The sequence below is a fragment of the Lepeophtheirus salmonis genome, chromosome 14, assembly GCF_016086655.4.
Source record: "Lepeophtheirus salmonis chromosome 14, UVic_Lsal_1.4, whole genome shotgun sequence".
In the NCBI taxonomy this organism is placed as follows: domain Eukaryota; kingdom Metazoa; phylum Arthropoda; class Copepoda; order Siphonostomatoida; family Caligidae; genus Lepeophtheirus; species Lepeophtheirus salmonis.
This window is the reverse complement of record NC_052144.2, coordinates 12,124,509-12,196,597: the sequence shown is the minus strand read 5'-3', so window position 1 is coordinate 12,196,597 and position 72,089 is coordinate 12,124,509. Positions and strand designations below refer to the sequence as shown.

General features: G+C 30.0%; 1 protein-coding gene across 1 annotated transcript; it reads right to left on the bottom strand.

Annotated features, from left to right (window-relative positions):
- Nucleotides 1-21,075: 21,075 nt before the first annotated feature.
- LOC121129349 (limbic system-associated membrane protein) lies at nucleotides 21,076-70,903 on the bottom strand. Its single transcript, XM_040725063.2, has 11 exons — nucleotides 70,770-70,903; nucleotides 70,222-70,456; nucleotides 44,881-45,033; nucleotides 31,816-32,019; nucleotides 30,169-30,290; nucleotides 27,728-27,878; nucleotides 26,599-26,696; nucleotides 24,864-25,038; nucleotides 23,628-23,755; nucleotides 23,307-23,565; nucleotides 21,076-21,664 (listed from the first exon to the last, which is right to left on the bottom strand). Exons 2-11 carry the CDS (start codon nucleotides 70,286-70,288, stop codon nucleotides 21,537-21,539), a joined length of 1,485 nt encoding a protein of 494 aa, XP_040580997.1. The 5' UTR covers nucleotides 70,289-70,456; nucleotides 70,770-70,903; the 3' UTR covers nucleotides 21,076-21,536.
- Between the last annotated feature and the right edge of the window lie 1,186 nt (nucleotides 70,904-72,089).

Genomic DNA, 72,089 nt, shown 5'->3' with positions numbered 1-72,089 from the left:
TTAGCGATGCTACTCTTTATATACAAGAACGGAAAGAAAAGGTGAATGAAAGGACTAAGACAAATAGGAACACTCATGCTATATGGGTAAATGATTTAAATAGTTCAACTGTGGAGGAAGTTTATAGCTCATTCAAAAATATAAAAAAATTCAGACCTGATGTCCTACCCCTATTATTTATAAAAATTAATCAGATAAATACTTTAGCAAGATGGCTTTTATATTTAAGTTATCACTTAAATTTCCTGTTTTCCTAAGATATGGAGCGAAGCTAGAGTCATTTTCTTACCAAAACCCAGTAAAGATGATTATACAAATTCAAAAGCATACATACCAATTACCCTAGCGAACACAATAGTTAAAGGAATAGAAGGAGTGTTGCTTGGCATATCGAATTCTCGAAGCTAAAAGTACAATTAACTAATCAGTTTGGTTTCCAAAAGGGAAAGTCTACAGATTTGGCAATTGGTTAAATCATTGATAATGTAGAAATCGCCGTTTTAATAAAAATAAGTCATAATTGTTTTCTTGGGCATAAAGGGAGCATTCGACAACCTTCCTTACGGTGATATGGAAAAATCTTTAGAAAATAATGATATTGACCCAAGCACAATTGAATGGTACAAAATTGCTTGCTAAACATAGAAATCACCTGTTTTCAACAGGAAGTAAATTTCTTCTTCAATCCAACAAAAGGAACTCGGATCATAGAAAAACACGGAAACATCAACAAGTTTTGAAGGGTCAATAGAATAGCTTGTTTCGTGATGTGTACAGCGATGCAATTAATACCAACAAAAGCAATGAAGATTATTTTTAATATTGAACCTTTACACCGTAGCATTAAAAGACATGCATTGACAACTAGATTGAGAATCATGGATGATGTTCCAATCACATGGATTGCACAGTAAAGGAAAAAATGTAAAATAAACCCTTTTCCAACAAAATTTAGTTAAAAGACTCCACAAATTTGATGCACCCTTAGAAGAAATAGTTCGTAAACCTTATAACTGTCCTTCTATTGGGACTATGAAGGCAAAGACAACTGCAAATCATCGATGTGTAAATGTGTTCACTGACGGATCCAAAAATAAAAATAAGGTTGGGTATGGCTGGTGTACTTCGGGTGGGGACGAATCTATTCTTGACGGCTATGGAAATTTTAACTGGCATAACAAAGTGTTTCAGGCGGAGTTGGAAATAATTTTTTAAGCATTGCCAGCTCTTTTTGTGATGGAAAATAAATCATGTTGGCGGGTGGTTTTTCATACTGATAGTATGACTGTCATAGGAAAAAAAGAGGAACCTTTACTAGACAGCAAGAAAGGATATTGGCTGAGATTGGCAGATTAAAAGGTCCTGTAAACATGTCATTGGTACAGGCCCATAACAATAATACGGGCAATTAATATGTGGATGCATTAGCTAAAAGCTGAACTTGATCAAGATTCTCAAAAAGTACATGTAGTCAGACAATCAGATATTATATCAACAATTAAATCTCAAAATGGCAATCCCTGCCCTCCACTATGGCCTCGATCATAGCCCTGAAGGCCTAGCAAGTTTTATCTACGTATTTCTCCTACACGTCAGCCCGCTCCTTCTCCACAGCAGCATTGAAGGCATCCATATTCACATAAGATGTGGCACAAGCCTTCATCTCAATGGAGCCTCAGATCCTGTATTAAAGAGTTTTGCAGTTTGGCAAGGACTGAGGCCACATCAAGGGCGTCTGTAGAATTTTATAGATATATTTATATGTTTTTTGTGGGAGAGCTTGAAATTTAAATTTTTTTTGGAAATTTAATTTCATATATTTTTCAAAATTTACAGCCATTCACAAAACTAAAAATTTTGAAAATTTAAGACAAAATATTTTTCAAAATTCACAGTACTAAAAATTTTGAAAATTTACTAAAAAATATTTTTCAAAACTTCACAGCCATTGACAAAAATTTTTGAAAATTTAATGCCAATTATTTTTCAAAAATTCACAGCTATTCACAAAATATTCAATTTTTTGAAAAAAAAAAAAAAAAATTTGTAAAAACTTTTCAAAAATCTACAGATACTCATCATAAAATTAAATTTTTTTTGTCAAGAATTATATTTCAAATCTGATTTTTTTTAAAGGCTCTTGTTGTCATCCTTCGGCTGATTAATAATATATTTCCCTTGGAGCAGGAGACGATGCGTTATAACTCGGCATAACTCATTTTTGCATCAAAAAGTGCTCTCACATAATTATTTTTGACCTCCATCTCAGTTGTCCATGGTCTTAGCATAAAATTTGTTTTGCAAAAATTGTTTGTTTTTGTTACTTTACCCATTGATATTTCGAAAAAATCGCTAAATTTATAAGACAATGAAGTTTTATTCACAATTCACTGGTATATTTTGATCTATTCCTTTTTAAAAATGTATAAGTTTAAAAATGTAAATCAAAATTGTTTTGCACAAAATAATGAATAAACAAGTGGACAAAAATTTTTAGCTGCAAATTTTCGAATTTTTTTTGAATAAATTTAATATTTGAATGTAAAAAGTTTTTTTTTGGTGAATAGCTATAGATTTTTGAAAGTTTTTAAAAATAAATCTAATTTTTTGTAAATAGCTATGGATTTTTCAATTTTTTTGTGAATAGCTATGGATTTTTCAATTTTTTGTGAATAGCTATGGAGTTTTTTTTGTAAAAAAAATTAACTCCCCTCCCCCCATGCGAACGGATACCCCGAAAAATATGCGTAAAACATAAATCACATCATAAAAATATGAAAAAGTTTATTTACTACCCAAAATAGTATGAAATATATTAAATATTATTACTCAAAATCTAGTTTAGAAATTGTAATTGAATATAAATTAAAAGATAGCTAGAGATGCATTAGGTGCAACTAAGTGGTAAAATGAAAAATAGGCATTTATAGGCCAAGGGTCAATTTTTACTCTTATTTTAACACCCGTTTTACCTAATATCATGTGGTACTTTTTCTTTTTAAAGCCTCTGCAAGAGAGAAATAAAAGTAGCATTATTTAATTTTGCATATATGTAGATGGTGGCAAAAAAAATATAAAATACTAAATTTTGTGACATATTTGTTTATTTCTTCCTATATAACTATTGACTACATACGAAAAAATCTGTATTAAATGAGTCAGGCAAGGAAAAATGAAAAAGTGACCGTCTAGAGCTGATGACCTCTTCAACCAGTTTGATATTTTGTAACAATTCTAAATTTGAAAAACAGATATGACCGCTGTTTGTGGTGACTCACTTTCAACAGATGGCTGTTAGGCCAGGTTTGACTGTCTATCCAAAAATTGAAATAAAAAAATCAAGAAAGTCTAAGTTAATACGATTAACCATGTGATGTTCTGTACATGGACTATAAGATAATGTACAATCAATTAATTAAAAAAACACATACTTAAAAATTAGTCCAGAGAGATAGACAAACTTTATTTATGAATATTGATAAATAATGCTTGCCTTTGTTTCAAATTGAAGTTAAAATCTAATGATGACATCGTAAAATAGTAAAATTTCGTAGTGGTTATTTTATTAAAACAACATTTCTCCACTCAGCATATTCGAAATTCGAAAAAAAGTTGAAAAACGAACCGCCCTAATATATAGGTACAAACTTACAATTATAGATATTTATGAATGTACCTGCATGAAACCCATACATTGTAAATATCCCAGCAATTTCATTTCTACTCTTGATATAACAATAAAATATACTTTAATTTCTTTTATGATGATCAATTTCGATATTTCATAATATGTTGGTTATGGTTATAGCCAGTTACATAGAGCCATAACATGGAGAGACGTAATTGTTTTTTCTATTTCATCTTTTTTCAACTAGGTATCTCATTAAGGTAAAGATAGTAAAAATGGTAAAAGAAGGGAATGGTTTATTGAATGTTTAATTTTTATAGTTTTAATATATACACTACTAAACTGTCCCTTTTTTGGGTTATTATATTTTCGCTATGCACAAAGGCATTTTCTACTAGAGATAATTATCAAAATGAGTTTGACAAAGTTATAGGCCTCCCATGCCATGTTTTGAGTGGTTCAAATTGGGTATTTTTATGCATTTTGTAACTTCTGAAATATGATGCTAAGAGTCAAAAAATGGACTTTTTAAATTTTTAGTATCCGGCTTATCAGTTAAAAATATGATGTCTCAGATGTATTAAATAATTTGCATGTTCCCTCTCTTATAAAACATAATACAAAATAATGCTCATAGGCTGTAAATCCCGAGCAATTATAACTTGCAGTAATTGTTGTTGATAACTTGTTCATTGTATTTTTACTTTCCAAAGCTGTTATCATTACCCTTTTATTTTTGATGAGAGAACATGTAAGTATAAAGTAATCACTAGTGTGTGAAAGAAAAAAGTATGACTCTAAGGATTTGTTGCAGAGTTGTGTATAAATATAAATCCATGTTGGTCTCAGAGTAAAATAGGGGTTGACATCGTTGATATTCCTGTCTATATAATATCTAGATACAATGGGGGTTTGTGTTTGTTTCCTTCATCTCATAGCTCCCAAATTGTCAGGGTTACCAGTGCAATTGTCCCTTTTTTAACACACCCAAAATACTTACGATTTACATGCCTAGTGTTCGTCCACTTTGCTCAACAACTATTACACTCTTCAACTAGGGTTAAATTTTGATATGTTATATTTAATAAATCAGGGCAACTGTAAGTAATTGAGCACATCTTAGGCCCCTTAAATGATTAAAAAAATAGGAATAAAAGGTATTTTTTTAATAATACAGATACTAGAAAACATATAGAATATGAAAATTTGGTATGAGGGAAAGGGGAAGTCGGTAGGGAGACATATGGTACCACTGAATACATACAGTAATACAGTATACAGTAATATGATTTAGGAGACTAAATAAATTACTGAATAAAGAGGAGAATATTTTACGTTTAAAATTTCATTAGTGCAGGGAAAATATTGTTATTATACATCAATTCCTAAATATATTTTATTGGGTATTTTAAAAACAATTTACATCAAAGAAAGGTGAGAATGGTTACTTCAAATAGAGAAGGTAACACTACGACGATCTATTAAGTAATTAACCAAAAAGAAGAAAGAGCATACGCAACAATAATTTTACCTTTTTAAATCACTAAACTTAGTTTTTTCTTTGTACAGATCCCTTCTTCAATCATTGAAGAAAAATAAAATATTTTTAACTGATAAACCGAGTACTAAGATGGTCTGTGTGCCCTGTAACTCTGCCAAAGTCAGTTTTTGGATTGTCCTCAGCAGAAAAGTTCTTTGTATAAAGGGTAAAAAAATTAACCCGAATACGGAACAGTCTAATCCACACACTACGCACATATAACAACTAAAGAACACCATAGAGAAGATGAAGCTACATTACACAGCCTCATCATAATATTTAATATTAGCACATTTGCAACCTTTAATGGGAGTGTATGTTTGTTTAATTCGTATTCTAAATAGTACATCACATACATATATACGAGTATTCATATCTACAATGTGCCTAACCCACAAATGAACAATCCCTCAAAGGTTTCAAATGGAGAGTAAGGAGTAGAGTTACAAGTTTGAAATTTTACCGAGGTTTTATGATTTTTATGAAGAAAATTCGGAAGTAACTTTACAAATGTTTTGTTTTGTTTTAAATCATCCGCCAGAGAATAAAGCCAGAAACATTACCAAACCGTTGGAGTGCTCTCACGACACGGTGTATGCAGTTAGGGACTGATTTGAGACAACTTGAAGCCTTAAAGTTCAAAGTTTGTTTGAGTCCAAATTACGTAATTTTTAGCCTCCATCATCACCAGATCTGAAACCATTAAATTACAGCATATATAAAAAACGCCGAGGAGATACAAGCCTGTCAAACCTTCTACAGGAATATGGATGACCTGAAGGCTCCCATCATTGCATGGATGAGACCTACATCAGGTAAATTTGCTTTCTATTTAAGACTCGGTTGAAGAATATAGTAGCAGCTAATGTAAATCATATTGAAGAAATTATAACTTAATTAGATGATGATTTATTAAATCAAATTTCAAGTTTCTATCTCTTATTGTTCTTGAAATGTACGATCAACTATTGTTATACTAACATTTGTTCAGATTTCGGTTACGCACACTGTACTACTATAAAACGTCATTACTTTACTGTCTCTCACAAATTTTCCTCAAAATAAAATAAAATTAGCATTCTAAATAGTCCATCTCCCATCTTCAATTAGGAAAGTTTGTTTGTTTGATTGATTGTCTGAAAATGACTGATTTTTAACAACTAGATTGTGTAGCTCTGACTCATCAGGACATATCATAAAGAAAAGGGAATTTCATATACAAAATAAAAGACAATGAAAGTGATTAGGCATGTGCAACGAGCGTCTGTAGCTAAAGCTCAACCAGGGAGTGCTCTAGAGACTAAAGTACTTCCTGGCTCAGGACGTCATATCGAAAAAGAAAAGAAAGGAGGAATATTTAGCGTTGTAAATGATGAGTATTTTTTTTCAACACGAGTTGTACATACATCTAAGTTTCTTTGTTTTTAGTTTAAACTCTACGTAACGTTTTAACTTACGTAACGTAAATACATACATAATACAAATACCACACAATGAGTGGAATTTTTTATTTTCTGTTATTTTCTCTGTGATATATTTTCCCCCTAGATACCATTGTGCATTAAGACTGGTACGGTACAGGGTTGTACCACGGTTCCGTTCGGTACGTATACCATATATATAATCACATATAATAACCTCTGATATTTCAAAATTTTGGTTATTTTTATTTGGTTTATATATCATACATATATAAACAAACCGAAGCAATTACGTTACTTGTTATTTTTTACAAAATCGATGGCGATTTTGTGACTGCTTATAATTTTTGTATATTAACCAGAAAATGTAGACAAGCTCATCTTCTTGCAAAACAATTTATAAATTCATGAATATTAGTAAAATATATATCCCGTGTTTATTTATACCAACCCTTATGATATCGAAAAACTACATTAATTCTATTTTTTACTAGTATACCGTACCAAACCGCGTATCGTGAAGGTTACAGCTCGATTCGTACCGAACTGTGGGCTTAGCGTACCATTCTATTTGTAGTGTGTATCATATTTTTGCTACACCTTCTATTTAAATTTAACATACATATATGTACTTTTTACAACCAATTTTTTTGAAAGAATATTATCAAATTGTATGAATGAATTCTAGAGGTTTCAAAGAATCTTTTTAAGTGTTCTTATTACTACTATTTAGGAGTAATAAAGTTTTATATTACTAAAATATTTGTAAACACTATACACCCCATGGAAATTCTCGCGGTAGGAGTTGAAGGAATGTAGCAGAGTGTTTATGAAAAATATGATTCAATATATTATAAATAAATTTGTTTGAAATATAACCTCAACGCGCGGCATATTTTTCTCTAGTTGTAATCCGAAGTGTGTCTTTTATTTTAGGATTTGTTTAGGAGTAGTCCTTATTGAACTCGGAGTAAAATTGAGGATCGACATCGGAATCATTCCTGCCTATATGTCGTATACGGATTGGAACTTATCTTTATTTATTTAGTTCCTCTCACAGCTGCTTACAGCTGATCTAATAAAAAGTCTTACCAGCAAAAACTGTTCTCTTCATTTTCGCTTCACATTTTGCAGTTTCTACCTTAATAAATGATATATGTTCAACAACTGTGAATTATTATTTTTTATTCCTGTAGAGAGGACATATAACTATAAAGTAATCTCAAATGCATCAAAGATAAAAAGTGACACTGAGGATGATAATTTATGAAAATCCGATATTTTTTTTAGCTAAATCTTTTTTTCTGACATATCTGAAGAACGAATTTTCTATTCCTCTACTTTTGTCACTATTATTTAACACCTGTGTAATGAAATTCCTTTTCTATTAGATTCAATTCAACTCCTCCCAAACAACAATACAAATTGTAAGGATGACCATGTTAGTGTTTGGCTGCTTTTTTTACATACCAGCGTCTCATATTATTTGAATCTCTCCTAGAAATGGTATTGAACAGGGATAAAAGATTTTTTTTTATTCTTTAAAGAAAATGTCATATTATGAGACTTTGTCTCTAATTCAAATATCCCTTCTATCATTACAAGTGGACTTCCTCTTCCACTCCAATTGATAATTTGAATCTTCAAAGACCCCCCTCTGTTCCTTCCGAATTCACTATATCTAATATAATAGATACATAATAGGACATAAACTTGCTGATGTTTTCGTTTAAGTTTATTCTATGATAAATGTCATTTGACAATTTTATTTCCTACTTTTTTGAAATGTTTTCTCTAAAGTAATCCATTTCTATATATAAAGAGAGGATCCTGTTGTACCCTTGTATTTAAATTTTATTGAAAGTACAAGTACATTGTATGAATTATATAGTTTTTGTTGAACAAGGTTGAAATTTATTCTTTTTAGGAACATTTTTTTTGTTATGAAAAACTTTTTAATATTCAAGGATTTTGACCAAAAGTCCATGTCAATCATTCGTTCATTGGTACATATTATACTAATTGAAACGTACTTGAAAAGGAGTTCTTTATTTGCTCCAAATCAAGTGTATTGTCATGTACATTTACAAATCAGATTTATAATATATATAAATTAGGCTGTCCCTTTTTTTTGGAGTTAATACTTTTATTGTATCTCGCAACTTTTCCCTCAAAAAGAAAAGAAAAACACAACAACAACAAAAAGCCGCGTTTAAAAATAAACTATTAGCAACGAGCATGTTTAGCTAAAGACTAATCTCGGAGTGCTCCATAGACTTAAGTACTTCCTGGCATAGAACGTATTTTTATAAAAAAGAAGGAGGTTTCATACAAGAACGTCCGTAGGATTATATATATATATTTTTTTTTTTTTTTGGGGGGGATTCGGGTTTTGAATTCTTTGAAAAAAATCGAAAAATTAATATATTTTGAAAAAAAATTTGAAAAGGACCCTAAACTACGTCAATTTAACTTTGAAAGTTATAAAAAAAATTTGATATACGCTAAGGTTATCTGAAAATACATTCTTGAAATCTACGTGAAAAAACACAGTAAAAAACACAACCAGTTTTTAATTTTCGAAAAAATAAATTTTACAACCCCCTAGTCCCCCCCATTTACAAAAAATATTTCACCTTGGTACAAGAAAAAACTGACTTTGACAAGGGTTGAGGCCGCTGCAGTCATTCTTGGTTTAGTATTTTAGGAAAAAAACAAGGAGTTTTGGATTGTCCAAAAACTTGTCAAAAAATCTACTGTTTATATTTTTTAGTATTTTGGTTTTTTGGCACCTTCTTTTTTATAATTTAAGTGATTTAAGATATATTGAATGATTTATAGCTTCCCTATTTAATCAAACATGAAATGAAGTATATATATTAAAATTTATACTCTAGTTGAAAAAATATGGAATTTTATCTTACAATGTTGAAGTAAAAAGTTCTGAGTGTTTTTTCTCTTTATTTTGATAATTAAATAAACTTAGTTTGAATTATTCGATTTAGATTATTGCAAAGGGGTTTCTTGCTAATCTTCAGTTCTTGGGCAATGGAAGAAGTGCTCACATGTCTGTCCAACTCGACAATTTCCATTATTTTATCGACATTTTCGACGTTCATATTACCAGAACAGAATTGTTGGAAACACCGCTTTGCTGTAGCATCTATACTGTATTGGATCCATCAACAATACAATTTTTTGACCTCCCGCTCTACCTTTTCACCTTATTCATAGTAATATTGAAGAATTGAGTAAGGCTGTACCACATAACTGGCTTCAACTATTACAAGTGCACGCTTAAACTTTAAGTGTTTTTTTAATGTAAGTTATAGCTAACAAAATTTTTTAGCAAAAACCTTCAAAACTTTTTACTTAACCTAATAAATATTTGAAAATAATCTTCGATCCTCATACAGAAACTAGGACTCAACCGATATTGATTTTTTTTGGTGCCAAAAAAAAGTCGATTTTTTGGTGGAGAAACCTGATTTTTTCTTTTGAAATTATCTATGGAAGATCTAATAATAACAATAATATAACTTGACAGAGGGTTGTAAGAACAGAAAAAGCCTATAAGGTGAATATTCCTAATTTTTTAATGAAATAATTTTTCTGCTCCTCTATTTAAAAAAAGCTTCTTGGTTCAATTATTTGAATCACAATAGATTTAGAGATCTGTCAACATTTTGAGACATTTGATAGATTTTAACTTTTCCCAGGTAGTTTTGAAACGGTAATCTAGGTGTTTCACTTTCTTTATAGCTGGTATGTCAGCATTCTTATCTAAATGGTAAGTCTTCGGATATAATATAATAAATCACATGTTTTAAAATTATATAGATTATTAATGCAAATGGTACTAATTAAAGTTGAGAAAGACAAAATAACTTTTCAAAATTAGATAAATTCAGTTGATATAGTTTATAATGTTATTTTTGTTTTTTATTATAATGATTAAATCGTGCCTTTTTCGGGGAAGGTATCCATAATAATTGGCTACTTTGGCAGATTATTGTCAAACTGTCTATAATCGGTTTGTCGATATATGGTCAAATCCTTGTAGTATCCAAGGTTAATATAAATACAAGGCTATGCCATCATGTAATCGGACTTACTAGAATTTCAATTTGATGTACCTTACCGACAGATGGGTAAGACAGACATATATGATGTCATAGAGTATAACAGTGGTACTCTAACAGTAACAGTCAACAAAGGCGATATGTAGCTACTCATGGCAACGGTTATACTCTTGTACGTCAATTTAAAAAGAGTGGTCAAACATTTGTAGGAATAATACTATTTTCCACGTTGTATTTCTATTAACCTTGGTAGTAACCCCAAATTAGTTTTGTTCTATATACCAGTACTATACAAGGTTCGGAATCCTAACTGCACAATTTGATTATTTTTGAAACAACCCTTATTTTTGCGGAAAATGTGAATTATGTAACCTTTCAAAATTCTACCCCTCCTCCCCCTTAAAAAAATTGTCCTTTAGGCAAGAGTATAAACTTTCTGTATTAAAAATATTCATTAGATTTCTAATGCTAGCCCAAACCCCCCATAAAAATCCTGCAGTTTTGCCTTAATTGCATTTCAATTGCCCTTGATAACATTTTTATCTTATAGTTTTAGTCTTAAAAGTATCGAAAAGTACCAAAATACCCAGAGCATTAGTCCACTCAAGAAATCCTGAGCGCCCTCTCTCTCCTACTCAGTTGCTCATTTTGTGTGTGCACTACTGTTCATTTGTTGTAAGGGCACTCAGGTTCAATTAAGAAGGAGCGGGGCTCATTTTTTCGGTCGTATCGAAGTATTTTTAATTTGACAACTCTTTATGATTTCAATTAATTTCCTTAAATTTATATACATTAAATATTCCAAAAAAAGAAGATAAATAAGGTTCAAAAATATATAAAACTTAAAGATCTAAAATTAAATATCCAATTAGAAAAATCCATAATCGATTAATTTAATGTTTTAACTATTAAATATTTGATTCATTGACAAAAATTATTTTTTTTCAAAGTTTTCATCGTTTAAACTATGGCATCTATCCTTAAATAATTGACAACCTCTAGAAAATATTCGCTCAACAGTAGCTGAGGACAGCAATTTATAAATCTGAAGGTTACATTTGTCCTTGAAAAAAAAAAATCTTAGAATAACAAATATTAAATTGATAGAATTCATATTACCACATGCAAATAAGATAATACGAGTTGGTAATGGGTAGGGGCTCCCAAACAGTGTGCCTTGAGTCAAGTTCAAGTGTGCTGTATGATTTGTAACAACCATACATTATTTGCAACAGCTTATAATAATTTTAATAATTGGTTTAATTAAAAAAATGTTTTAAGAAATTTGTAATTGTCTTATGGTAAGCCGTTGGCACAAATTTTTTGGGAACCACTGTTTTAGAGGACATTTTATTACATATTTTCTTACACTATCATCCAGTTAAGACTGATGATTAGTTTGAGCTTGAACACATGGTTTTCAAGTTTTTTGACTAATGCTTGCGTGAGATTTTGAGATCTTAGGTCAAAATGTACTGTACAAAATATATGAAAATTGTATCTCAGTTGTGAAAATTCGTCTATAAAAAAGAACGTAATCTCCAAACATGAAGTAACTGGCGTTGTCTCTAAGGGACGTATCAGTCTTCTTAGAGTGGCCACCTACCTGAGAGGCAAACTCGTCAATTGAAAAACCATAAAAAAAAATTCCAGCTTATCTTGAGACATAGCATCATCTTCCGTTCTTTTTGTAATCTGTAAAATTATTCTTTAACTCTCAAATTTTTTTATGTTATCTCATAAGGTGCAGAAATGGAAAAATTAATACAAATCTATTTAAATGAGGAAAAATTATAGCAATTTTATCACTATTCTAGAATGGCAAGCGGGCTCCCGTTCATTATACAAAACAATGGTCGCACTATCACTTAATAATTTTGAGCGCCGCTCATTTATGCTTTGCCAATACCTATATTGGTACCAGAACTGCTACAAAAATATTGGTATCGTGTATATTTTTTTGATATACTTTCTACAAATAGAGATAATTTATCCATAAAACCTTGGTTATATTATTATATTTGGCAAAATGTAAAAAAAATTAATTTTCCAAATGTCTCAAAATAATTATTTCTATATTTAATATTTTTATATTGTTTTTATTTACATTATAATGAACGACTAATGCATAGAGTTGTATAAAATATTACTTGCCACTATGTAAAAAAAGAAAAAATCCGAAAAATGACGTAGTCAACTCTGCAATTTGAATAATATTTTGAAAGAGAGTCGCTTTGCTCTATTGGCACTTGATTCAAATAACCACGAGCAGCTGTGAGATGAATTAAATCAAGTATCAAGCAAAGACATATGAAATAATTACTCCGTTATCAATTCTACTCTTAGGCTAACAGGGACTTACACTTATAAGTTATAAATATAATATATTTGAATATATTAGTGAACAAAACCTATAACAAAAGAGTTAAATTTTAGAGCTTATCTCAGACGTTATGTCCCCAAAGGAGTTCGGGTACATCTTCAGAACCAAAAAAAATCCAACTGTAACAATGGTATTTGGCGTTTGGGCCAGCACAGGGGTGGTCAAACCTCCCATTTGTGTAGAGAGGAAGGAACAACTCAATGCAGATGTTTACATTGAACTTACTTAATCTTCTCTCTGACAATATGAAGAATGTTTCAGAGGAAAACAGCTTAGCTGTTAAAAATTTCCGTCCGTATATAGCAAGGATATTTAGGATGGAATTACTCCGATGACAATCATCTATTCCATTCTGAGTCCAACAAAGACTTACACTTATAGCTCCGAAACGAAATCCAGGGGCGTCTGCAAGGCTAAAGACCCCCCCGCCAAAAAAAAAAAAAAAAAATAACAATAATTAAGGACTTTTTGCTTTTATTAGAAAATTATACTATGTAATTTTCCAAAAAATATTAATTTCTGTGAATAGCTGTGGAGTTTTAAAATACACTTATATTTATAAAAAATTTCAAAATTAAATTTTTGGGAAAAAAATTTCAAAAATCCACAGCTGCTAAAAAAAAATAATGTGTTAGAAAAAGATTTTCAAAAGCCCATAACCATTGTCAAAAAATTAAATTTTTTGAAACGAAGATACTTTTTCAATTTACTTTTGTTAAAAGCGTGGACGCCGTTGTTTCCTTAATATTTGATGGCACAAAATTCAAAAACTGTAATAAACTTTAAATTCTAACCATCATTACCATTATACCTTCGTCAACTATTTAATAATGCATTGTTATATAAATGAATAGTCGGTAAAATAAGTAATAGAATAAAAAATTTGCACCATTAAGGGAGAACCATCATTAATCATTACAAAAAGAAGGTGAAACAAATTCATGCCATTCTATAAACCAAAAGGTGGGTGGCAATTGCAATTTTTCATTTAATTATAAATATATTTTAAATATGCTAATTCAATGAAGAAAATGATTCATTAATCATTTTCTTAATGGTAAAGTAAAAAAGTAATTAGCTTGAATTTTTCAAAGATAATAATGCCTTTTTTCATGTGACAAAATAATTTTTTCCATTTGTCATTTTGGTACTAGTTAAGCAAAAAATTAAATGTGGGCTATTTGTCATTAGAGTAATTTCAATCTTGTTATTTTCAATTAAATGAAATCAAAGACAGTAAATACACAGGGGAATCCACAGGATTAAATTTTCTTTTCCCTGGTTTTAGATTTTGTATTGAAAAAAAATCCAAATTTTTAATTTTTTAGATTTTTTATAAACAAATCCAACATTAAATTGTCTAGTTAAAGCAAAAATTCTTTTATTCCACTCAGAAGTAGAAGTGCATGTTCTTTTCTTTTCGTTAATGACTGGCATAAAATTATCAATTGTCATCAGATTTATTTGAAACGCATTGGATGGGGTTTATTTACTACTTTGTTGACTTAATTTTATTATTTGTTATAATTAGCCAATGATTACATTATTCATAATGATAACGTCAAATAAGTAGTCCAGTGTATTATAAAAACAGATCAGCTACAAAGAAAAAGTCTTCTCCTTCATAAAAATGTTTACCGTTACAAAAGACATAAATAGAAATAAATTGTGAATCAATGGCCATCAAATGTGCTAATTGGAATCCAACCAAAGATTCAAGAGCTTGTCAAGTAAAATAATCCAATATTTTTTACTAAGTGGGGGATTTAAAAATTAAATTAATGGGTTGCATTAAAAGGAAGATACTGGGTTTAACAATCAAATGCTTTAAGCTCGTATTGGTCATAATGTTTCTCTTGAAGGATGGTTAAGCTTGGTACATTATGTCTTATTATTTGAGCATTATGATATAAAAAACCAAAGTTCTCTTTTATCTTGAACTTTTTATTTAAGAATCTGTTTCATGTATTCAAACGTTAATTTGTCAAAAGGAATTAACATACTTGTCTCCTTGCTTAAGTCTTCTCATTTCTTCACAAAGAGCTACTAGACGAATTTTCAATGACTCTCATCTTCATTTAAATGTTCAATAATACAATGTTCGGGATTTGTCTCTTTTGTGACTGAGGACGAGCTCACGAAGATTATGAAGAGCTCATAAGTTTTAAGTGGGAATTTTCTAGAGAATATCAATGAATATTGTCCATTCATGAATTACTCATTAACACCTAGTAACAGACTTAAATAGAGTTATTTGTATGAAAGTAATTTAAAGGAGCTTTGAGGAAAGTGACGTATATTTCTTATCATGAAAGTGACATATATTTCTTATCATGAAAGTGAACATAATTTTTATTTAGCGATGATTACTTTATAGCTTCTAAATTAAAGTAACGACAACAGACGGGAATCTATAAAAACTTTCTCTTCATATAGTTTATAAAAATCTAAATACTACAAAAATTGAGGCTCTCTGATTCATTAATCAATGGAAGGAAATATCGATGTTTTAATAGTTTATAATTTTTTTTTAACTCTTGATTTATACTTTGTATTGATTTGACTATTATTGTTTCGTTTATCGAATGTGAATATTAATACATATACGATGACATCCAGATGGTCCTTTAATATTAATAATGACGGCACTGCATTTAGAACATAAGGTTAGTTGATGAAACCGGGCTATAAAGTTTGACGCTAAAGTTCAAACTATCAGATAAATTACTAAAGCACCCTCTACCTTGACTATAGGTTTAATAAAAAGTTATGAATATCTTATGTACAGGATGAATCAACATAAATATCTTTTTAAATTGCCTGGCAATCAGGTTGTAGAAGAAGTAGCGGATGGGCGTGGTTTATTTCCAGAGTCAATATTCTAAAGTTTTTTTGAATGTACAGTCAGATGATATCATGTGTTGGAATAGTGAGGAACATACATTTACTGTCGAAAATGAATATTACAAAAAGTCATTTGAAAGAATATTTTATAAAATGAGACTATGTAATTGTAATTTAGCTTTTAAGTTTTTATTGATGCAATTTATAAAAATTAGTAATTTGTTTCAATTTATAATATACAATAAATTATTTTTTCAATTCATTTTCATGATTTTAAATTTGTTAAATTCTTTGATCGCATATAGCATTATAGCACAGATAATAGTTCTAGGTTAGCTAAAATTGAGATTATCCGATCTGGTGTGATGGAAAAAATTTAACTAGTACAATTTGTCAAAATCAGGTAATTGGAACTTTATTTATTCAGGAAAAATCAACATTTTTCAGACCTTTGCGTTATCGCAAATTATTAATTATCTTATCAACTAAAATATGCAAATATTAAAAAAATTACTTTGCCTTTTAAATTTTACATCTTTGTATATAAAAAATATTGCTCTAAAACCTCTTAAAGAAAAGGTATTCAAAGAGATATGGAAAATCACTTGGCATCAAAATACCGAAGTTCTGTTTTCTGAGTGTATGGTCAATGGGTTACGTCAACTATCTTTTAAAACTGTATTGTAAAAAGTGTAGTATTTTTGTGAAACATAAATATTGTCACATTCTGTTTAATAATACTAACCATCTCCATGAAATTGAGTAAAAAGTGTTTCAATTTTACCAGTCTCCCCTACACATAATATATCATCTATTAATTATAAATTACTATTCTATAAGTTTATAAAAAGAAAAGAAAAACTTTTCTTGAAGAAGTTAGTCTATGATAAGAATATTAAAGAATAACACTGATGTTACTTATTGTAAATTCCCCTACTTTATAAATGATTGGATTTGAATTTGAATTTAAATAAGGGGTTTGGATATGGGGGATTTGAGAAGAAATAATAATAATTAGTGTTGGATTCGAGAATTATCCGAACTAAAAAAACAACCTCGAGTTGATTAAAGTCAATTTTTTATTCAAAATGAACCGAATTCGCCCCCGAAATATTATTAAAAAAACTACACTAAAAATCTCTAAACATTCGAGTATATACAAGATTTACAAGGTTGTGCTGCAAAAACCCTGTCTTTTGGCCCTCCTGCCCTTCTATCCTCTGTCAAAAGGATGGTGTTGGTTTTTTTTTGTATGAGAAAAATCTGACATTCCCCTTCACAGCCCTGCAGATTGTCCTAGTAGACACGGAGATGTTGTTGGTGAGGTGATTCATCGATTTGGTGAGGTCCTCCTTGACCTTTTTCTCCATGCTGGACAGGAACCCCTGATCCATCTCCAAAATGTGGCTTCCAATTCCTTCTTTCCTGGAGGGTCTTACCCATAATTCTTCATCTTGCCCAACTTAAAAACTAGGCTCCTAGAGCACTTTACATGTCCATAGACTCGCCACTTCAACTTCATCATAAAATATAATTGAGTTACACTGTTTTTTGCCTTCTTGATTACTCATGATGATGAGATGACAAAATGTTTATTAATATTAAAATGCGTTTATGCACAAAGGATGGCTGAACCAGAATGTCAAAAAATAAAATCGAAAAGAAAGGCATTACATTTAATGGATCTTAAAAAAAAGTATATTATGAATATCTCCTAGGTAATCAAAAAGGTACTTACATGAGGGTCAGACTCAACGATTTCTTTTATTTTATACACATTTTGATAATAAGTCTTTCAGAGGGTGGTGAATCTTTGACATCAAAGTTACTGGAATGGAATTGACGAAACCAATATTGTGCATGATTGCCTGTTACAGAACTAGTTTTGTAAATCTTTTATATTGCTTCTCAGTCTTTTTTTTTTTTTTTTTGAAATGATAATCTGAAGAATGAGGTTTTTTCCTTAGCAATTGTCAATATTATTTCATTCATGACTAGTGAACATCAATAGATTCAATTATAATCAAAACTTGATTGAACTTTCGCTTGTGCTAATAAAAGACAGAGAGTTTTAACTGTAAGTCTATTTTAAACTCAGAGTAGAATTGGGGATCAACATCAGAGTATTTCTTGCATATGTCCTTGTTTATTTCCTTCTCCCCCTCATCCAAAACATTCTTCAATTTGTCAGGGTTACTATGTTGATTTTCGTTTGTTTGTTCAAATTCCCATTTTACACACGATTTTCATCACTAATCAGGACCATAAACCCTTTTCACATTTTCAGCCACCTGGCTTATGTTTTCGCTTTGTGTTAAAGCTTTCAAATATGGCGTATTTACTCTTTGCCGCTGTCCATTTTTCAAACGCTCAAACAATACGGAGTGAAACAATCACAAAAATGACCATCAGTTTTTTTTAGGAGGAAGTCCTATGATTATAACACGATCTAGCGAAAACAAATCGCACTTATACAACACAGGATACCTATTACTAAAGCCATCTATTGGAAAAATAAGAGATTTCCCTTTAATACGCCTATTATTAAACAATAGAAAAAGGAATTGGATCAATTTCTACAACTACCCACCCTTCATTGAAAGGTCACAAGATTTATTAAAGTGGTGGAACCCGATGGAAAGAAAAGGGCTTTCCAGACTTGTTTGAGGTAGTGATGAAATAAGTATTCATTCCAGAAACTACGGTGCCAAGTAAAAGGGTGTTTTCTTTTGTTTGATGGAACTAAACCGAAAAAAAAAATATAGAATGCATGAGAAAACTCAAAAATATATATATTCTTAGCAAAATAGTGTGACAGTCTTGTTGTTTAAACTAGTCATTTAAAAAAATGATACAGGCTAAGAAGAATTTTCACATGGATTTCTATGTGATTTATATACACCTATGTATATTTTATATGAAAATAATATTCTCATTGAGGGAGTTTTATTATTTTACTGCAAGACGGTGCCACTTTATGTTGCTTTGTTTACAAACTAATATAATTAAAAAACACAACGGCTGAAACTATACAATTTGGCAACTTAGATTATTTTAATTTATTCCATGTCGTGACTATATATAGGGTTGAACATATCAATTTTTCAAAAGCAAAATTTAAACAGATGGTTTTGGGATTACATTTATTTAACAAAATCATCTGAAAATAATGCTGGCCACAACTTTTTTGCAATTCATGAGAGCCCTCAGCTCTAATAATTGCCTCAATACGAGGCCTAAAACCCTTGCAGACCTTGACTATGTAGTTGGACTCGAGGTTGGTCCGCACCCTTTAGATGGAAGCCTCTAGAGACTGGCCAATCCTGTGAGGAATAGGCCCCACCCTCTCCTTCAGACGTACCTAGATAGAGTGATTCAAGGGGGTCGCACCTGGAGAGGAGAACAGCCACATTTTGAGGTTTCAAAAGTCAATAAAGTTGTCTCTCAAGAAAGCTTGGGTCTTAGAAGTGCAATGCCACGGAGCTGCAACTAGAGAGAAACAAAGTTATCACCGACCTATTCTCTGGTCAAAGGTTGCACTTTCTTATTCAGAATTTCGATATCAGTATCTGCATTGAGCTGCTCCTTCCTCATCACAAAAATGGGTGGGCAGACTTCACCTGTGCTGGCCACTGAATTTCTGTTCTGAGACATGTCTCACTGAAGCTGAGCCATTGTTTGGATGTTTAGTTAGTCTGTTTTGCTTATTCACAGTGAACAGTGAAAAATTGTTCATCAGAAGAGAGAAAACTTTGCTTTAATTTTGTTGGCCTTGAGAAAATGTAGATTCTTCTTTGCTCTTTCCAAACGATTCAGCTTGCTCTGTTTCGAGATAATATCTCTTGTTGGTTGTCCTCCTCCGTGATGATTAAATGTTCACCACTAGATCAGATCAACCTTGTACTATATAGATATGATTTTTCAAGTAATTTTCTTTTATGCAAATTACCTACATTATTTGGCTGTCTCATTTAAGTAGTCAAACACACTTAATATGACACGAGCGTTGTTTATTTATATTAATTTGTAAACAAAGCGATACGGAAAGGTGCCCTCTTGTGGCAAAATAATACAACTCCCTAACTATAGGCTTATGTTACTCACATAGAGGCTACAGACTGGCACACCTCCTTGCTGATAATGGTTTTTTGACTGTTCATGACATATTCTTGAACTTAGATTAACTCAATAAAATCTATATTTTTCTTTGGCAGATTACTGGATATTGAATTACAACTCGACTCAACTCAATACTCAAAAACTTGAACCAGACCAAACCCAATAACTATATCTCAAATCCAACACAATTATAATTGAAGAAAATTTGCGATGAATATCTTTATTACGTATGTATTGTTCCCAAAATTTTAGGTTTTAGTCCATTTCTGAATTTTAAGGACGAAAAAAAAACCCCGTCTCTTTGAACAATCATTACTAAAGGACGTCATTATACGTATCAGCCAGTAGGTTCATGGATCAACCACTCAATCTTCACGAATTTTTACACGAATAATAAATACATTAAATAGGCATCAATTAAAAATAATGGTAAACTATTCTCGTACATGAAAAGTACTTTCAGTTTTTCTAAATTAACACAATTGGTAAACAGAGATATTTTACTATGCCATTAGAGAGTAAGGACACAAATCTTCAAGTAGCAAGACTAAATTGCGAAAAATGTAATTTTTATGGAATCAAAGAAAGAAAACTCAACACAAATTTGTGATATCTTTAGTTACTATATTTAGCTATATCTTTTATTCAATATGTCCACCTTCACAACCAATAACAGTCCTTGACACGATGACAAATAGATTAGCAGCTCAAGACGATGAAGACCGTGTCCATGGTGTATCCTGCTGCCATGATGGAAGCCTGAAGCGAATCAATGGTCTCTGTAGCCTTCTCAGCACTGACACCGTCGCAGAGGAGGTCACAAGCTAGAGACATGGGATAAAAACAAAAATGGTGTATTCTTGATTCAGCTGCCGTTTCGTTGCGCAAATAAAATAATGGGGATACAACTTTAACTAAATGTTAGTGAAAGTTGTAGGTTGCCACTCTGTAGTAACAGTAATAAGAGTTAGAACGTTTTTCAAGGACTGATTAAAAGTCCGGTATGAAATACCTATTATATATAAAGTCAATTTTTAATTATTTTTCCACATTCTGTACGTATACAACTTTTTCAACTTTATTTTTATTTATAATAGTATAATGGTTTATTAACAAATTTACAAGAATAATGATTAATAATAATTATAATAATAATGAAACATGGAGGATAGATTAATTAATTATTATCAAAAATCAGTACAATGATTACATCATAGGTAAAAGGGTTTGTGCTTCACAAATCAATATATGTAAACATGTTTGTAGAATCTCTTTCATCACATTTCATTCGGTGATTTATGAATTTAGAAATGAAATATGTTTTTGTAGGTTTGTAAGGTCCCAACATTGGTTTGTAATTTCTTCACTTAAAATAAGAAATCCGTCCCTTTTTTATATATATGAAAATCAAAGAATAACTCGTCAAGGAAACACGCACGTTGAGATCTCTTTACTAAGCAAGTAGCAAATTTTAATGACTAGATAGTTTACACATCCTGGAAGTGCCCATTCATTTTGTTTAAAGGAAATGATGTTGAGCGATGATTAACTGTAGGGATATTAAAAGGAGTAGAATTGGAACATTTCTGGATGTATGTGAGCTATATCCTTGTTGGTCCTGACTTGCCAATTCCATTGGGTTATAATCTAAAATGATATTTGATAAATGTTATTCGTTGATCAATGATTACATATTCATCAATAAAATTGAGCAAATTTGTTTTGACTTTGGATTTAGATGATGGGCCTCTGATTGCAAAACATAACGAGCACCCGCTCAGTTTTTGAAACAATGAGAGGGTTCATTTTATTAATATTTTATAAGACATTTTTTATATAATTTAAACACGTTAAATATCAATTTAAAATCATGATCACGCTCCCACTTACTTCCTCATTTTGTAAGTGCTCTCTCGCTCCTGTTTTAGTTTTAGAATCGATGTGTGCGTTTATGCTCAATCAGGCGCTCATTTTATAAATATTCTTTATTACATTTTCCATATAATTTTAAGGAACAAAATAGCATTTTAAAATCATAAACGCACACACGAGCATTGAGCAATACCACATTTTGTATGTCTTCTCCTGCTGAGTATAGAATCACTGAGCGGGCTCATTTTTTATAAGAAATTTTCCTTATTATTGCAATAAGCGAAATAGAAATTTGATATCATGAGCGCACTCCCACTTACTACCCCATTATGTGAGTGCTCTCTCCCCCACTCAATTTTAGAATCAATGTGCGCGCTCATGCTCAGACGCTTATTTTGGAAATATGTTTCTATGATATTTTCCAAATAATTTTAATGAGCGAAAAATCACAGTAAAATCATGAACACGCTCAGGAGAAATAACCTATTTTGTAAATGCTCTCCTGCTAAGTTTTAGAAGCAATGAGCGGTCTCATTTTTAAATATTTTTATGAAATTTTCTTTATAATTTTATAAAGCAAAATATAAATTCAACATTAACAGCACACTCCTGAGCAATAGTTAATTTTTATTTTTTTCTCTTGATTCCGCCCTCTGATAAAACAATGAGCGCGCTTTCGATTTTGCTCAATAAGGCGCTCGTTTTATCAATATTTTTTATGACATTTTCTGTTTGATTTTAATGAGCGAATGAGCATACTCCTCGGAAACACTCTACTTTGTGAGTGCTCTCTCACTCCTGCTCAGTGTTAGAATCAATGTGTGCGCTCATTTTATGAATATTTCTTATGACATTTTCCTTATAATTTTAATGTGCGAAAAAAAACTTTTATAATCATTCGGCCCCTCAGACTTTTAATCTAATAGAAAAAAAAGTGCAAACTTTCTTTCATGAATTTTGATGCTCTGCCTGATTCCTTTTATTTCGAGAAACATGAAAATTACCCTTACAGCTAGAAATTTCTATTTGTGTAGCATAATTCTTTAAAAATCATTTTTCTACAGCATATCCATGATTCTGTGAAGGAAAAATTTATCCTCTGTTTAGAAATTGTATAAATTTATGATTTTGGATCATAATTATAAAAATAATAGTTTGTTTTGAAGCAAAGACAAAAAGCAAGACATTAAAAAAATATTAAATGGTTTGTTCTTTAAAAAAAAAAAATATCAATATTAAACAATGTAAGTATATTGGTAGATTATATGTAAAAATGTTGCTCTCTTTAGACCACAAAAGCAGAGATTTCGGGTTAAAAAGGTCATTTTTTTGTTTTTTGAGATAAACTCAATTAGGGACACATCATGTCAATCCATGGTCAATTTTTTAAAAATTATTGTTTTTTTTAAAAACAAACCTTCTTTTCGTGTACTAAATCTAAAAATATCCGTAGCGTTTGACCATCCTTCCTTATTTCTCGACTGAATAATGACTTCATATTCTGTTCCAGGATTTAATGAGTAAAATACAAAAGATCCCTTGTAAGTGAATGTATTGTAATATTTAAAAGAAGGCTTTGCATCTCCGATGGGAGGTATAATGTTTGTCCATTCGATTGGGTGTCTACGGGCCATGGATGAATGAGGTTTCCGTGATTCATTTTCATAATCAGGCTCCTAATTTGTTTCCCAAATAAAGAATAAATTTATGATAAATAAAAGAATATATGAGTACTTACTCTATTAATTCTATATAAAATCCGATACTCCTCAATCGGCAAGAAACTATCCACGGTCCATGTTAGATTATACTGATTCTTAAAATAGCCCAAGTTAGGAGTAACTATTTTTGCAATATGAGGGCGTCCTAATAGTATAAAAAGTATAAATTAATATTTATTTTACTGTTACTAAGAATTAGGTCATATAATTAGTTGGGCAAATCTTTGTCAACTTTAACAAAGAGTTTAATTTTTTATAAATTCCAAATTTCAAAAGTGATAAAAGACAAAATTGATAAATATTTAGTAATTCAAGGAAAGCAACATTTAGACGAATTCAAAAAGTAAAATATAAGAATGTAACCAAACAACTTTGTTTGACCCTTCCTTTTTGAACTGGGATATTATGCACCCCGATGAATTTAAGATACTTTATATTCTTTAGAATATACAGCTTATCCATTGTACGTTTAAGTTAGCTCTTGCAACATTAAATTATGCAATTTTTTATTTATAATTCATTGTTTATAAGTAATTTATATATTTGGTCATTTTTAATCGGGTGTTAGTGAATTTAATTAGCTATTTTACTTAAAAGTTGTCCCTTTATTTTTCCTTTTGAGTTCTTCTTAATTTGACAACGAAAGTCACAAGAATATAATATTGTAGTTGTTATTTAATAAAATACATCAAAAAATTTTGGTACTAATTTCATTCCTAAATTTTGCATACAGAAATAAATATGTCATAGAAATTTATATCCAAAATAACATTGTTTTTACTACAAAAATGACAAATTATAAATTGTTGAAACCCTAAACTACTCTTGTTAATATTAATTTTTTATTAAAGATTTATTTTTCTTTATATCTTATATTCTTCCAAGTGTTTTTATCGTTTTAATTGATATTTCCGAGTACAAAGGGAAGTGAATATTAAAAAAATGAAACAAAATTGAAATGATGTAATCATGTGATTATATACTTTTCATTTTTGGGATTTATTTTTGCTAGTTCAAAAACAGCGTTATAAAAAGTATGTTCATAAGCAGAAGGTTAAAGAAAAGCAAACTAATTCTTGTTATTTTTTTTTTTTGAAAAGGTCATATTTTTAAGAAAAAAGAAAAGATAACTTTGAACTTTATCTATATTTTTAAATTTGACTAAATAAATTTATTCAATTTTTGAAGACTAAAAATTGACACAAAAGAACTCCCATGGGCCTGTTCTGAATAAAAAAGAGTAAAACCCTTACCTGATACTTCAATAGACCCTCTTTGACGTCCTAAGCTATTATCTGCCATACATGAATAATTCCCGAAATCTGTTTCCCTCACGTTTCGCAGTATGAGTACATGTTTATTTCCAAAGGTCTCCATGTGACGATTATTAGTGGGATCTAAGAGCATCGTGTCCTTGTACCATTTAACCTATTATTATTTTAAGGATATAATTTGTATAAAAAATAGGGTTTTAAAGAAATATGATATTAAATAAGGAGGATTTATTGAAATAAGTAGAAAAGTTATGAAAAATCACGTCGGCAACCATCAATTGAAAAAGAAGGACACACAAATTCAATCAATAAAGTATTATATAATAGGTTTTATATAATAATTCATTATTTTTCCCATAGATGGCTTTAGTAATGTGTATGTCGGTTTACATAAATGCAGTCTACATTGGATAGTGTTAGAAAGATAAGATTTTGTACTAAAGAAACCTCTTAAACAGTTTTGTGATTGTTTGAGTTATGCTAAGTGTGCCGCTCCTTTTTTTATTTCCAAAACAATGGATCAAAATTTTACACTACTTCTTGATGGGTAAAAATTACCGTTCAAACGAACCAGTGGCTTGAAAAGTGTGACGTGGACTGTGCTCATTAAAACAATTAAAAACATAACTATATTTTTTTAAATACCAATTTTGATTGAAAAAAAAAACATGTTTTCCTTGTTAAGCTTGGGGTTTTCAGCCCATGTATTAAAATAGTTTTGTGTGCCTTCTTATTTATTCGGTCCAGTACAGTTCAGTCCTAGGACCAGTCTTTTTTGGCTGTTCGATCCTTCGGACTATTAGTACAAGAACGGATTAAAAAAGATGAAATATAGTTGAGTGGCGTCATCAAGGACCAAACTTTATAAGTTTTTAGGGCTAGATTAGACCGGACTCCAGTCTTCAGTCGTATATAAGAAATGATACAACACTACTCAGATCTTACAGTTTCTATCTATTTAAAAAAAAAATTAAACAACAATATTCCTAATCTTTGAGGTAAAACTTAACAATATTATCAGAATGACTTTGATCCTCCATTAAGCTAAATTACCTCTTTTTAGCAAGATTGTTCAAATTTTGTCAGTGATTGTTTTTACCCAAATTCATGTTTTAAGTCTATTCGTGATTAACATTTCTATATATAAAAAAAGTTAGAAATGGACCAGGCATATTGATATGTTATACAAAAAAAAAAAAAAAAAAAAAAAAAAAAAAGAGGGATATCTACATATTTATCTTTTAGGATATTAAAATATATTTTGTCAAGAAAAGTTTCTTTTTTTTATGATTTTTATTCTTCAAGTTTTCGATCCATATACATACAGTATATGTTTGAACATCCTTCACTGAGTAACATATGTACAAATGAAGAGTATTATAATTGTATTTAGAATTGATAGAGTACTCCTCTCTCTACTTTTGTTACGTTTCGTTTCTTTTCTTCATACCTATCCAATAAAGTTTTTATTCAGTAGCAAAATTGATGTCTAGACATTTATTTCTTTTCATCATTATTGTTGCTTTTATGATTATGAAATCACTGTTTTTTTCAATAGATATAGTACAATGGTCAATTCAAGAGGGGATTTCGTCTTTCCTTATATTTATATATATATTATGTATTAAAAATGGATTCTTTACAGTGGAATGACTCTCTAAAGGTGGTTTGACGTGAATACACTTTTACAATAAGAATCATATTTTTCAAGTACCTCGGCTTTTGGCTCCGCGTGTACGCTACAAGATACTTCTGCCTCAATACCTTCCTCTGTACGAATCCATGATTGATCCACTTCGATTTCTGGAGGATCTGTAAATATATGTAATATATTAGTAACGCAATGTTTATCTAACTCTAAAGGCCCCATTTTTGAGTATGCGGTTAATATTTTATAGAACTGCGTAACTCCTTGATCTAAGAAAAAATAATTTCATAACGAGCGTGTGTACTGTTGGCTCAGCGTGTCATATTAAAAAAGAAATATTAGATATCTATATTATTAAAGCAAGGTGTGTCTGTCCTTGGACGCGGAATAACTCCTAGGAATGCCGAGTCGTCCATTAGTATATACATAATATATAAAAAAGTGTTTATTGGAATATTACTCGAACTCGAGAAAAACTCGAATTGACACATATCAACAAACTCACCCGGAAATATTATTTTAAAACTAAACTCGAATCATCAAAATATTCAACTTTATATGAATCTCATCTCCAGCTGTTTCTACATTTTTATTGAGTAATTCTTAATACATTTTGTTGTCGTATTTTTGGTTAGGAGATCTTTTTTCTATTTGGCGCTTAGTTATTTACTTTGTTTATTTACAAAAAAAATATATATATCTGGCTCATATTTTTAGTTTTCTTGTATATTAATATAAATACAACTTTTTGTGTGCAAATTTCTGATTATGCAAATAAATATATTTTGAAATTATTTGATTATTAATTGACTGCCTTATTGTAGTAGTCAAAAACATTTATTTGCTAAAAAAAATAAATTTAATAATTTTATTTGCATGATGCCTTTAGTCGAACTCAACTTACCTCAATACTCAAAACTCGACCTCGATTCAGCCTTTAATTACTCAAACCCGACCAAACTTGATAGTTATAATATAAACTCAACACTAATACATATATAACTCTTGCTTTTATATTAAGAATATAGATTTTAAAAATTCTAACACGTGCTTATTTTATTGCATCTCTTATTATTAAGTTGAGTTGCTTCAGCACACACTTATTAAAATGTGAAATCCCAAAGGAGGCATTACGAAAGAGTCACGCCATGATTATGCTGAGCGCTTGCTTACTATATGCGTACGTCATACTTACATAAAACTTTCAAATCAATTTCAGCTCGAGCAGGTTCTCCAACTTTATTGTCTGCTGTGCAGGAGTAGATCCCAGAATGATGACGGCTTACATCTTGTATAACAATGGAGTATCCTTCTAAGGCCTTATCACCAGATGGAAGGAGATTGTTCTATATGGAATGAGACAAAAGAGATGAGGGTGTCCTTTGCTTATAATATATACTAATAATAATTAATTGGAATAAAGTTATTCTCAATAGTTGGAAAAACTGGAGATAGTTGTATCATACCCCTTTTTCTTGAACATCAAAGAAGCTACAGTCACAAAGCTTTTACATTAAAATAGGGCATTAGCAAGCTATAAAAAAATTCAAGAGTTTTCGATCATCAATTCTTCTCTGAGTTTCAAAAGGACTTAAAGTTATAATTTATAAACAGTGAGAATCCTTTTCTACTGTGAATATAAAGATCTAAGTACAATCACAAATGTGTGCGATCATGAACTCTGAGGATTTGTAATAGAGTTATAATTGTAAGTCCTTGTTGCATTCAAAGTAGAATTGATGATCGACCTCAGAGTGATTCTTGCCTAGAAATTATTAGTGTTACTCTCTGTCATTCATGAGTAGTGATGTAAATTGTTTGTATTTTTTAGCTGTCCCTTTCTTTGAAATTTGTAATCTCAAAAATCCCAAACAAATCAACATACTCGTAACTTTACACTGTATAATTAGATGTTCCCTCCTCAAGAAATAAATAATAATGTGAACAAAAAACACTGTTTAGATGACCCAGAACAAAAAATCACATAGGTTAAAAAATGCATCAGATTAAAACTCTAGAAATGCTTTTTTTTAAATATTTTTAGTATTTGAATTCCAGACAATTATTCCTCAAAGAAAATAAATAATAATTATAACAAAAAAACACTGTTCAACTCCAAAAAGCTTAGTGTTTACAACTCTACGAACATTTATCTTAATTCGGAATGGTGAAGTAGATTTCAAAAACTATGTGGATAATGAAATTAATTAATAACTATAAACATACGGAGGGAATGATTATATTATTTTCTTCTTTCCATTTTTGACACCCCTCCTCCCTCTGTTTCTAAATTTGGAACTCCTGCCAATTTTTTTATTATGATATCCCTTTATATATATAATACATAAGTATAAACACACATTAACACGATATATGGCATGCCAGTGGAGTTGGAGGAAGAGGGAATAAGGCGAATATAGAATAATAATAAAAATCTATTACACTTCTAAAGAAATTTTTCCAATTTCTTCAATATAGTTTTTTTTTTTGTTTTTCAACCCCCTTCCTTTTCAATAATAGATTTATAAAAGAATATATTTATTTATATGTTATAATATAAATGTAACATTTTTTACCCCTTTTCGAAAATATACCGGGTGTACGAAAAGACTTGGAAGCTAGATATAACATTGAAGAATAACCTCGAAAATCTCTTTGGACAACGCACTTGCAAGAAATTATCCTCTTGAGCTCAATGAACGTAGGTTCGCGTGTAACATTCCTAGAGAAGGAAATGTATGGACTTCAAAAAAGATTCCGAGGTTAGATTATACTTGAATCAGTGAAATTCAATCTCACCAATTAAAGGAACATTAAAAAAAAGAAAACCGTCCACTATCTAAACTAACTGCAGAAGCTTTCCGAAAGGCCTTTGTACCCAATCATTAGAAAGTCAATGCCTCAGCTGGCCAAGAAAAAACCATTGCCAAGTCCACATTGGCAAGACACACTGCAAATTACAAGGGGTTAGGCCTTCAGTCTTCAGAAGCGACCTATATTTGGTTGGATCCTAAAAATATACCCGTTTTCAGCACATCTTGAATTATCTTAAAGATCATGGAAACAAGGTAATTTTCTCCCTGATGAGACCAACCTTCACTATTGGTCTATTATTGACAGCTAAAATTAAAAATCCAATTAAAAAGGGATCCTGAGACAGAACTGCGTTTCATGACCCTTCAGACCATTTGTTTGCTAAATGAGTATGTCCATGATGTTGCTGTGATTGGGTGGGACTGGAATGGCAACTTCCGCTGAGCTCACTTTTAAAACTATTTCGCCAATGTGTTCGAATCGGGTGTTTACAAAGTAAATGCTTACGAAACCTTTCAAATTTTCTTTTTAATAACATTCCAAGACTTCGAACATACGGTACATAAATGGATATACATATGTATGTATATTTTTCGAATTAAGGTTGAAACATGTATACTGTACCTCCATACTTTGACAAATTACATAAATATATACATATGTATATAAAATAACATACGTCTTGAATTACCGATATTTGTTTGTACTTTTGGATGAATAAGATTTGAAAAAGTGTTTATCAATATATCTACATATTGCACACTTATTGAATGAATATGGAATATCTCAATTACCACTATGTTCAAGTTTTCTGTTTCTTACCTCTCTTTCCCAAATAATAGTAGGCATGGGATTACCCATGGCCCGACACTCCAATTTGATAGTAGATCCCTTCCTCACTACAAACTTTCCATCTGAGGGCTGTGGCTCAACGCGTGGAGGAACTAATCGAGTATAAATAAAAGTATTTTTTTAATAATAAAGGATCACAAATATTTATAACTATTTTTCAATATACAGAGTGGTCCTTAATTTGATTCCTATAAGCTTATGTATGTAAAGATTTCGTAACCCTTGTCAAAAATATGCGACAGTAGAATGAGATCCCAGTCAGTCATAAGGAATCATAAAGGCAAAGTACCCATTAACCTCCCTTTTAAAATTTTTTATAGTTTTTGAAACAAACATTTTTCGTCTTGCCAAAAGAATAAATCCCCAAACTTCTATTTTGAGGAATTTTTCAATTTTCTTTAATAAAAAAAATAAATTGTTCAAATTGTATACCTTCCTAAAGGTTTTAACTTTAAAAAATTTCAAAAAAGTAAAGATCTTAATATGCATTATTTGTCATTTATAAAATTAAAATATGAACTATCAAAAAGAGACACCGCCCCAAAGGTCATCATTATTTAAACAGCCTCCCCCCCCCCTCCCCCACTTGCAAATAAATAATTCCGGAACTGATGGCCGCAGCCCACTATGCCTATTTGGTATGCATAGGTTAGTGGGGCTCATTTTTTAAAGGGTGTGACTTGTGAAATAGAGTATGTACATTTTAGAAAGGTATCATTTTAGATTTGAGACTGCTTCTTTATATTAACAATTTGTAGACGTGGCTTGACTATTTACAGTGAGATACATTTCATGAACAAGATAAGTTTTAAACAGAAAAAAAATGCTGAATAACACCTCAATAACACTATCCCCATTCTAAAGCATGGGGATGGAAACAATTGGGGGTGTTTCTCTGCTAAGAAGAAAGGACGAATTCACCGGATCAAAGGGTACATCCTTTGGGAAATCTTATGTGACAACCTCCTTTCTTCAGGGCACATTAGCATCCGCAGGGGGTGCGATGAAGCACCCCTAAATATACAAATTTCAAGTAAATTGAAAACTTAAAAAAAAAAAAAAAAATCTTTTTTGAACAGCAGTGGGTTTTAGTTTTTTTTTTTAAATTCAATGTTTATGAACGTCTGTGAATTTTTAAAGTTTTTTTACCAAAAAACTTAATTTTATCTGAATTTTTTTAATTAATTTTTCATTTTTTTTTCGTAAATAGCCGTGGATTTTAGATTTAGTATATTTCAAAAGATTCAATTGTTTAAGGATATTTATAAATTTTTGATTTTTTTCTAAAACCCAAGCCACTCCCAAAATGTAATGCTCCGGACGCCCCTGGAAAGGGTACTGAAAATATCTCGTGTAATGGGTCTTTCAGCACGTCAATTATCCAAAGCATACGCCCCTGTTTGAAAAGGAGTTGCTAAACAAGAAGCATATTAAAGTTATGGAGTGACCTAAGCCTTCTCCGGACCTTAATCTTTATCAGTTGCAAACTTCGAAATTCGGCAATGGATCAACTACTGATATTCTCCACTCTATTGCTCAAGTCTACACCAATATTAATGCATTAAAAAGAATTAATAAATTTTGTAATAAAGACTAAGATGTATGTATATCACTTACCCAATATTTCCAATGTGCTCTTTTGATCCAAAGGAGATCCATACGTCTCAATCTCACAGACATATTCTCCAGCATCACTCTCACGTAGATTACGTATTTGAAGATTGAAGCCCTCGAGGAGACTTAGTCGTTCATCCTTACGTATAACGACGTTTCCTGCACTTATGATTCGATTTGATTGCTTCCATATCACCATTGAATCATCTACAAGAAAATAAAAGGGGAGAAAAAGAAAAAAGTTATTAACTCTCTTTTCCTTTTCGTCACTTTGCAAATTCGAATTTATTTCTATGTATATGTAGGTATATAAATCTGTCATCCCTTCATTTGTCTTAGAGATTGTATCAATGATTTATTGTTCTTAGCTAAATACATACACTTTTACAGACATGGAGAAGAAAAAAAAGGAGTTATGTGGGAAGAGGGGGAAATCTATACACATTTTATGGTATAAAAATGGAAGGAAACGCTCCGTGGTGGAAGGAGGACCTTATTTGCAGGGGCTTCGTTTGAGCATACAAAAAACTCTGGATAATCATTTATTTTATATGTCTTAACCATTTAACGTGCCCCTTAAATTACGGAACTTTTGTATTTTACAAGAAAATGTAATATTTGAAAAAAAAATTACAAAAAATTTCATTTTCTGTGAATATCTATGGATTTTTGAAATTTTTTGTGAACAGATGTCCATTTGTGATATTTTTTTCCAAAATATTTCAAATATTTAAAATTTAATTTATATATCCATATAAAATAGTGCCCCTTCAGCCCACCCCTATGGACACCCCCTGAATAAGTACATAGAAGGCTCAAAAAAAATTTTTACGACTTCATCTTCCCAGAATTTTGGTCTCCAAACTAGTCAGATCTGAATCTGATGGATTTATTGTGTGTGGGGCACAATCAAACTATAAATCAACCAAACACCAACACCAAAGACAAAGTTATCAGTTGGATCAAGAAGGAATTACAGTACTGACCAAGGACTAAGTGGTGAAGGTTTGCTTGTGCTATCGGCCCTGTAAAGAGACTCTAATAAGGCAGAAGTTGTGTTTGAAAAAAAAGAAGTCCTTTTCGTGGCACACCCTGTAAAAACTCTTAATAGGGCCAATTACAAAAAGTCTTCCGCTCATCTAACGTAATATTTTTTACAACTATCTTTATGATCAAATAACTCTTGATTTTCTCAGTTCTTTTTTTTGACAAGGTAAGTAAAGAACTTGCTGTGTAACCAATCAAAGGGCACAAAGTGTAAATATAAATATCAAAGGCTACTAATAGAGTCTTTGTATCTTCCATAAATTGCTTCATTTACAGCTTTCCTTTCTAATAAAAACACAAACAAAACAGAAATGGGTTGTGCGGACATCATGTCAAGCTTATCTTTATTTTATACATTCTGCAAAAATCAAGGCTGAAGGCACTTACAAATTTTTAGTTCGTATAATATGTATGTAGGTACATAGGACACGAAAACAGCAACAATAGGCCTATGATTGTTATACTTTTATTTCTCACTTAGTGACTTATCAAGCACAAATTGTTTACAAATGAAGAAGGAACGAAAAAAAACAAAAACACAATAACATTCAATAACAAAAAAAATCAAAATCATATAAAGCAATGTGCTATATTTATACATGAAAAAGTAAATAAATAAAAATGTCAAAATGTCAAATTGAGCCATTGATAAAAAAATAAATAGAATTATTTTAAAGCTGGAAAAAAGGGGGGGGGGGAGAAAAAAATATATATATAAAAGTATCCAAGTCACGAACTTTAAAGTGAAATATTAAAATAAAAATAACGTCGCACACTTAATCAAGGCTATACATACTTTCTATAGCCATAGAGGTTTCCAATCGTACTCTGTCAAGTAGTCGTGTCAAAAGGTCATGTACAAATGTGGCCCGTCAAAACAAAAGCATTTTCACTAAGTAAAAGTAACTTTGATTATGAGTTGATGGTCGATTTCTATCGATTATAATATATGTGACCCGTCAACATAAAGGGACGTTAGACAGTGAATTAAATTTGTACTTTTCGACAAATTATCGTTAATTTCCATGAACAAATTATTTTTATCAACACTTCAAGCAGGCACCATTGATGGTCATAGTAAAAGAATAATACATTAACAAATTTTATATTGAAAGTGGCTATATCGGGGCAAATATTGGTATTTTCAATCAAATGAAAGTTTTAAACTATAGCTAAAGCTATCGGGTATCATATCTCCTCCCAGTATTTGAATACAAAGCCTATAATTGACTTAAATGTATCTATAAGTTATTGGACCGTGTGTATATATGAAGTAAAAAAAATGGGTTTTTCTTTTTTTATTGATTTTTGTACAAAATTGTTTTTATTGTGATACACCACATATTTAATAATATATATATATTTTCAATCAATTGCGTTTGTCGGCAATGATATAGGTAGAAATGACTACTATATCGATCCTTAATTTGAGACATAGATACCCAAGAAATCCTCGATATCACTTTTTTTCCTTCACGCACTAGTGATTACTTCATACTTATATGTTCTCTCTTCAAGAAAAATAGCTTTTGCAAATATAAAAATATATATGTGGTTAGTAACTACAAAAGCTGTTCCCTCCTCCATAATCATTTTATTTTCATCTATGGCTTTTACATTAGATACAAAATAAAATATTAAATATATTTGAATAATTTTGTCTCGCACGAGTCAGCCTTTTCGATCAAGTAAATCATTAAATAACAAAGTGCTCTAATAACACGGGTATTTCTAATCATTTGTAAAATATTAGATTGACTTGGAATATTGGATCAGAAAATATTTTGACAGTAGCGATGTCTAGTGCATATATATATATATGCTGAAAGTCAAGTTAATTAACACTTTAATTTTTAAACATATTTTAATTTTTCTTCACTTGAAAATGAAGTACTCAACCGAAGTATTTATATACATTATTATTATTGCTTGCCGGGGTTTTTGTTTTGTGCAACTAATGAACTGTACATATGAAATATCCGTGATGAAATTCCCATTTGAAATGAGGGAAATATGCCATAGCTCATTAAATAAAGTATGTTATTTACATGCATAATAACATTTTTTTTGTAGGTAGATTCATACATAGTTGTGTGTTGGAACTAGGATCAATTCTCTAGAGAGCTCCAACGTACTAATTTAGAAGCAGCTAGTAGTCAAAAAGAGGCAAGAGAGCGAGCGAGAGATTCATGGCCTTAATCTATCACAAGCCTGTAATTTTAAAGCATATTATATATATTGTACATGAATACATTTATGTACATTAGGATGGTGCAAAATCCTCAGTTTTGTCCAAAGAAGCTGAACTTTATAACTTAATGAAAAAATTTGTGCCTTTTCTTTAAATTACAGTTGGGAATTTTAATTGTGGAATAATATTTTGACTTCAATATCCTGGAAACCCTGTAATCGATGTTTATGTATGTGTGCTCATCAGATTCAGCTGATAAAACTGTATACAAAAAGACATTTTTGTGTGTCATTATTTGGTACACGCCCAACAAGATTATAAAGTAAAATGTTTACGATGTTGCAGGGCCTTCAAGGAGTCTGATGGGTCAAGAACACTTGCGAGGAAGACTCATGATTGTTCTGAGAGGAAAAAAACAACACTCTAGACTTCCTGTAGGCTTTTTGGACTAAGGAAAGTGGCCTAACAAAACTCGAGTGATATCATTTCTTTAAGTGTAAACTTAAATATGACGCATGGGGATTATGTATGCTGATAAAACTGTATTTGAACAAATAAGCAATGTTTGAGATGTCCTTCGAATACGAACACTGTGCGGTCCTTATTATGTGTCTGCGTGCCAGGCACATGCCTAAGGAGATTATTGAGTTTACGAAGCTGCTTAAATAAACTGTTTACGAGATTGCCAATGCTTTTAAGGAGTCGGAAACACCTGTACGGAAGACCCATGATCGTTTTGGAGCAAAGAAACGCACTCCAGACTTTCTATGCGCTTAATCTATGAGTTTATACAATAATTTGCGAAGGCAGAGGCTGAGGATTGCAGGGAAACGCTTAATACATGTTTTTTTATTATGCAATTCCTATTCTGGAAGTGGATATTACTGTTTTGTGCAGTGACACGCTTAAGTTAGCTGAATGTCAGCCCGGAATTAAATTCATATGTATGTAATTATTAGAAAAGGTTAAATACCGAAATTTTTAGATACCATATAAAATTAGTGCTGTGAGATGATTAAATCAGATGGCAATAATAATATATTTTAGTGCATTCAACTTTTTAAAACATACAATCACTTTTTTATGGAAGGATTTAAATTTTAACAACATTTATATTAAATCTTTTTTACATATCTATTCGAAAAGTTCCAAAATACAAAAAGAAAGTTAAGCGTTATCTGTTAAAACTTCAGAATTTTTTGTTAATTCGCCTCACCCTAATGTACATTGTAAATATATATATATATACATTCATATGTTGTATAAAAACCAGACTTCTGCTATAACATAAATTATGGTATTTAGCTAAAGATAAATATGTTTATTTGAGTATAATTTCATTAGACTAAAAAAGTGTCCTGCCACTTGTCATAGTATGCACATCAAGTTATATATATTATGGAATATACCTATAGAACGTCTTCACTAATGTCACAAATTGCATTATTATTGAATGTGGCGGTGATACCGTCTAACAGGCTCATAGTTATTATTTTTACAAAATAAAATGGACCAATTTTCCTAAAACCTTCAGTAAACATCATGAAATGGCTTTAAAACAATATTAAGCACTTTTATTTATATGAATGAAAAAGTGATTTTTATTTTTATAAAATTTGGTTGTTTAGGCCCCCAAGATCGCTGATATCAACAATGGTGACATCACATGAAAATGAACTATATCTAATCATAATTAGTTTCACATTAAGGGTCAAGTCATGAAGGAAAACGAACAAAAGAACGGTTAAAATACTATTCAAACTAGTCATTAAACATCAGACTCCACTCGGAGTAGAAGTTAAAAGAGTCAAATTTGAATAAATACGAGGTTTGTATCAATCAGAACATTGTTTCTCTATTTTCCATAGTTGTTATCATAATTCTTACGAGAAAAAAATCTCAGTATAGTTTAAGTCACTAGTGCGTGTGCACATAAATAGTGATGAAAAACGTGTGTATTTGGGGCATATAAAAAAGAAGAAACCGGGAATCAAAATGGTAACTCTGGTAATTTGAAGAATGCTCTGGAGGAGAGAAGCTTAGCTGTAATGAAGTTTCATTAGATCAGCAGCTACAATCATAACCTGTGACGAGGGAGGAGGGGGAGAAAGAAATAAGCAAGGACATATACAAGAACTATTCCGATGTTGATCCTCAATTCTACTCGGAGTCCAACAAGGACCGTGATTCATGAGCACGCACGAGTGTTCAATCAGGTTTTTAATATTATTGAATGTAGTCGACAAAAAAGTTCTCTACTCAGGAGCTAAATAATAATGGCAAGAGTTAAAGGAAAGAAAATTCATTCTTGAAATGATCAATTTAAAAAAAAGTGGCATATAAAAAATACACAAGATTTACATCACTACTCATAAACTACAGAGAGTAACACTGATGATTTCTTGTGGGGCTCAAACCATAAGTGAGGCTATGGATTTGTGCGAATTTCCTGCCTCTTGCAGTTGCTAATTTAATGAAGGATCATGACAGCTGTACTCCTACAAAATATACTTCAAATTGTCAGCTTTACCATGTCATATTTTACATTCTTTTATATTTTAGCATACCGGTAGATCATCTTTTCCACAACTCTAGGTACTGTTGTAATTGAGGGGTAAAATTATATACTTGGTAGGTATATATTAAAAGGATTTCATGTCAAAACTAAAAGCTTATTTAATAAATACATTACCTATACAAAAATAATATACAAAAGAGAGATTCAATCTCCCAAATTTTAATTTTACTTTTCATTCCTCATTAGTATTTTTTGATATTTATGGATACGTAATAAGTTAATGACAAGTTGCACACGAATGGTTTATGTGTGTGCGTTTTGGAAGAATAGGGATAGGACCACAACATCCCCTTCCTCAATTGTATTTTATATATTACAAGTACATACAAGAAATATTTCTTTCCCCCTTCTTCCAAACTACTACCAAAGGGACTAGGAGGTAGTATGATTATTAGAGAAAGGGGTACTTGTATTAAGGGAGAAGGGGACATTCTTTTAATGAACATATATGCATAGATGAAAAAATATGATCATGTTAAAGGGAGCAGTTTTTTGAGGTTTGAATATATGTTTTTCTTTACCTTTATAAAGCTGATATCATTATTACCTTATTCTTGAAGAGAGAACACATAAGTATAAAGTAATCACTTATGCGTAAATGACAAAAAGTAAGAGAGAGGATTTACTTGAGAGCTGTAAGAGTAAAACCTTGTTAAACCCAGTGTAGAATTGAGGATCAACATCAGAGTATTTCTTGCCTACGTCCTTGTTTATATTGTGTTGAATAATCACCCTATACAATAGGTAGACCCTATATTTTTAATTGTTATTTCAACCATAGAACACAACCATTTAAATTTTCAAGTGCAATATGCTTGGCTTTTAAAGCTTTCCTTTATATTATCACGTTAATTGAGTATCAATTTGATTAAAAGCCATATTTTGAAATGCCTCAACTATATACATAGATGAAAATTTAAGAAATTAATTATTGATAAAATCCATTCCAGCATTCAAAATACAAATTATATATAAACTTATCTTGAAGACAGTTCCTACAAAATGTGTCTAATCATATAAAAATCCACTGAAATGAAGGAAAACTAATATTTTTTTCAATTGCTTTATATTATAGCTAAAACTAAGAAATACACCTGAAATTACAACTTCAAAAGATTTTATGTAAAAAAAAGAAGTTCGATTTTGATTGATTTTTTTCATTTTAGCCTTTACTTTTATTATGGAATATTTAAAAATAAGCAATGTAAATTTGGTTGAAATTTTTTCGAAATTAAATACAATTAAGTCAATTTTTTGACTAACTGTAATAGGTATCTATTTTAGTGACACGAAGATTGACTGACCCCTATTTAAATATGTTTAATTTGCAATGTGTTTAATTAATATTTAAGTAATATATAAGTAATGTAATCAACTTATGTATGTTTAATTCCTTAAATTTTTCCTGTCTCAAAAATATTCATTTCTTTTTACAATTAGTCAAATAATTGACTTAATTATATTTAACTTCGAAACATTTTTCCGAATAAAAACCTCTCATTTTACTTGATTTTTGTATGCTCATTATTGAATATCCTTTCCTAAATATATTCAAAACCTGATTGAGCATTCGTGCGTGCTCATAAAAGACGGAGTGTAACCCTGAGGATTTGTTGCATAGTGTTAATTGTAAGTCCTTGTTGGACTCAGAGTAGAATTGGGGATCGACATCGGAGTAATCTTTATATCCTTTTCTCCTTTCTTCCTTGTCACAGCTGATTGTAGCTGATCTAATGAACCGCCCTGAGCATAATTTTTTATCTCCTCCAAAACATTCTTCAAATTGTCAGTGTTACCACGTTTATTTTCGGTTTTTTAACATGCTTATTTTACTCTGGATTTGAATAGTTAACAATTATAAATGTGGTTTTAGACAGCAGGCGTTCCAAGATCTGAATTTTGTTGCATGGTGATATTATTCTGTAATATTGATTTATCTGTATAGAGTGTTTTCATCTAACTTTGCGGACACCTTTAGCCTCCCTGGGAAGAGGTAAATACATGCATAGTACATGGTATTTATACATAAATACAACAATAACCTCCACTACAGTGTCAGAGTCCATTAGTGGACTCATATCTAATTATGTCGTTAGTATAATTACTTTATTTGTTTCATCTATTTACATACATACAGAAATAAGAGACGAGAAAGACCCTCTGATACTAACATGGTTATTATGACTAATGCATACATAAATTCGAGTATATTTAACCATTTTTTGTTCCTTCAATCACTATATGTTAATGTTGTGTGATTCGTTATTATTCGGTTCAGTCCAGTCTTAGGACCGGTCATATCAGTCATTAGGATTTCCAGTAATAGAACTGATTAAAAAAAGTTAAGTTAGTTGTCAAGGACTGAACTTTATAAGGTTTAGAAATGTACTGGACCTGACTGAGCCTAAACTGGACGGGATTGCAGTCTTTAGTCCCAAATAAGGACTGACACAACACTACTAACATGTTCTCTCTTCAAGAATTTAAGAATAATTTAAGAGGCTTAGAAAATAAAAAAAATAACGTTCAGATTGCAAACTACAAAAATTTTGTACACATTTAAAGTCAAATTTTTTACAGCTATTTTGAGTTCTGTTATCATATTTAAAGCACCCATTGGCTTTATGTTCACTCATTAATTTTGATTTTTAACTACGATATAAATAAACTTATTCAGCAGACATAGTTAAACGTTTTTAGTTATAAATAATATTGAAGTATATTAAATGTCCCTAGCTGACAAAAATGTTGTCGTGTAGCTAACGATATTTGGACAAACATTGATCACGTGGTTTTTGTTTTGCCGCTTGATTTATAGCTATCTAAACATTAAAGCTATAGGTGAGCAAGGAGATCAATAATTTACAAATGTAAAAAATATTACCTGCTGGGTGTAATAAAAAGAAACAGAACTCGGATAACCTTATGGAAACTTTAAGTACTCATAAGATTGTCCTGTTTTCGAGTTAATGTTTTCCCCCGCACAAAAAATTTTTTTCTGCTAGAGACAATCAAAAGACTAACTTTGGTAAAGTTATGGGCATCCCACGCCATTTAAATTGTGTGCGGGCACATTGAAAAAAAAAAATTATTGGCGAAAGCAACTTCGTTAAACAAAATTTTGTTAAATGGGCACTTTGCCAAATGACCAAATTGTCCATTGAGACACTTCACCCAATGACCTCTTTGCCAAACGTGAAATTTTAAAGTTGCCGTAATAAATGGGAGACATAATCATCATTTTTTTTTTTTTTTTGCAAAGTGTTCGTTTGGCAATTGTGTCTTTTGGTAAATTGGCTTTTGATATCTAAAAAGAGTCCAAGTTGGCCATTTTCAGACCAGTTCAGAATGTTGCCTAAGCCCCATTGTCTTATTTTTAAGTTTATTTGTCAAATTTTTCATATAAAATTTTGTGGCTTTTCTAAAAAAAAGTAATAAAAATTTTTCTTTGACAAAATTGTCAGGGGTTTGTTAAAAAGTGCAAAATACAAGCTCATACACAATGATCCAATCCATGTGCCATGGAACTCTGGGTATCTGAAATAAGGACCTTTCCCCTTTTCCCAAATGAGTCATTTCTTCTTTTATTATTTACAATATTATGTTAGGATAAAAAAGGGCCCGATTATATCGTGTTTAACATTTCTTAAATGTAAAAACCACAAATTTCAGCAATGAATGGTTTTTTACAAAAATTTTAAATATAAAACTCATATCTTACTCCCGGATATTGTTCAATATATTTCATTTCTAAAGAGCTACCAAAAGAAATGAATCTAAATACAAATTATGTTCTAAGAACTGTAATTGTATAAAGTATATATATGAGGGAGAATCTACTCGTATGTCTCAAGTGGATAACAATGGAAAAGAAAAAGAGGTCGATAGACTTCCATGCAGGGATGTAAATCGTGAGTATTTTTTTGCTGGCCTTCTTTTTAGAATTGCTAATCTAAATAATGAATTTTCCTTTCCTCAGATTTTGTCATTCTTATTAAACTCCTGAGTCGTGAGCTTATTTCCCTACTACACTCAAATATATGTAAAAGCTGATTGATCATTTCTATGTGTAAGGACGTTACATCAATTAGCTGGAAGTTGCTCTGAGAGGAAGGAAATAAGCACAAATCCCACTCCGGATATATCAAGGACATAGGAAAACTATTCCGTTTTCGATCATCAATTATACTCAAAGTCCAAAATGGACTAACACTTATAACCAGTGATTTTTTTTTGCCATAATTTTTTGATTTTTTTTTAGTTGCAACTTGAATGGTAATTTTTATTTTGTTAAGCTGTTATCACTAACATTTAACTCCAGCGGAGTTAACTTCCTTTTCTACTACATACAATAACATCTAAGTATATGTGTGTGTGCTTCTGAAGGACAGAGAGTCACCTTGAGGATTTGTTGCAGAGTTATTGTGAGTCCTTATTGAACTCAGAGTAGAATTGAGAATCAACATCAAATGTCCTTGTTTATTTCTTTATTCCCCCTCACAGCTTATTGTAGATGACGGCGAAGTGTCTCTCCTCCAAAACAGTCTTCAAATTGTCATGGTTACCATCTTCATTTTCGGTTTCTTTTTTGACATCCCCCCACCCCAATACATACGATTTTCATCCCTAATCTATAATTCCATGAATGTGAAAAGGAGAAAGGATGGAGAACAACACTGGAGCAGCAGGGACCCATGAATAAATATTAATCATGAACTATTGAAGAATTCAGGAATTTTTAAAAGAAATATAGGTATTTATAACCCTTCATTTAAAATACACGATCAATATAGATTTTATTGATTGCATTAACTCTTAAAATGCATCTTACGAACAACAATAAATATATATTTAAAGCAAAAATTCTTCATATATTCTGCCTGCTTATATTATACGAATAACAGTTTTTATCTCTTTTTATCATATTGCAGGTAAGTTGGAAGACATTGTATATTTTATATTTATATAAATTTGAGTGAAATTTTGTATCTTACTTACTTTAAAAAAAAAAATCCAGATGATTATCATCAACGATTAGACATAATGGATTTTCTTTTTCTTCTTCTTAAATAGGGTTAAACTGCTTATAAAATATCTAACAAGCTATTGTTTTGTAGTATATTGTATATAAGTATATTATAAGTGTTTATAAAGATACGCATCAGTAGAAAAGTTAGAACTTTTTTAAAAACAATTCTGTATAAAATCAGGTAATTAATTTGAGAGACAAATAATATTGTTAATTATTATCTAACGAATAAGCTAATGGATTTAATCCAGCACCGTTAGAAAGATGTTTAGGGGATGAGTTTGGGGGAAAGTGGTTTACTTTTATACGATGTTTTGAACATTTTGACATAGGAAACTGTTTTAAAAAGCCATATTATTTTTCTTGAATAAGAGACATATTTTTTAAGTTGGCATGTTAAATAATACATAATTAATCAACTGGTGTTGTGTGAGTCCTTATTTATATGATCCTGTCTAGTTTTAGGACTTGCACTTTGGACTGTCAGTCCTTCGGACTTTCAGTACTAGAACTGATTTAAAAAAGAATAAATATAGTCGAATCACTTCATCAAGGACCGAACTTTATCAGTTTTAGGACTGATATGCAAGACTGAACCGGACTGAGAATGAACAAGACGGGACTGTACTCTATATTCCTAAATAAGGACTGAAATAATACTATTATGAACTAAAAACAAATAAATTTGAATAAACCAAACTAAAACATAAAAATAATTACAATTTACAATTCGTATGTAATATTGTTGATTATTAGTTTTGGATTCGAATATTCCTCGAACTCGATAAAAATCAACTTTACTTACGTTGACGATTTTCTAAAAATTTCTGCAACTCCCTTAAAATATTATTGGAGGAAGTCAACGTACTCGATTGATCAAAAATTCGACATATTAGAGTATAGATTAATTTAATTTCCAGTGGTTTCTACAATTTTAATTGAGTAATTCATTACAAATTTCGTATTTACTTTTACGGGATACTTTTCTTCTGTCTAATTCGCACCTAGTTTTTTAGTATACTTTATTGAAAAAGTCAAACTGAGTCAATTATTGAACAGATAATTTCATAAGAGTTTCATAAGTTTAGTTAATATGAACAACTTATTATGCTCAAAACTAACTACAAATTAGGCATTTTGGTGGTTTTTAAAAGTCCCCCAATAACTTTTTTTTCTAATTACGCAAATTCGATAGTTATAACTCGGATATAATACTACTAATTATTGTTTAACAAATAAACCAACGGGTATTATTAAATAGATTTTTGCATACTGTAATAACCTTTTTTTATATACAAGTTGTAACTAATGTGTGGACTAAATTTTTTTTTAAGTATCAGAGAGTATGTAATTTAATGTTTATCTTCATTTCACTTCATAAATATATATAAACTACCCAATATTTAGTCGACATATTTGAGTACATCATAGACTTTATATTGAGTTTATTTAGATGGGTTGAGTTATCCAAGGGTTAGGTATAATATAATATCTTACAAAGATCATTTATGTAAACAAATAAGTAATTTTTAGTGACTAAAAAAAACAAACAAAAAAAAACACATCACTTATATAAAATATAGTTTTTTTAAAAGTCATTTAATTGATTGACATTAATGTATATTGAAAAAGGTCATTAAACTTTTTGTGCCAAAAAACGGTGAGGAACTGGTTGAATTGAAATTTTTAAATTGGTTAATAGAGGTTAAAATTTAATGAATATCTATTTTCACTAATAATAATTTATTTTGCTTTAAATATATATAAACATATAGTGTGTCATTGATTTCTCTTTACTTATGGGAATTTTCGGAAAATTTGTGACATTTGAGGGATCTTTGAAAGATTAATAAACCATTTTCCAACAGCTATCGAAGGTAATTTAGAGTTTTGTTTGAGAAACATCCGGATGAGAGCGGTCACTCCAGGGGTACAATAAAAACATCAGTTTTATCCGTATTGTATAAAACACTATATATTTATTTATTTATAAAAAATTGATACAAATCTAAAATATTATTAATTAATGATGTTTTTTATAATTAAATTTTACGTCTATTTTGGTAATAAAATCCATAGTAATTTTTTTTTTTCGTTTTAACCGTTTAATAAAAAGTATTTACAAGAATATTACAAACAATTAAATGGATGCTATTATATAGATCCTCACCAGTATAGACAAGAAAGGCTATAACAAGAAAAATAAATTATAATTCATCTTACCCAAGTTTTCAACTTGACAAAAGAGAACAATCGTCTCTCCGACCTTTTCCCGATATGTATCAGGACTGGATGAAAAAAAGGGCCCATTTTGCCGTCCTGCACGTCGGGCATGATGATGAGATCCAGATTTATGGTGACTTTGTGCTAATGAACCTATAATAAAACAGAGTTTATATATAAATTTTGATTTTTTAATATAATTGCATGGTTGTTAAATATGTGGTACGTCATCTTAAGAAAAATCAAGTAAAGGAGAAAATCCTAATCAACTTTTTCACCGGGTATGGTACACAGAGCTCAATATGTCTTAAACTAGTTTGAGACAATTATGGGTTTTATACTCAAATGGGTGGGATGAGTTTCGATATTCAAGAATTTAAGGCATAGTTTAGAACCTCTATTTGATCATATATTGGGCCTGATATGCCCCCTTTTCAAATAAAGTATGTCAATTTTTCATTCTTTTATCGTGCCCATAAATTATCACTACTTTAAGTGCAATTTGCAGCAACTCAAAAGAGCCATTCAGAATGATTTGTTAATAGAAATTGACGATAATTCTTCGTAGAATATAAATGTATTTCCATACTCAATTTTGAGAAAAAATCATTCAAGCTTACTTTTGTGTTGACGGGCTAAATATACTATAATTGATGGAAGCACATTACAAATATGTACTTTTTTTCTAATGAATAAATAATTTACCGGAAGTCCACTTAATAAAAGTTACTTCCACTCAATCAGGCATTTATATATTATGTATTAGACAGAAAATTTAGTTACGGTGTATGTCTCTTTTCAAGATATGACAATGATTTCATCTGTAACCCTTGTTTTATGTTAAGGGCCAATTTGAATCATTTTACTTTTTGTGTAACTTAAAGTTTCTGCATAAAATTTGACTTTTATTTATCTTGAGACAAGTACTAGATTTATACAGTATGTGTCCAAATGACACGGAACATTATCAATGTCAATTTTGTAAGAGTATACAAGAGTTAAAATATTACTCTACATATAAAGATTTAAAAGTTATAAAAACTAAAATTACGATTAATTCATACATTTATAGGTCTACATGAATAAATTAACAAGACGTTGAAAAGACTATGAAAGAAAGTGTAGAATCAACTCTCCAAGGAACCTCAAAACAAGGGGGTATAGTACCAATATACATATATGTAATATATATTTATATAAAGTGGGAAAATATTTTTCGTATCAAAAACTTTTTTCTAGACTTGTTCATTTATATCTTCGGGTAAACTTTATGTTCTATATATGTTTGAATAAAGTAAGAACAGTGGAATGATTATCATCGATACATGAAGCTGATTCAATTCTTTTGAAGTGGTTTCAATGAGGGATATACCGAGATGTTAATCAAGGAACTAATGACACAAAGAAATGATTAAAATATTTTCTTTGGAGGAAGAAAAAAAAAAAAAAACTTAATTCAATCTAACCATAAATAAAGAATATTATTATTTTATATTGTCAATCGTCATTAGAAGCTCTTTGAACATTTAGTTTAAGTTAATTACCACCATATATGTATATCAAAAGGATGGTTTGGTAGAAACTACTAAATTTGAGAAGCCTGTGCGTTATTTATAATTCTTCTTACTCAAAAGCTAATTAATTAAATTATTTAAAAAAATTATTTAATTTATGTATATAAGAATGACTCATTTAATAAGAGTTTTTTTTCTTCATAAAATTGTAAATGAATTTTTAAATCTAAGTTAGGTTAGAAAACTTGTTATAAATGTTGATAAATTATGACTAAATAAAAATCATAGGTCAAACTTACAAACTATCAGTGTTTTGCAGTTGAATTGATTGCTTATTTGGATGATTATTAAAGTTATATTTCTGTAACTAATATGTTTTACAGATTCATTACTTACTATTTTATGTGAATATTTACACATTAAAAATACTCGTTTTAAGGAGTTAAATCTTTTAATTTTTTTATTGTTTATTTTCAGTTTTTTTTTATTATTGTATAATTATTACCTAAAGGTGCATTACAAAAATCAATACTAAACTCCCAAAAATACAGCCTTAAAATGATATTTAAAAGCTGTATTTCACATTAAAAAATAAGTAAAAAGTCTAAGGGACCTATCTTTACTATTAGTTATTTGATAGATAAATCAATGGTAGTACATATTTGAATTTTCACACTGAAAAGGCTAATGATAATCATGGAAAATAGAAGAGTTTATGATTTAAATTGATTTTTCTATCGGATTGAAACTTTGACAAGGTATGTTTTTATACCTAAGAACAACTTTTCATATTAATTGATTTAGTTTATGGTAGACATATCGATAGGATATCTTAAGGATTTTATAGGATGCGAGTATATTTCTTATTGGTATCCTGAATAGTCTTTCTTTTATTGTTCTGAAGCTGTTATCATTATTATTTCATTTTTAAAGGACAGCATACATAATTTGTTGGACAGGTTTTCAGTTGTTTAATATTGTATTTGAATCTATAAAAAATCCTCTTCCGTTTTTCATTGAAATAAAAAAACTCATAATTCATTTTTCTCTGTTGTATAAAAAAATCCTAGTTTGCTTTCATGTTATCACTACACAAATATTAATTTTTTTCAAAAAAGTTTCAAAAATCAACAGTTATTCACAAAAATTAAATTTTTAAAAAACCAATAGTGTTTTTGGCAATAGACCATCCAGCCAATCCCCTGCGGACACCCCTGCTATACCATTGCATGGTACGAAGAGAAGGCTTCTGTATATTTATTTCATCTCAAAGCTGATCACAGCTAATTTAATCAAACGTCATGAAGGTTAAGCTTCTCTCCTTCGAAACATTTTCCAAATTGTCAGGCTTACCATGTTCAGATTCTAGTTTGATTACATACTGAAAATGCTTACAATTTACATTCTTGCTCATGAATGACGCAGGGTAACTCAGATGATTTCTTGGAGAGATATAAGTGTAGGTCCTTTGTAGAACTCAGAGTAACATTAAGGATTAAAAACGGAGTAATTCCTGGCTACGTCCTTGCTTTATACAGAGTGGAACTTGTGTATATTTCACAGCTTCATTTGCAGCTAATGTAATAAATGAAACATAATGACAGCTAAGCAGCTTCCCTCAAATATATTCTTCAATGCCAATGTTATCATGTTAATTTTCGATTTCTTTTTTTTTTACATATCGGAAATGCTTAGGATTTATAAACCACACATATTGTATGTAGGTAGATATATTTTTACATAGATGGAGCTTCTGTTTGAATCATGACTCATGGTGATCTTTTATGGTTTTTGAAAGACATTAACCCCCCTCCCCTCTACCTCCGTAACTCACCAGGATCTTTTCAAATTACATCTATAGATACATTCCTCGAATATTATGGATAATATTAGACATATATCAACATCAATAGATAAATGCGATCAAATATATTTATACATACATGATTTGAACTTATTAATACTATAAACATGGCAATCATGAGTAAATATTTGGAATTTTTGCTGCATATTTCTGTACTTTCCCAATATTTTTAATTACATATGTACATTGAGTATAATCGTATTAACCTTCTATAAAATGATAAATTATTGGAAACGTTCTATTTATATATAAATCTTTGATTTTCCAAATTATTAATTGTAAGCATATATCCATTATTTTTAAATGGAATTAAAGGCTTTATTTCACATAAATATAATCATCTGATCTAAATCGAATAAGTGCTATTTTGTTTCGTTAAGTTGTTGCCATTTTAATGATAACTTCATTATTCCTCTGTTATGAAATCCTTGTCCCTACAAACAAAGACTGGGATAGTTGATTTTCACAAGCTTCTATTGAGTCTAATTTTGCACCTGGATCCTTCTGCTTTAAATCTCCGAAACTGAAAATCTTCGTAAGCAAATGATTGATTTCTAAAGTTATGGAGACCTTGTTTTCTCAATTTTAAAAGAAACTGTAGTTTAAACCAAATTTATGACCCCGTGGGTTTCAAAAACACTATTTTTTGTTGAAACTGACGCAATTGAAAAAATCATCTGATAATCTCCCAATCACACTTTGACGAATCACTAAAAAGGTGTGTAGTGGCCCGACATTGCCCTAATAGAACACAATGCAGGGATGTTCGCAGTTTTTTTAGAGTTACATTTTTTTGGGGAGAGTTTGAATTTGAGTCAATTACATATATTTATTACAGATTAGTTGAAAAAGTTTCTACTCTATATCAAAAATAACGTTTTATATAGTGATGCCAATAAAACTTATTATTTGCGAAAAGGGGCTACAACCCCTCCATTTTACCTCCTGCAGACGCCCTTGAAATCCTACTCTTATTACTCAAAGCTGGCTCCGGGAGCTTGGTTGGGAAGTATTTGATGCATCACCTTATAGTCCGGTCCTAATATCAAGGGATTTTCTATCTGTTCATTATATCTATGTTTAATAAAACATTTAAGTTCCCCAAAAATAATATATTTCTTCTTTCATATACGTAGTATATATTTTTGTCAGTGATGCTGCTATGTTTTGAGTCACTTCCCTGGTAGCTATATTTGTTTAAACATACTATACAACTTAAACAAAGTGTACAGGTAATTGTTTATTTAAATTTACACTTAACTTTTCCTAGAGGTGTTCCCTCCATCGTTTTTGTTACGTCTTTAAAAAAGATGTTGATTGTATTGTGAAAAGAAGTCAATAAACACATGCTTAAAAGCATTTGAGCAAAGTTAAGTCTTGAAGTTATTTATAATTATACACATCATATGTTTTGTATGTCGATATTTTCACTTTTGCATCAGTTCGGCTTTTCATATTGGTAATAATTGATCTTCATATTAAAGTATACATAGGTAAACTGTACCTGATATTCAGCATATCTCATGCCGGTACCTTAATTGTATTACGCAAGCTTTCCTGCAAAAAAAGATCAGAAAAAATGGCCAGAAATCATTTGGGAGATAGGCGAATAAGTCAATCATACCAAATGCTATTTATCACTGAAGTACCCACAGACTATCATTATCAAATTATTTCTCCATAATTCTAAAATGTATTACATATAATTCTATATTTCATAATATCAAAATCCTACGTAGTATTTTAAAACTATCTTTGGCTTACATTCGGAATGATGGTTTGACCTTAGAGAACTTACTCAATATATGTTTAACATGTATTTGAATAACTTTCCAATTAAAAAAAAATAATAATAGATTATGAATGGAAAAATATTTACGAGTTTTAAAGGTACTTTAAGTAAGACTAAACTAATTGTAATGTTAAATTGAGATACTTTACATTAATATTTTAGTGAAAAGAGTATTTATCAAAGAGAATAAATTATGAAATAGCCATGACGTAGCAAATCATAGGAGGGAATTGGTGGGTAGCAACAAAATACACGAGGTATTTTTGCATTAGCGAAGCGACGCCGTTTTTTACGTATTCTAAAAATCAGTTTGTGGGTAACCTGCTTTTATCTATTTAGGTGTTTGCAAACTGTTTCAAACCCAAAATCCGTGACATCACTAACTCCATGTAATAGAAAAAGTAAGTAAGTATCTTTGAGTGTCCTTTATAAATTCATTCAATTTTGCTGTTCATGTCACTTTGAAGATGATTGAAATCCGTAAGAATTTTGTCCAATATATTTCGTGTATTTGAATAAAATTCCAATTTTTTAAAAGAATTAATAAATTATACAAAAATAATATTTTATGATGATCCTTCTAGTACAGAGTCTCTTGTCTTTCCCTCTGTTTTCATTGTATTATTATCAACACGTATTAGTAGTAGTGTGACTAAGATGTGATGAAGAGAATTAAAGACTTTTATATGTATATATGTGAGTATATTATTATATTATAAATTTTTTTGTTCTTTAATCCGGAGGGATATCTTACAAAGTTATTTATTGTAATCTCTCTAACGAGTACGTCACAGTTAAAAAAACAAAAAAACACACACACACAAAAAAAAAAAAAAAGATCTCAACAGAAGGGTGTAAAGATTTCTTTGTTTCTTAATCTGTCTTTTTTCCCTTCTTCTCCAAGACACTGACTTTTAAAGAGCTTTGTGTGGAAAATCCGTCATTAATATTTTTCCTCTCCTCTAATTTTTGCTATAGATACTAGAGTTGCGACTTGTGGTGTGTCAGTCCTTATTCAATCGGTCCAGTCCAGTCTCAGGACCTCTCCTTAAAACCGTCGATCCTTCGGACTATCAGTAATATAACTGATTAAAAAAATAAAATATGATTGGCTTCATTAAATACTGAACTTTATAAGTCTTAGGACTGATACAACACTGATTGTGTCTGTCTTTATTCAAATAGATGAACTTCTCCATGGCTACTAGGTACATCAGGAGAGTCGTGAAGGGATACTTAGAATGGTCCTTAAACACAAGAACCCCACACCACCTTCTGGCAGAAGTAATGAAGACTAGGAAGCTCTAGAGGCAAAGAAATGTGACCCGGAACCCAATATATTTTGCTGTGTGGGGCACATTGCAGAGAGAAACCAACAAAACTCTACACCCAAGTGTGGACTCACTGAAGGCCTACGTGGGACAATAGGTCTGATTAATTTTGTCATTAATTAATGTATAGCCTTCAGGTGAAGTGTAAAGGCTGTGATTGCTGCTCAAGTTGGTCATATTCAGTTACCAAGTTTGCAAGGGCCTTGATTACATTTGTTTGTTATTATTGAAAATAAAAAAAATATTGAAAAATTCCTAATGCAACCTCTCGAGTCCATAATTTGCCGCCCAATCCTGTAGATGAGCTCCATGGTAATATTGTAAGACAATAGTCCAGAGGGCGTGTCCCTAAAACTTCATCCATATCTACATATATAGTACCTCAGATACAAAAGTAAAGTTGAAAAAAAGCATCCTAGGGATGTACACACAAAAGTGTGAGGGGGGAGGGGGTCGTTATGAAGCCCCCTGAAGTGTGAGTTCTTTTTGAGGGAAAAGAAGAGAAAAAAAAAAAAAAAAAACCTCTGTATTTCTATGTCTCTACGTGAAGCTTCCGTTTTTTCTTTTTGTATTTTTTTTTTTTTTTTTTTTTTTTTGACTTGGAGAAAATTTTTGACATCAAATGAAATAATGAATTATGATCATGGAACAAAATAGAGTTTTTTTTTCTTCTTTTTCAGATAATGAGGCTTCATTCAATGATTATATTATAAAATAAAAGTGGATTTGAATATTGATTTAAGGAGTATTTTATAGAAGTATACATATTCAATTGTTTTTTTTTGGCAAGGACTTAGGTCCATTAAAAGGACGATTAAGGAGATTGATGCTCTATCATTAGAGTACCAAAAAAGTCTCAAACTTTTATATTTGGATATATGTATATATTATGTTATGTACAAGTTGCAACTTGTACATATAAGTAGATTGTACAAGTTGCAATACAAAAAATGGGATGAAAAGTAGGACATGTGATGAGTATAATTCAATCATTGAATGTTTCTTGGATTTTGTTGATTTATTAATGCTGTAATTTTCAACTATTTTGATGAAAATGACTAATTGATAATATATATCATGTAGCACATTATAAAGTTTAAATGCCCACGAAGCATATTATTCCTCAATACATAATCAAGGCATAATTATATACAATGAAAATGAAATGATAGTTATCAATTAAAATGAATGATGATTAGAGAAGTGATAATGCACAAATCTTTAAGCGTGCGATTATACAATTCTATAATCTATTTGGTCATGAGATATTGGTTTAGAGATGTGAAATACGTGCATTTTTATGTGTGCAGAATACAATTTGTTTGTATAAAGTACAACAGGGATATAATCAGTACTGTATTGAGCATGTCCCAGAAAGCGGGAGCGGTTTTTTCTAGGTGGCAATCTGAACCGTTCTTTTTACTTTCAGAGCTATTATTAGAAAGATTTAATTCGTGAATAACTGTCATTTATGTATAAAGTAATGACTATAGAGTATGTGGTCATGAATGACGGAGAGTTTGCTAATCTGGAGTCATAAGTCAAACTCCTTGTTGAACTCAGAGTATAATTGAGGATCAACATCGGAATTTGCATTACGTGGAGTGGGATTCTCTTTATTTTCTTCATGTTGCGGCTGCTTGCAGCTGATCTAATACAATGTCATGACAGTGAAGTTGCACCCCTTCCAAACATTCTTCAAAATTGTCAGGATTGCATCATTCATTTTAGGGTTCTTTTATTTTACATGTCGATTATTTGCATCACTGGATATAATAACTAGTGATACAAATCGGGTGCATTTTTTAAGGTTCATTCAAGACGGAAAGTAACCCTGAGGATTTATTGCGGTGTAATCATTGTATGTAAGTCTTTGTTGGACTCAAAGTAGGATTGAGGATCGAGATCCGAGTAATTCATGCCTATGTGTCTATTTATTTCCATTTATCCATGTCAAATCTGTTTGTAGCTGTTTTAAAGGCAACTAAGCTGTTCTCCTCGAAAAAAAATTTCAAATTATCAGGGAGACCATGTTGATTTTTGGTTTTTTGTTTTTAACATGTCTCAAATGCTCCAATTAGTATCACTGATGATAACAGTACAAGCAATTTGTATAATTGCACGCGCAAAAAGACGACCATTTCACTTTAATCCCAATGATCTTTATGGTGATACTGAATCAATATATTTCTTTACAACTATGCATTTGTTTGTTTATCCGCGTAGAATGTGCTCATTTCCCCTTCTCTGTCGAAAATGTAGTTACAGGAAATCATGGCGAGTAGAGATGTGAAAATAAGTGTATTTTTAAGCGTGCAAACATATAATTGCACAATTTACTTGGTGATTGTTAGAGATGTTAAAATGAACGCATTACCAGATCTCTATTTATGAAACTGTATAACTTGTACACTACATATTATAGAAAATAAATGTTCAGATTATTTGAAAACATGGCTACGCCACATCAAAAGCAACCTACCAGATGTTGAAACATGAGTGTATACATTGTACGTAGAATATATTATCTTATACAGTAACATTTACGAATAAGCAGAAAGAGAAGAAAAATAAGAGAAAATATTTATATAGATATAGAATAATAATCAATAGTGAACGATCGTTTGAAAGACGTCGTTTGCTAATCAAAAAAACAATATAGTATTGCGGGAAAGGATGACGTACATAATACGTATAATATGATCCGTCAATACAAAAGCAAGCTAGAAAGTTTTTTCTCAAAAGTAAGTCTGGATTATTTTTTATTATTTGAAGAATTAATATTGTCAGTTTATAGCCATAGAGTCAATACAAAAACAAGTGGGGATGAGTTTTCTTATATTATATGTGTATGAATGAGTGATTTTTCAGATATGTGAGCCGTCAACACAAAATCAAGCCGGAATGTTGCTTTAAAAAAATGCAGTCAAGATTACATTTGTTTTATTTCGGGCGTATAATGGTGTATAGCAAGGTTAATAGAAACACATTTTTATACCATAACGCTTGTCTGACTGATGTTTGACTTCAAGCAAGCTTTTTAATAGTGACGTCAAGGAGTATAACTATTACCAAGAGTAGCTATATATTGCCTTCCTTAATTGTTAGAGTACCACTGTTATACTCTATGACGTCAATATTTGTCTGTCTGGCCCAAGCCCGATTACATAATGGAACAGAGCGATACTCGATTTTGTCCGTTTTCGCAAAACCCCTCACATCAACTCACTCAAACAACTGTTAAATAACAGCTGATGCGTCCAAAATGGCTGAATCTTTAGTGAGTAACTGTTAACAGATGTTAGATTGATGTGACCAGCTTTTATTTACGATGCTGCCATCTTCACGTTGATATTGTAAACTTTTCAGACCACCCTTGTATATACAGTACTTGAGGTACGGCATAACATGGCCAAACAGGCTAGATACAGGGCACACTGGAATAGCCCGAATGGTTCTTTACTAGCCACATACTACCGGGCCAGATTGTAGTGATCCCGGAAAATGAAATATAGAGCCTTTAATTTGCCTTTAATTGTCCATCCGAATTTGGCTGTTTGCAGTTGATCGAAGAATAAATAGGACAATTCTGCTTTTTTTCATAGATTTAAAATTCTGTGTCCAATCATCACAATTATATATAAGGATAGAGACTATATGCAATACAATATATAACTTTGTAAAGTAAGATCACTAAGAATATACTTATATAGGGTATTGGTACATCAAAACAATATTAATCTAATATAGGCACCATGAACCTATATTTCAAATAAATGCCCTGCTGGCTTTCGACTTTTTATTTTATTATTTTAAATTCAAGCAATTCCAAAGACGAAGGGAGGGCAAAATAATGAATTATTTTATCAGTTGTACTCTTTTGTGTTATGGTAGGATATAATTAATGACCCAGCTACTTTTAATTAAACTAAAGTTAAAGATAATTTATTACTAAAAAATAACGTGTTGTTTTTTTTTTGGTAATTTAAATATCAGTACAAAAGGAGAGTAAAATTATAAATTTAAAAAAAAAGAAGCAGTCAGTTTCTGTCGTCACAAAGCCAAACTGAAATTGGATCAGATTTGTATTTTTCGAAGAATTATCGTCAGTTTCTATTTATAAATAATTCTTGTGAATCCCTTGGAGGCGCTTATAAAGGTAGAAAAACTCATTGTCACAAATAACAAATTATACATTGTTTATATTTTTAAAAAAGGCTATATCGGACTCACTATAAGTAGTTACCATTAAATTTAAGTTTTAAACGATACTTAAAATTCTTGGTTATCTTAAATCATCCCAGAAATTTGAATAATTTGCCTATTATTGACTTAAATACGTCTATGAAATATTCGGCTGTATTTATTTAGGAAGTAAAAAAAAATTGGATTTTCTCCGTTTCTTGATTTGATATTTTTGATTTTCCAAGATATAAAGTACTGTTTAATGTATCTATTATTTTCTGAGGACATGAGCTGTACTTGAGAAAAAATGACTTGTATATGTGAGCAAAGATTTGTGACTCACCTTGGACTTGTAGTATAAGGACTTTTCCTTATCTCTGACTATTTTTGACTGAAATAACATTAACTCCACTCCCCTCCCCCTTAAAAATGAGATAAATAAGGAAACACTGTCACTTAATGAAAATTGTTGAAAAGATGATTAACAAAAGTATAAGAAGAAAATAACAATAATAAAAGTCATTTTTCATGTTGTCAAAATATAATTTAAAGCAAAAAAAAAAAAATATATATATATTTTGTTCGTAAATATTTTATGTATATTTTTCATGAACCCCCATTTTTTTAGTTATTGCGCCTGTATATGTACACATTCAATTCACCTGTGTTTTTTTAGAGTAAGGGGGGACTTGATGAATGGAATTTTGCTCAAGAAATAATCATGTTTTTCTTGTAATTTTTCTAAAAAATAACATCTTAATTGAAAAAAAAAAAAAATCGTTCAATTGTAGATAGTAAATAAAAAGTGTATTTCATAATTAAAAATACTCCGGCAAAAAGGATTTGATTTGAAAACACAAACAGGGGAAACTCTCTATTTACGATTAATCCTACGTAGAAAAACATAACACAATTATTCGTTTATAGTAGACGTGTTACATATATACTTAAAACTGACAGTGATAACCGATAATAGAAAACGGTAATGTTTAAATAAATGCTAAATGTTGAAATAAATGCTATACATATGTGATACGTAAACATAAAAATAAACTGTAACAAAAATCAAGGAATTTTTTTTCCGTACGGGCTGGAGGAACTGGAGCCCCCCCCATTACGGAATGTTTGCATTTTACTAGAAAATTTAATACTTGAAATCTTTTTCCAGAAAAATTTTATATTGGAAATTTAATTTTATATTAATAGGTAATATTTTTGAAACTTTTTCCACAAAATTTAAATTTTTGTAAACAGCAGTGGATTTTGAAATTTTCTTCCAGAAAAATTATTTTTTTGCAAATAACTTAAGATTTATGAATTTTTTTTTCGAAGAATATGTGAATTGTCTTGACTTTTAAAATTTTTTTACAAAAAATGAATTATTAAATTTTTTTTTTACAAAAAATAATAAAAAAAATAACCCTTTCCACTAAATAATCCTGCTTACACACATTTTCAATGTCATATTTGAATCATTGATTGCCTATATATTCAAATTTTTAGTGGAAAATTAACATACCCCATAATTTTGTCTATAATTTGTTACCTTTATTTGATTTAAGCGACTCACATTTACCCCAATATGATCTATTTCAAATAAAATATGTCAATTAATCATTCTATTATTGTGACAATCAATTTTGGTTACTTTATGTGTTATTTGCAATACACCATGAGGGGTTATTAAGAATATCTTCTTGATACAAATTGAATTCAAGTGTCACCTGAGAAAAATAATTCTAAATTGCTTTTGTATTAATGGATAACATACAAAATGTACAATGTTCGTTAGTAGAAGCTTTACTGTGTAATAGATTTCTCCACTTTTATTTCATTTTTTTTTACAAAAACGTGATGAATCTTGACTCAGAAGAGCTTATCCCCATGTTTAGGGGTTCCTTAAGTATTACTACATTACGCAGTACTCAAAAATGACTGCATTGGCCAATCAAAAAGAAAAAAAACAAAAACGATAAAAGACACATGAAAGCAGGAGCTAAATTATTTATAATTTGCATGTTAGAATTACTTTGACGAAAAATAAAAACAAAAAAAAATCCAAGTAGCAGGACATGCTAAGTCTCTAAGAGAGGAAAAAAACCAAGGTAACCACTGGTTTTGTACTTTTAGAACAGCATCATTATTTATTAAAAACATATATTACAAACTTTTTATAATCTTTTCAATTCCATTTTATTTATTTTACTAACAGAAAAAAAAGCGACTAAGATTTTTCTCAAAAGTGACTGAGGATTATTATTTGTTTACTACGACAAGTGATCATCAGTTTCTAACATGAAATTATTTGAGTTAACCCATTGAAGGCGCCGCAAATGGCACTTTAACTAGCAAAAATAAAATAAGAGAAAGATAAATTATATCAAGTATTTAAAAGGGTCCAATAAGTTTTTTTATATATAATAGAGGTTTTAAACTATAGCTAAAATTCCTGGGTATCTCAACTCATCCCAGAAATTTAAATAAGAAGCCAATAATTGACCCAAATAAGTATATGAAACATTGAGCTCTGTGTACAAGAGAAAAATTACATCTTCCAACAAGACAGTGTACCGGCCCACAAAGCTTTTGGAGCTCAAATTTGTAGCCTACAAACAGCCCAAACATGAGCCCATGCGATTTTTATCTTTGAAGGAGGATCCAGCATGATGCCTGTGCCAATTATCATTCCTCTGTCAGGCCCTGAAGAAGTCCATTACCTGCACCAGATGGATTGGGAAAATTTTAAAGGCTTATAACGAATGAACTAGATGAGATATAACCATAATTTTTTAATCATTTAAAGGCACATTTAAGGACCTTTTAATTATTTATAATGAAATCCGACTGTTTTGATAACCTCTGCCACATGGCGCCGGAAGCTTTGGCATGCCGGAGCGATCTCATATGGATCTGGCATTGTCACTGTACAGGTAATGGACTTCTTCAGGCCTGACAGATGAATGATAATTGGGACAGGCATCATGCTGGATTCTCCTTCAGAGATAAAAATCGCATGGACTCAGGTCTAGGCTGTTTGTAGGCCACAAATTTGTCCTCCAAAAGTTAGGATCTGCACTTTTTGGTAGTGTGGGCAGGTCCACTGTATTGTTGGAAAATACATATAATGTCTTCCTTGGGCTACTGTATTCTTCCAGTGAATGTAAATTAACATTGCAAAATTAAAACCAGTAAAATGGCAAAGCTAGATCCGCACGATGTCGCCCGTACCTGCCAAATCTTCCGGCGCCAAGTGAACAAGGTTATCAAGAAAGGCAGATCTTATTATAAATAATTGAATGTTGTGAAATGTAAATTTGGAATAATAAAAAATTGGTGGTTCTTAAGATTTTCCAAATTTATCTGTTAAATACTTTAAAATATTCTTATCATTATTTTATCCCTTCTTTGGGTTTTGTTCAAGATTGTTTTTATGTTGACGCAATACAAATGTAACCTTAAAAGAAGAGGATATGTGTAACATATTAGCATAGTATATATAAAAGCCACCATGAAAGAGAGGTGAGGAGAACGGATGGGGGGGGGGGGCAAATAAACCCATTAATTGAGTTATTATTACTGCCATTATAGAATAGTATATAAAATGAGGCACTAACGATCTTACAGACCATAAAACTCCATCTATTTAATAATGTAACAAGAAATAAAAATAGATGAAAAACGAGGTTGTGTGATGTCTTTTAAGTAGTATTGACACTATACCTATATTTTATTAGCAATTACGGTAACAAAATTATTATTGACATATCGATACTAGAATTGAGGATCCACGTCAGAGATATTCTTGCCCATATCATTGCCAGATATGGGATGGTGTTTGCGTTTATTTCTCTAATAATCGCATAGCTGTTCTGTATCTAATTTAATGAAACGTCTTGACAGCTAAGCCGTTCTCTTCTCTAACATTCTTCTAATTGTCAGAGTGACCGCGTTCATTTTCGGTTTCTTTTTTAACATACTGATGAATAATATTACTTTTATTTGTAGTTATCACGTAGAATCCTTTATACTTAGATGTTCTCTCGTTAAAGAATAATGATAACAGCTTTGAAAAATAAAAAATAAAACACTGCTCAGATTGCCAACAAAAACAACTAAATTTGCTTGCGATCAAATACTTAGAATTTACATATCCACAGGCGTGGCTTTTAATATAATATTTGAAACATATACTTTTATAGTACTACATAATATATTACTTAAACCTGCAGAATATGAATGGAAATTTGTTCCTTTGGAATATAATAGGGGGTGAAATAAATCTCAATTTAATTAAAATTAAAATCAGGGAATGAATGATAATAGTAATAATAGAATAGAATAGAAAAATATTTTATAATTTGTGTACGCATATTATTTTGAAAGGGTTCCTTTGTCGTTGTTTTCTTTCTTTTTTGAGAGAGAGGGGGGGGGGGTCTGATCCCTTCTGATAACACCTACATACAGACATAGATATTGTATAATATATAGGTTTTATAAAAGATGATTCTATTTATCTAGACTCTTTTTTAAACTTTTAAAGAGGAGTTTCTTTTCATGAAAAAATTATCCCTGAAATGATAGTGATACATATTTTTACCCCATTAGTCTTGGGTCGGTCTCAAAAAGTTTGTGCTCTCGTCAACTAAAAAATACCCTACCATCTCAAGGACTAAGTCTTAACGTTTTTAATCACTCTAAATTTACCCTAGATTTAAAACATTTATACAGGGTCAAGGTGCGTTTGCAAGATTTATTCTTTGGTTGGGGGGGGGGGAGAACTTGGTTATTGAAATTTTTTCAAATAAAAATCCAAAAAGCAAATTTTTTAGGGAAAAAATTTCACACATCTATACCTATTCACAGAAAATTCTATTTTTTGCTCAGCTACATAATTTGCGCAAAATAATAAAAGTTTTATAGTAAAAACCAAAAAAATTATTCTATTATTTATATAAGTAAATTTTTTTTTCAAAAAAATCCACAAATCCTCATCTATTTACAGAAATAAATTTAGATTATTTATTTTTTGAGGAAAATTTTCCAAAATCCACAACTATTCTCAAAAATTAAGTTTCAAATATTAAATTTTTTGAAAAAAAATTTCCTATAACCAATCTGTGCTCTCCCAAAAATTTCAAATATTAAATTTTTCGTAGAAAATTTTTAAAATCCATACTCTTAAGAGGAAATTATTTATTTCTTCAAAAATTAAATAAACTTATAAAAAAAATATCAAAAATCCACAATGTTAAAAAAAAATTAATTATTATGTAAAAATAAATGCAAATACTCAATTTTTTCTTGAAAAATTTCAAAACTCCATATCTTTCCACAGGAAATTAATTTTTTGAAATAAAAATTTAAATAATAATGTGAAGAATTTTTTTTCAAATATAAAATTTTCTAGTAAAATGCCTAACTTCCTTTTTTCCTTCCCTCCAGCCCACCCCCTTCAGGACGTTCGTATATATTCATTGAAACCTAATAACTCGGAGTTATTCCGGGTCTTTCCACTAATAGTACATAATTCGTATATATTTAAAAGAGGTTTGCATGACTAAGGACAATCAAGGAATGTTATTTTAATTAGGGGAAAAAAGTACGTATTATGATTAAGTTGTTTTTTTTTCCTTCTTCAAAGCGTTAAGAAAAAGGAAGAAACTAAGGAAAATAAGATATTTATACATATATATATATTTATGAAACATATTTTATTTTTTAGGGAACGCATAAATGTCAACGAGTTCAAAGGAAAAATGGAACAACAATCACCCACCTATAAAAGAACAAGATAATTTCTTGACAACTCAAAGAAGAAAATAAATAAATAAACTCAGTAAGGGGAAAAAAATCAGGTCAAATATTTAAAATATGTGTCGTACACAAAATGGATATCATCAGCCATAACCTTTTAAAATAAGATTTTTTTAATTTAATTTACAAAAAGTTACAAAAAAAAAAAAAAATAACGGGGGAAAAAAAAAAAAAAAAACTTTGGAAAAGTTGCAATTTTTATTAAAAAAATACACTAATCAAAAATCGCCAAAGTCCCCCCTAATTATTCACTTACAATTATTGAATTAAAAAGAATAATAATAATATTTTTTGTTCGTTAAAAACTTTTATTTATATATATACAGAGTGCAAAAATAATAATATCATATGTTGTGTGTCAACATAAAAAAAAACTTGAACAAAATTGGAGGAAAGGAGAAATATTACTTTATTATTTTACTTCATACATTTATAGTGCTGTATCGGTCCTTTTTTATTTGTTTCGGTTCAATCCAGTCTAAGACTAGTTCTATCAGTCTTTAAGAACTGTCTTTAGGACCATAAGTACTAAAACAGTTGAGTGACGTCATCTAAGATCGACTTTTATAAGTTTTTAGGACTGATATGCAGGATCAAAGTGTACTAAATTGAAATGGACGGTTTCGCAGTCTTCAGTCCTAAATAAGGATTAATACAATACTAAATTGTATATATACCTATATATAGTTCAATATTTTATAGACATATTTGACTAAATTACAGAGATTGTATTCAAATGTGTGGGAGAAATTAAGATGCCCAAGAATTTTAGCTGTAGTTTATAAATTTATTATGATTAAATAGACCTATATTGGCCCTGATTTGATCCTTTCAAATATCATCTATCAATTTATCATTATTATATTGTGACAGTCAATTTTTACTAATTTAAGTGCAATTTGATAATAGAAATTGACGATAATAAGTTGAAGAATTCAAGTGTATATGTTCTCAATTTTCAGAAACATTATTGTTACCTACTTTTACGTTAACGGCCCATTGGTAACTAAAATGGTAAAATATCCGATTATCCTGGGTTATATTCTTTATTTTTAATTTCAACTATCATAACTTTCTAAAACACCTTTTGACAATTTGTCTTTTCTAAAAAAATAGTCAATTCTCTCAAATTGGATTTTTTAAATTATAAATTAAAAAAAAGCTTTTTGTTTTTTCCAAACAGAAATAAAAGTTATTTGTCAAAATTGTCTATTGTCACTTTTCTAAAATTTGGCAAATTGATGGCCTGAGGATTCCATATCAGCGTGATTTGTTCGCCACTGACCTTTATTTGACTGAGAGAACATAATCTCAAAATTGTCAAAGAGCCCCTCTCTCCCCTGCCAAAGATCAATCCTAGTCATTGTCGTTAGGATTCTACACCAGAATGATGTGTTTACCAGTTACCTTAATTTTATTGAGATAAAAACTAGCTATGATCATCTTCGACGTTTTTCCTGACGCACTCTCTTATATGTAAACAAAAGTCGTAAAAAATCTCATGACCATAACTTTTCCCACATTTATTTTTGTTTTACAAAAAAAAAGTCATTGCTTTCATGGCACAAAGAACGTCTGCAAAATAAATAAAAAAACACACACAAATGGGCACAGCAGGGAATCTTTTTTCGTTCCTAACTTCGTTCTTACTCGATGGATAAAACATCAGTTTCACAAATACCACCCTTGACAAAAAAATAGATATAGGCCACCAAGGCTATATATCAAGTAGCAAACAGAAAGATCACTTGATCAATATTTGTCCAAACATAGGTAGCTACGTTAGTACTTTCTGGTACACTGGGGGAGTTTAGTATATTTGAATAACACTCTATAGCTAAATATGAAATCTTCAATGAATTTATCCTTTTAACTGAATATAAAAGGGCTGTACAGATGCCCCTAGCAACATTTTTGTTCATAGCTAATGTTCAGTGTAGCATACTACAAATTTTAATCAATTACATCCATAATTTTTGGGGTTTGGTTTACTGCAATACGACTTTTTTCTTGTATTTTTCTAATTTCTAAGAGTTTGTGATAGTTGATTTTCCACTTTCCGCTGTCAATATTGAAAGAGAAAGAATGAAAAGCTGACAAACTTATACATTGTATCCCCAATCGTAATCCCTTTGTCCTCTCACAGGGTTTCTTTCTCTAAAATGAATACCACCATTGCACACCAAACCAGACTCTTAAGTTAAGTTTCATAATTGATAAATGAACATTTAACAAAAAAGAAAAAAAAGATAAGGATAATAATAATAAAAATATATATAAAATTATTCTGGAAAGAGAAACGTGCTCTAATTTACATAAACTTATCTCATTTTTTAAGATGAAACACTTAGAAATAATGAAATAGCACAATTAGAGTTACAGTAAGACTAATAAAAAAGAATAGTTATATAAGATAAAATAACTCACTTTTTAATCATAATGAGACGATGAATGATGACTCCAGGTCGAGAGAAATTCTACTAAAAATTATAAATCGGCATTTCTCTCTCGGAAAAAAAATGCAGATTAAAAAATAACTGTAAATTCATGGCAAATAACACTAAGATATAGCTGTAAAAATACTGTTCAAACATGCTAGTTCATGACATTTGCGGTGTTCTGTTTTTTACTTGTAGATAGCTCGCTATGTATCAACGAAATATTTGTTGGGCCGTAAGTTTTTTTAAAAACTGTCTATTTTTAAATAATGCTATCAAAATGCCGTCCCTTTGTGTTTGAAATGCAATCTGCGACGTTATTTCAACAACTTTACACAAGGTTTTGGAAAATTCAAAATTCATAAAAGATCCTGCAACTGAGGGAACCATTTTGAAAAAAAAGTAAAAAAAAAATAGGAGGAGAAAAAACTCGGTAATTAAAAAGATATACATACGTATATATTATTTGTTCTACTTATTTTTTTCCTTTTGTGAAAAAAAAGAGATTTTTTTTCAATAACCTTTTTTTAGCGATTTCCTATTTTATTTCTTTGGAGAGGCTATAATTATATACATAAATAGGTATATATAACTATTTATAAGCAATGAAGAGAGCTCAAGAGGGATATTTAAAAAAAAAAGCTTTTAGTTAACGAATTTTAATTTGATTTCCAATTGTCAATTCACCTTTCTTATATAAGAAAATAAAGAATAACTTTCACTATATAAAACTCAATATAACAATACTATGTGTTGTATATATATATACATATGCTAATTATTTGCACATTTTGTGCAAATAACTACTACTATGACGGAATAAAAATGTAGTAATAATAATAATTCGAAGCTCATGATTAAGAAAATTTTATTTATTTTTTGTCAAAAGTTAATTTTGAAAAAAAATGCATCAATGATGCAGAAAACGTGCATATATATATATAGCTATAGAATAACAAATGATGGATAGAAATAGAGATATATACAGTTAAAGTCAGATAACTCGAATTTTAGTGAATAGTTTTGTCCGAGATATAAAATCAACAAAAACTTTTATCAGTTACTGTAATGTTTTAGTTTTTTAAAATTACTTGCACATATTTGTAATGATTGCGAGAAATAATCTTTATTCTGAAAGTCTTTGTCGAGTTTCAAGTCACTGCTTCTAACTTATTTCGTATTTTGATTATTGATCCTGGTCCAAGTTTTTTAAATTTTGTATCACGTACAAATTTAGTACTCTGATCGTCATTATAATTTAGAGTCTAAAGTAGTAATGAAAATTGCTTTTATTTTGTGCATGTTAAAAAAATGGTAGAAAAGAATGTTCTCGACTCAGGAGTTAAATAATAATAACAGCAGCTTAATAGATTAAAATTCATTCTTCAAATGATTGATTCCAATAAATAAAAATGACAAATTAATAAATGAAGCCAATTTTCATCACTAGTCCATAGTCAATAAGCTTTATTTGAGTTACAGATAAACTAACTATCGAGTCCAATTCAAGTCCCAAGACTTTGATTATGAGATCAATTCGAGTCACTAGTGTTCCAAAGTTGGTCCGGAGTTTGAGTAGAGTCACAGTTCTTCAGAATATGAACTCTAGTCCAAGTCAAGTAGGACTTATCAGGCCCACCTACCCAACTCGACAAAATGAATTGGTAATATTGAGCTTTAAAAAATCTATATTGATCTGTTTCAATAGTATATTTTTATTCAAAAAAACATTTAACATTTACAATATGCAAGTAGAAAACAGAGTTATTGGTTTGTAAAGTGTTTTATAGCTATATGTGAGAGTTAGTTTCCTCATAGTTGATTATGTATTCTACAATTATCTTTTTTTGTCGACATTCAACTATAAGAATGGAGTTTTTTGCTCATTATATGAACGTTATGATAGTGTTAGTGTTTTTTTGTCCATCATTTGAATACTAACTTGTAGAATTCAATACTTAAAGATGTGAAAATTGTCAAAGAAAGTACATATTGGTAAGTTGCTCGCATTAACTATTCTTCCTTATTTTGAAAAAAAAAACCCCAAAAAAACCCATCGTTTTTTCTTTGTCAATGGGGAAACTTACAATGACGGCAAGGGATCAACTACTGTTTGTATCTCTCCACATTTCTCAAATATATCAACCTACACTATTGTTTAAATTTACGTTCCCAAGGAATTCAACAATTTTTACATCTCTTTTAACAATAGCCGTGATTCCCTAAAATTTACTAAGGATTACATATTTTGTTGTCTCAAGATATTGTAGACAAAGTTTTAGTTATATTTAAGTATAGTCGAGTTATATGCAGGTACTATATACGTGATCAAGTTCTTAGGAAAGTCAAGTTATTCGACTTTTTCTTCTATTAACTCTACAGTAAATAGTTATAAAAATGTAACATTTTGAAAAAATGTATAATTAATCATTACTAATAAGAATATAATTTATTAAAAAATAGCGGAGAATTATTTCTGTTTAGATACATTTTCATATATAAAATGTATTAATTAATATTCCACATCGGTTCGTATTTTTTTAAATATATCTTAAAAATACAAATATTTTTAAAAATGATGTCATTTGTATGTTCCTTGCTTTTTTAAAGTTTTTTTTTTTTTTTACAAATCAATTCAAAGGGGTTTTTAAGATAACAAAAAACTCATTTGTCTTTTGGGTTAATGGCTTAAGATTGTAGCTTACTTATAGTATTTAAGTCTTTGTCACACACCTTCTTCCTATTTGTTTTGGTAATGGAGATGTCAAAATACATACACTAAAATATTTAAAAAGGAAAATAAAATTCGACACTTAAAATTCCAACCTTTTTTTTATTATTTTTGTGTAGTGTGTGTCAAGTTTTTTTTTTTTTTGCATATCATTACTTCCAAGTAATTCTTTTAAAAATTTCTAAACTTGATTCATGAGTCTTCTCATTCCTTTTTGACACTCCAACCCCTCTCGACTTGTGCCTCTTCATTTGTCTACACTGATTAAAAAAATAATAAATACAACATAGAAAGTGGGGGACAATGTAAAGAATTTTTCATTCCCCTTGTAATAATAATAAAATTGCAGCTGTTTTCATGTCTTTTATGTTTCTTTTACATCGTTGACAAACACTGGACAACCGAAAATAAGTATTTTGACAGGAATGTTTTATTGGATTAATAGTAGCACCAAACAACGATGAGTCGAATCGAATCAAATATTTTTCTGTCCGTATCAAAAGAATAACAAAAATGCCAATTGTTTGAAGAGGTAAATATAAGTCAAAAACTCGATTAGAACCTTTTTTCAAAAGAGCAATATTTTTAGTTTCATCTGATATTGACAGGGCTTAATTATAGGGTCCGAGGATGAGAAGATTTGTATGTCCTCAAATGGCATACTACCCTTCTGCTCATCTCTGGGTTCCTAAACTTAGTAGAATTAGTTTTTCAACAGTCCAATACTTTTGATGCAGTTCATGAAATGTGTGTGTTTGAGACTGTTTTTGCTAGGAACAAATGTAATGTGCGGTGGATTTAATTACTAAAATGATAATGAAATTATAATTTTACAATAAATTTATTGGAACAGTTTGATATTTGTAATAAATGATATATTTTTGTACAAACATCCATAGGACTTTTGCCGGAGTGTTTGAATCTGTATTGTTCAAAGCTGTCAGTAATAGTCCTAATATTAAATGCCATACTAAAGCCAAGTTCAACTATTCGAATCTGGACACAAGGGATATTTTAGTACATATATCAATGACATTTTTACCGAAATGTTTCAATCTGCACTCTTCAAAAGTGTCAGAGCTATGAACTTACATAATTTCTTGGATTTTATTACTAAAAGAGTCTTAAAATTAAAGATCATACTAAAAGCGAAACACAAAATAATTAATCCCGGACGAAACAGAGTATTGCTGTAAAAAAATTTGTTTTTTACAGTCTGTTTGAATCAACACCGTTTCTGATAGTCTTGAAATTAGTTATTGTTTTTTATAATTAAATTTAAATGGATAAAATCTGAACGAAATTGTGATTTCCATTACACATATTTATAGGAATTTTACTAGAATATTTAAATCCACAATGTTTGAGACTGTCACTGCTAGGAACGAACATTTTATTTTTATGATTTTATTACTGAAAGAGTATTGAAGTTAAAAATCTTACAAAAACTAAATCCAAAATGATCAAATCGGGACAAAACGGTGTATTACCCACCAAGTATATATATATAATTTTTATTAGACTGTTAGAATCTAAAGAATTTTAGACTGTCTGTGATAGGAACTAAAATTTTATTACTAAAACAGTATTCAAATTAAAAATTTTGCAAAAAAAAAAATGTGGACTGATCAACTCCGGTAAAGACTTGGTATTATTCTACAAATGTTTATAAATTTTTTATCATACTGTCTGAATCTGCAGCGGTTTTGTCAATGAGGGTCATTCACATTTTATTGGTGGTTTTTCTAAATTATTATTTTTTTTTTAAATTAATAGCCATTCTAATAAAAACCCAAACGAATCAAATCTAAACAAAAATGACTATTTCTGTAAAAATTTAAAAAAAGGACTCATCTTTTGGAAATGTTGTTGGATAGGTTTAAGAAATATTAATTTTCCGCAAGAGTTCATTAGATATTTGCACAATCGGTTAAATTGTAAAACCATGTAATTTTATATACGACAGATGGAATTTACATCAATGTATTTCTACCAAAATAACCTCATGGATCAGAAATAATTTTAATTGTTTGAATAAACACACACTTTGTTCATCAAAAACTCATTCAAAGAAACTAATAGTTATTTTTGTCGAAATGAGGGGAACATTTTAGGGTTATAAAGTCAACTTAAACAACGTATGTATTGTCATAAATCCGCTCTGTCTTTTTTTAAATTTCACATTCAAATATTTTTGACTGTTGTCACTCTCTGTCTGAAATTCGGTTTCATGCTTCATATTTATATATATATAAATATGAAGCATGGAACAACACAATACCAAAAAAAAGCACATACAAAATAACAAAAAAACTTTTTGTTCTTTGAAGGAATCGGTTTGTAAGTAGACGAAATACACATATGTATAACAAAAAAAAAACACAAATGTCCTCCCACTTTGAAAGGCAAAACCAAAAAAAAAAATATATATTTATTTCCTATGTTACCTTTATATTTCATAGGTAAAAATATAAACAACTCTAATGTCAAAATTCCTAGTAGTAGCCCTTCGGGTAGGATATCCTTAGGTCTTGGTAGTCTCAAAATGACATAAAGTGGCCCATTTTTTTGTTTTCTATGTTTTAATGCAAGTGATGATTTATTTAATCATTTTGTATCTCTTATTAATATCCTACAAGAATCAGAACATTGATTATTCCAGAAATTTATACAAAACCAACTGAAGTCTGTTGACAAAACAGTTCTATCATAATATGAGACATTTCCTCAGGTATATTTTTTATAGTGTAATATTCGTCATTTAAAACAATTTTGATTTAGTTTCATCTCCTCACAAAAAATATTAGCTATTCTTGACGAAATAAAGACAAGAGTAAACAATCTAAAGACGAAACAACAAAATGTGAAAAAACAAGACGAAATTCCTTTTGCATCATAAAATTCAGTTAAAAAATGACAAATCTAAAAAGCTCTAAATAATGGTGTAACTTGGAGATCCTGATATATGTTTTTGTTTTTTTTAACCAGATGATACGAAATATAAAAGATTGAGAAAATATTCTTGAAAAAACTGAATAATTATAAAATCCGTTGAGTGTTATTTAATGGACTTGAAGCTGTTGAAGAGCAATAGTAGCCATCAGCTCACATCCAAATGAGTCGATCTAAACACACTTAATATGACATCAAGAAAGCGATATGGTCCCACAATATTTTTTTCAGTACAAGTATTTATTGACCTTATTACTGATGAGTCATCCATAGTCACTGCAATTAAATGTTGACCGTTAGTTAATAGACCTGTAACTAATAAGTAACTCTGTTCTATGGACAGAGTTATTGGTCATTAGCTCACATCAACATGAGTCGCTCTAAACAGACTTAATATTACCTCAACAAAGCAATATGGGCCCCCACTATTTTTATCAGTTTAAGGATTTATCGGCCTTATTACTGGTGAGCCATCCATAGTCACTCCAATCAGGCCACCAATAATAAAGCCATAAGTACGACGACAGGGGAAAATTTTATTTATCACATTCATTCTAAATTATTTTCGCATAACATTATGTCAATTCTATAAATCGAGCAAGGAGTGAAAATTTTTAGTAGCTCGTCTGTCAAAGTTGCCTTACATTATTGTGAAAACCAATGTTTATTTATAAAAGTAAACAAGTATTATTAAAATCCGATCACGGACGATGGACTTACCTTGTGCTACCATAAGGATGATCATGGATGTGAATGACAAAACCATTCTGGATGAATAGGACTTCATTCCTCACTTAAATATACATATAAGTATAATCACTGCCTCTATAAATTATTTTTTATTATTTTTTTGTGTGTCTCTCAACAGTAGTCAATGATGGACATTATTATTAAATGCCTTCTTCGTAAAAAATGATTTATATAATTTTTACTATATAAAATATGTCGGCTTCCACTGAAAGAAAGACAAAAAATAGTTATGTATATGTTTAAAAAATATTGTCAATAGGGGATGACATGTTTATTAAATAATAAGATGGAATTTTGTAGGTTTTTGAGATGTCTTGTCATAAAAGAGATTATTAAAATATTTATATATATAAATGACTTTTACTTCAATTCAATATGGCCCTCTGTAATAATCTAATAATTAGTATGTGAGAAAATTTTTACATTAAAAATGGGTAAAAAGTTTATTTGTTTGTTAATTTTACTTTCTTTGTTTTTTTAGCCATCAAAATAATTGTGATTTTAAATGTATATCTTACCAATTTTATGAATATATATGTATAAATATATACATTTAAATTTCGCGGCACTTATATAAATGACTGTTATTGTATCTTTATGGGAAACACAAACGTCTCTCCTCCGACCTATTTCACGATTCAAATAATACTGAAGATTTCCATTATTCTTTTACATTTATGAAAAAGAAGGGAAAAATATAAAATTAAAAAAAAAAACAGCGCGGAGATATTATGGTTCTTTCGTTATTAAGAAGAGCGCTTTCCCCCCTGATAGTGTACACTACTGTAGTATAGCATACATACAGTTACTATATGTGAACATTATCAAAGAGAAGCGATGATGTTTTTTACTGCGTTTACGATAGCGGGGCATGAGGTTTGAGTGGTGTGTTTTTTTTGCATATTCTTTAAAGAAAAAAGAGTCAAAAAATTTGATTTGCTTGCGTAATAAGTACATTATGATGTGATTTTATGGGGGTAGGGAAATGTGTTAGGAATGAGCGGGAAATGTGACTAACATAAATTCCCTCAAAATTAAGTGCATATTTCTCTTTCAATAATAGTCTTTACTTGATGCATTTTTCCAATAACACTCCAAGTTCAAGAAAAGGCCGGGCCGTTTATAGAATATTTTATTCGCAGTTGACTCAAGTTCACCGGTTTTTCAAAATAACATTATTATATATTTTGAAAATTTTAATAAACTTCTTTTTTATATAAAAGTCAAAAATTTGAAATTGAAAATATATTATTTTAAAAGACAATTTATTTAACATTTATTACATTAGTATACCTTTGAGTAGTTCCAAATCTGGAAGATACATTTTAAAGTAAAGACTTGTCCAGTGCATAAATTTTGAATGTAGTCCAAAATTATATTTTAGTAAGGGGCACAATCCTTTTTACGGGGATAAGATTCCCTATGGTGCTCTCCTAATTACAGTTTAACACTTCATTATTATATATCTTGTAATTTTTACTCAAAATTCCATTTAAAAGAGATAAAGTTTTTTTTGAGTATTTATCTTATTCGGTATTTTTTTATGGAATAATGAACAACTTTATCAGAATTTGCTTTTTGATCTTCGATATGATCATAATATGAAATAACTTTTTAGCATAAACAATATATAATATTGCTATTTGAATATATAATGCGTGCGCTATGAGTAATGGATTTAAAAAAAACATATACCTTTCGCTTCACTTCTTCTTTAAACCCAAGACAGTAATTTAAGAAACAAATACCATCAATATTTGTTGAAAACAATTTGATCATTCATGAGAAGTTATCATACAAAAATTTGATAATCCGTCGAGAATAATTGAAGAAGAAGA

Excerpts from the sequence above, each read along its gene's own strand:
- LOC121129349 (XM_040725063.2), bottom strand. The coding sequence starts at position 70,288 with ATGAAGTCCTATTCATCCAGAATGGTTTTGTCATTCACATCCATGATC. Across the intron at positions 32,020-44,880 it reads TTGTCAAGTTGAAAACTTGG|ATGATTCAATGGTGATATGG; the intron begins GTAAGATGAATT and ends ATTTTCTTGTAG. Across the intron at positions 21,665-23,306 it reads ATTTAGTACACGAAAAGAAG|ATTATAACCCAATGGAATTG; the intron begins GTTTGTTTTTAA and ends ATATCATTTTAG.